Consider the following 72,089-nt stretch of genomic DNA (forward strand, 5'->3'; position numbering starts at 1 on the left):
AAAACCGGTTTAAACTGGATAAAACCAGATTGAACCGGTTTAAACCGGTTTCAACCGGATAGAACCGGATAGAACCGGTTTAAACCGGATAAAAACGGATTGAAGCGGTTTAAACCGGATAAAACCGGAATGAACTGGTTTAAACCAGTTTAAACTGGAAAAACGGATTGAACCGGTTTAAACTGGATAAAACCGATTGAACCGGTTGAAACTGGTTTCAACCGGAAAGAACCGGATAGAACCGGTTTAAACCGGATAAAAACGGATTGAAGCGGTTTAAACCGGTTCAAACCGGATAAAACCAGACTGAACCGGTTTAAACCGGATTGAACCGGTTTAAACCGGATAAAACTGGAATGAACTGGTTTAAACCGGTTTAAACTGGAAAAAACGGATTGAACCGGTTTAAACTGGATAAAACCGGACTGAACCGGTTTAAACCGGTTTAAACCGGATAAAACCAGATTGTACCGGTTTAAACCGGATAAAAACGGATAGAACCGGTTTAAACCGGTTTAAACCAGATTGAACCGGATAGAACCGGTTTAAACCGTTTAAAACCGGATTGAAGCGGTTTAAAACGGTTAAAACCGGATAAAATCAGATTGAAACGGTTTAAACCGGATTGATCCGGCTTAAACCGGATAAAACCGGAATGAACTGGTTGAAACCGGTTTAAACCGGAAAAAACGGACTGAACCGGTTTAAAATGGATAAAACCTGATAGAACCGGTTTAATCCGGTTTAAACCAGATAAAAACCAATTGAACCGGTTTAAACCGGTTTAAAGCGGATAAAACCGGATTGAACCGGATTAAACCAGTTTATACTGGATAAACCGGATTGAAGCGGTTAAAACCGGTTTAAACTGGATAAAACCAGATTGAACCGGTTTAAACCGGTTTCAACCAGATAGAACCGGATACAACCGGTTTAAACCGGATAAAAACGGATTGAAGCGGTTTAAACCGGTTCAAACCGGATAAAACCAGATTGAAACGTTTTAAACTGGATAAAACCGGAATGAACTGGTTTAAACCTGATAAACCGGAAAAAACGGATTGAACCGGTTTCAAACGGTTTAAACCGGATATAACAAGATTGAACCGGTTTAAACCGGATAAAACTGGATTGAACCAGCTTAAACCGGTTTAAACCGGATAAAACCGGATTGAACCGGTTTAAACTGGATAAAACCGGATTGAACCGGCCTATACCGGTTTAAACCGGATAAAACCTGATTGAAACAGTTTAAACCGGATAAAACCGAATTGAACCGGCTTAAACCGGTTTAAAGCGGATAAGACCGGATTGAACCGGTTCAAACAGGTTTAATCCGGATAAAACCGGAATGAACTGGTTTAAAGCGGTTTAAAACGGATAGAACCGGATAGAAACGGTATAAACCGGATAAAACCGGATTGAACTGCTGTAAACCGGTTGAAACCGGATAAAAACGGATTGAAAGGGTTTAAACCGGTGTAAACAGTATAAAACCGGATTGAACTGGTTTAAGCCGATTAAAACCGGTTTGAACTGGTTTAAACCGGTCTAAACCGGATAAAACCGGTTTCAACAGGATAAAACCAGATTGAACCGGTTTAAAACAGATAAAACCGAATTGAACCGGTTCAAACCGGTTTAAACCGGATAAAACCGGAGTGAACTGGTTTAAACGGGATAAAAACGGATTGAACCGGTTTAAATGGGATAAAACCGGATTGAACCGTTTCAAACCGGTTTTAAACGGATAAAACCGGAATGAACCGGTTTAAACCGGATAAAATCGGATTGATCCGGTTTAAACCGGATAAAACCGGATTGAACCGGTTTAAACTGGTTTCAACCGGATAGAACCGGATAGAACCGGTTTAAACTGGATAAAACCGGATTGAACCGGTTTAAACCGGTTTAAACCGGATAAAACCGGATTGAACTGGTTTAAACCGGATAAAACCGGATTGAACCGGTTTAAACCGGTTTCAACTGGATAGAACTGGATAGAACCGGTTTAAACCGGATAAAACCGGATTGAAGCGGTTTAAAACGGTTAAAACCGGATAAAATCAGATTGAAACGGTTTAAACCGGATTGATCCGGCTTAAACCGGATAAAACCGGAATGAACTGGTTTAAACTGGTTTAAACCGGAAAAAACGGATTGAACCGGTTTAAAATGGATAAAACCGGATAGAACCGGTTTATTCCGGTTTAAACCAGATAAAAACCGATTGAACCGGTTTAAACCGGTTTAAAGCCGATAAAACCGGATTGAACCGGATTAAACCAGTTTATACTGGATAAACCGGATTGAATCGGTTAAAACCGGTTTAAACTGGATAAAACCAGATTGAACCGGTTTAAACCGGTTTCAACCGGATAGAACCGGATAGAACCGGTTTAAAACGGATAAAAACGGATTGAAGCGGTTTAAACCGGTTCAAACCGGATAAAACCAGATTGAAACGGTTTAAACCGGATTGAACCGGTTTAAACCAGATAAAACCGGAATGAACTGGTTTAAACCAGTTTAAACTGGAAAAACGGATTGAACCGGTTTAAACTGGATAAAACCGATTGAACCGGTTGAAACTGGTTTCAACCGGAAAGAACCGGATAGAACCGGTTTAAACCGGATAAAAACGGATTGAAGCGGTTTAAACCGGTTCAAACCGGATAAAACCAGACTGAACCGGTTTAAACCGGATTGAACCGGTTTAAACCGGATAAAACTGGAATGAACTGGTTTAAACCGGTTTAAACTGGAAAAAACGGATTGAACCGGTTTAAACTGGATAAAACCGGATTGAACCGGTTTAAACCGGTTTAAACCGGATAAAACCAGATTGTACCGGTTTAAACCGGATAAAAACGGATAGAACCGGTTTAAACCGGTTTAAACCAGATTGAACCGGATAGAACCGGTTTAAACCGTTTAAAACCGGATTGAAGCGGTTTAAACCGGTTAAAACCGGATAAAATCAGATTGAAACGGTTTAAACCGGATTGATCCGGCTTAAACCGGATAAAACCGGAATGAACTGGTTGAAACCGGTTTAAACCGGAAAAAACGGACTGAACCGGTTTAAAATGGATAAAACCTGATAGAACCGGTTTAATCCGGTTTAAACCAGATAAAAACCAATTGAACCGGTTTAAACCGGTTTAAAGCGGATAAAACCGGATTGAACCGGATTAAACCAGTTTATACTGGATAAACCGGATTGAATCGGTTAAAACCGGTTTAAACTGGATAAAACCAGATTGAACCGGTTTAAACCGGTTTCAACCAGATAGAACCGGATAGAACCGGTTTAAACCGGATAAAAACGGATTGAAGCGGTTTAAACCGGTTCAAACCGGATAAAACCAGATTGAAACGGTTTAAACCGGATAAAACCGGAATGAACTGGTTTAAACCTGATAAACCGGAAAAAACGGATTGAACCGGTTTCAAACGGTTTAAACCGGATATAACAAGATTGAACCGGTTTAAACCGGATAAAACTGGATTGAACCAGCTTAAACCGGTTTAAACCGGATAAAACCGGATTGAACCGGTTTAAACTGGATAAAACCGGATTGAACCGGCCTATACCGGTTTAAACCGGATAAAACCTGATTGAAACAGTTTAAACCGGATAAAACCGAATTGAACCGGCTTAAACCGGTTTAAAGCGGATAAGACCGGATTGAACCGGTTCAAACAGGTTTAGTCCGGATAAAACCGGAATGAACTGGTTTAAAGCGGTTTAAAACGGATAGAACCGGATAGAAACGGTATAAACCGGATAAAACCGGATTGAACTGCTGTAAACCGGTTGAAACCGGATAAAAACGGATTGAAAGGGTTTAAACCGGTGTAAACAGGATAAAACCGGATTGAACTGGTTTAAGCCGATTAAAACCGGTTTGAACTGGTTTAAACCGGTCTAAACCGGATAAAACCGGTTTCAACAGGATAAAACCAGATTGAACCGGTTTAAAACAGATAAAACCGAATTGAACCGGTTCAAACCGGTTTAAACCGGATAAAACCGGAGTGAACTGGTTTAAACGGGATAAAAACGGATTGAACCGGTTTAAATGGGATAAAACAGGATTGAACCGTTTCAAACCGGTTTTAAACGGATAAAACCGGAATGAACCGGTTTAAACCGGATAAAATCGGATTGAACCGGTTTAAACCGGATAAAACCGGATTGAACCGGTTTAAACTGGTTTCAACCGGATAGAACCGGATAGAACCGGTTTAAACTGGATAAAACCGGATTGAACCGGTTTAAACCGGTTTAAACCGGATAAAACCGGATTGAACTGGTTTAAACCGGATAAAACCGGATTGAACCGGTTTAAACTGGTTTCAACTGGATAGAACTGGATAGAACCGGTTTAAACCGGATAAAACCGGATTGAAGCGGTTTAAAACGGTTAAAACCGGATAAAATCAGATTGAAACGTTTTAAACCGGATTGATCTGGCTTAAACCGGATAAAACCGGAATGAACTGGTTTAAACTGGTTTAAACCGGAAAAAACGGATTGAACCGGTTTAAAATGGATAAAACCGGATAGAACCGGTTTATTCCGGTTTAAACCAGATAAAAACCGATTGAACCGGTTTAAACCGGTTTAAAGCGGAAAAAACCGGATTGAACCGGATTAAACCAGTTTATACTGGATAAACCGGATTGAATCGGTTAAAACCGGTTTAAACTGGATAAAACCAGATTGAACCGGTTTAAACCGGTTTCAACCGGATAGAACCGGATAGAACCGGTTTAAAACGGATAAAAACGGATTGAAGCGGTTTAAACCGGTTCAAACCGGATAAAACCAGATTGAAACGGTTTAAACCGGATTGAACCGGTTTAAACCGGATAAAACCGGAATGAACTGGTTTAAACCAGTTTAAACTGGAAAAACGGATTGAACCGGTTTAAACTGGATAAAACCGATTGAACCGGTTGAAACTGGTTTCAACCGGAAAGAACCGGATAGAACCGGTTTAAACCGGATAAAAACGGATTGAAGCGGTTTAAACCGGTTCAAACCGGATAAAACCAGACTGAACCGGTTTAAACCGGATTGAACCGGTTTAAACCGGATAAAACTGGAATGAACTGGTTTAAACCGGTTTAAACTGGAAAAAACGGATTGAACCGGTTTAAACTGGATAAAACCGGATTGAACCGGTTTAAACCGGTTTAAACCGGATAAAACCAGATTGTACCGGTTTAAACCGGATAAAAACGGATAGAACCGGTTTAAACCGGTTTAAACCAGATTGAACCGGATAGAACCGGTTTAAACCGTTTAAAACCGGATTGAAGCGGTTTAAACCGGTTAAAACCGGATAAAATCAGATTGAAACGGTTTAAACCGGATTGATCCGGCTTAAACCGGATAAAACCGGAATGAACTGGTTGAAACCGGTTTAAACCGGAAAAAACGGACTGAACCGGTTTAAAATGGATAAAACCTGATAGAACCGGTTTAATCCGGTTTAAACCAGATAAAAACCAATTGAACCGGTTTAAACCGGTTTAAAGCGGATAAAACCGGATTGAACCGGATTAAACCAGTTTATACTGGATAAACCGGATTGAATCGGTTAAAACCGGTTTAAACTGGATAAAACCAGATTGAACCGGTTTAAACCGGTTTCAACCAGATAGAACCGGATAGAACCGGTTTAAACCGGATAAAAACGGATTGAAGCGGTTTAAACCGGTTCAAACCGGATAAAACCAGATTGAAACGGTTTAAACCGGATAAAACCGGAATGAACTGGTTTAAACCTGATAAACCGGAAAAAACGGATTGAACCGGTTTCAAACGGTTTAAACCGGATATAACAAGATTGAACCGGTTTAAACCGGATAAAACTGGATTGAACCAGCTTAAACCGGTTTAAACCGGATAAAACCGGATTGAACCGGTTTAAACTGGATAAAACCGGATTGAACCGGCCTATACCGGTTTAAACCGGATAAAACCTGATTGAAACAGTTTAAACCGGATAAAACCGAATTGAACCGGCTTAAACCGGTTTAAAGCGGATAAGACCGGATTGAACCGGTTCAAACAGGTTTAATCCGGATAAAACCGGAATGAACTGGTTTAAAGCGGTTTAAAACGGATAGAACCGGATAGAAACGGTATAAACCGGATAAAACCGGATTGAACTGCTGTAAACCGGTTGAAACCGGATAAAAACGGATTGAAAGGGTTTAAACCGGTGTAAACAGGATAAAACCGGATTGAACTGGTTTAAGCCGATTAAAACCGGTTTGAACTGGTTTAAACCGGTCTAAACCGGATAAAACCGGTTTCAACAGGATAAAACCAGATTGAACCGGTTTAAAACAGATAAAACCGAATTGAACCGGTTCAAACCGGTTTAAACCGGATAAAACCGGAGTGAACTGGTTTAAACGGGATAAAAACGGATTGAACCGGTTTAAATGGGATAAAACAGGATTGAACCGTTTCAAACCGGTTTTAAACGGATAAAACCGGAATGAACCGGTTTAAACCGGATAAAATCGGATTGAACCGGTTTAAACCGGATAAAACCGGATTGAACCGGTTTAAACTGGTTTCAACCGGATAGAACCGGATAGAACCGGTTTAAACTGGATAAAACCGGATTGAACCGGTTTAAACCGGTTTAAACCGGATAAAACCGGATTGAACTGGTTTAAACCGGATAAAACCGGATTGAACCGGTTTAAACTGGTTTCAACTGGATAGAACTGGATAGAACCGGTTTAAACCGGATAAAACCGGATTGAAGTGGTTTAAAACGGTTAAAACCGGATAAAATCAGATTGAAACGTTTTAAACCGGATTGATCTGGCTTAAACCGGATAAAACCGGAATGAACTGGTTTAAACTGGTTTAAACCGGAAAAAACGGATTGAACCGGTTTAAAATGGATAAAACCGGATAGAACCGGTTTATTCCGGTTTAAACCAGATAAAAACCGATTGAACCGGTTTAAACCGGTTTAAAGCGGAAAAAACCGGATTGAACCGGATTAAACCAGTTTATACTGGATAAACCGGATTGAATCGGTTAAAACCGGTTTAAACTGGATAAAACCAGATTGAACCGGTTTAAACCGGTTTCAACCGGATAGAACCGGATAGAACCGGTTTAAACCGGATAAAAACGGATTGAAGCGGTTTAAACCGGATAAAACCGGAATGAACTGGTTTAAACCAGTTTAAACTGGAAAAACGGATTGAACCGGTTTAAACTGGATAAAACCGATTGAACCGGTTGAAACTGGTTTCAACCGGAAAGAACCGGATAGAACCGGTTTAAACCGGATAAAAACGGATTGAAGCGGTTTAAACCGGTTCAAACCGGATAAAACCAGACTGAACCGGTTTAAACCGGATTGAACCGGTTTAAACCGGATAAAACTGGAATGAACTGGTTTAAACCGGTTTCAACCAGATAGAACCGGATAGAACCGGTTTAAACCGGATAAAAACGGATTGAAGCGGTTTCAACCGGTTCAAACCGGATAAAACCAGATTGAAACGTTTTAAACCGGATAAAACCGGAATGAACTGGTTTAAACCTGATAAACCGGAAAAAACGGATTGAACCGGTTTCAAACGGTTTAAACCGGATATAACAAGATTGAACCGGTTTAAACCGGATAAAACTGGATTGAACCAGCTTAAACCGGTTTAAACCGGATAAAACCGGATTGAACCGGTTTAAACTGGATAAAACCGGATTGAACCGGCCTATACCGGTTTAAACCGGATAAAACCTGATTGAAACAGTTTAAACCGGATAAAACCGAATTGAACCGGCTTAAACCGGTTTAAAGCGGATAAGACCGGATTGAACCGGTTCAAACAGGTTTAATCCGGATAAAACCGGAATGAACTGGTTTAAAGCGGTTTAAAACGGATAGAACCGGATAGAAACGGTATAAACCGGATAAAACCGGATTGAACTGCTGTAAACCGGTTGAAACCGGATAAAAACGGATTGAAAGGGTTTAAACCGGTGTAAACAGGATAAAACCGGATTGAACTGGTTTAAGCCGATTAAAACCGGTTTGAACTGGTTTAAACCGGTCTAAACCGGATAAAACCGGTTTCAACAGGATAAAACCAGATTGAACCGGTTTAAAACAGATAAAACCGAATTGAACCGGTTCAAACCGGTTTAAACCGGATAAAACCGGAGTGAACTGGTTTAAACGGGATAAAAACGGATTGAACCGGTTTAAATGGGATAAAACCGGATTGAACCGTTTCAAACCGGTTTTAAACGGATAAAACCGGAATGAACCGGTTTAAACCGGATAAAATCGGATTGATCCGGTTTAAACCGGATAAAACCGGATTGAACCGGTTTAAACTGGTTTCAACCGGATAGAACCGGATAGAACCGGTTTAAACTGGATAAAACCGGATTGAACCGGTTTAAACCGGTTTAAACCGGATAAAACCGGATTGAACTGGTTTAAACCGGATAAAACCGGATTGAACCGGTTTAAACCGGTTTCAACTGGATAGAACTGGATAGAACCGGTTTAAACCGGATAAAACCGGATTGAAGCGGTTTAAAACGGTTAAAACCGGATAAAATCAGATTGAAACGGTTTAAACCGGATTGATCCGGCTTAAACCGGATAAAACCGGAATGAACTGGTTTAAACTGGTTTAAACCGGAAAAAACGGATTGAACCGGTTTAAAATGGATAAAACCGGATAGAACCGGTTTATTCCGGTTTAAACCAGATAAAAACCGATTGAACCGGTTTAAACCGGTTTAAAGCCGATAAAACCGGATTGAACCGGATTAAACCAGTTTATACTGGATAAACCGGATTGAATCGGTTAAAACCGGTTTAAACTGGATAAAACCAGATTGAACCGGTTTAAACCGGTTTCAACCGGATAGAACCGGATAGAACCGGTTTAAAACGGATAAAAACGGATTGAAGCGGTTTAAACCGGTTCAAACCGGATAAAACCAGATTGAAACGGTTTAAACCGGATTGAACCGGTTTAAACCGGATAAAACTGGAATGAACTGGTTTAAACCGGTTTAAACTGGAAAAAACGGATTGAACCGGTTTAAACTGGATAAAACCGGATTGAACCGGTTTAAACCGGTTTAAACCGGATAAAACCAGATTGTACCGGTTTAAACCGGATAAAAACGGATAGAACCGGTTTAAACCGGTTTAAACCAGATTGAACCGGATAGAACCGGTTTAAACCGTTTAAAACCGGATTGAAGCGGTTTAAACCGGTTAAAACCGGATAAAATCAGATTGAAACGGTTTAAACCGGATTGATCCGGCTTAAACCGGATAAAACCGGAATGAACTGGTTGAAACCGGTTTAAACCGGAAAAAACGGACTGAACCGGTTTAAAATGGATAAAACCTGATAGAACCGGTTTAATCCGGTTTAAACCAGATAAAAACCAATTGAACCGGTTTAAACCGGTTTAAAGCGGATAAAACCGGATTGAACCGGATTAAACCAGTTTATACTGGATAAACCGGATTGAATCGGTTAAAACCGGTTTAAACTGGATAAAACCAGATTGAACCGGTTTAAACCGGTTTCAACCAGATAGAACCGGATAGAACCGGTTTAAACCGGATAAAAACGGATTGAAGCGGTTTAAACCGGTTCAAACCGGATAAAACCAGATTGAAACGGTTTAAACCGGATAAAACCGGAATGAACTGGTTTAAACCTGATAAACCGGAAAAAACGGATTGAACCGGTTTCAAACGGTTTAAACCGGATATAACAAGATTGAACCGGTTTAAACCGGATAAAACTGGATTGAACCAGCTTAAACCGGTTTAAACCGGATAAAACCGGATTGAACCGGTTTAAACTGGATAAAACCGGATTGAACCGGCCTATACCGGTTTAAACCGGATAAAACCTGATTGAAACAGTTTAAACCGGATAAAACCGAATTGAACCGGCTTAAACCGGTTTAAAGCGGATAAGACCGGATTGAACCGGTTCAAACAGGTTTAATCCGGATAAAACCGGAATGAACTGGTTTAAAGCGGTTTAAAACGGATAGAACCGGATAGAAACGGTATAAACCGGATAAAACCGGATTGAACTGCTGTAAACCGGTTGAAACCGGATAAAAACGGATTGAAAGGGTTTAAACCGGTGTAAACAGGATAAAACCGGATTGAACTGGTTTAAGCCGATTAAAACCGGTTTGAACTGGTTTAAACCGGTCTAAACCGGATAAAACCGGTTTCAACAGGATAAAACCAGATTGAACCGGTTTAAAACAGATAAAACCGAATTGAACCGGTTCAAACCGGTTTAAACCGGATAAAACCGGAGTGAACTGGTTTAAACGGGATAAAAACGGATTGAACCGGTTTAAATGGGATAAAACCGGATTGAACCGTTTCAAACCGGTTTTAAACGGATAAAACCGGAATGAACCGGTTTAAACCGGATAAAATCGGATTGAACCGGTTTAAACCGGATAAAACCGGATTGAACCGGTTTAAACTGGTTTCAACCGGATAGAACCGGATAGAACCGGTTTAAACTGGATAAAACCGGATTGAACCGGTTTAAACCGGTTTAAACCGGATAAAACCGGATTGAACTGGTTTAAACCGGATAAAACCGGATTGAACCGGTTTAAACTGGTTTCAACTGGATAGAACTGGATAGAACCGGTTTAAACCGGATAAAACCGGATTGAAGCGGTTTAAAACGGTTAAAACCGGATAAAATCAGATTGAAACGTTTTAAACCGGATTGATCTGGCTTAAACCGGATAAAACCGGAATGAACTGGTTTAAACTGGTTTAAACCGGAAAAAACGGATTGAACCGGTTTAAAATGGATAAAACCGGATAGAACCGGTTTATTCCGGTTTAAACCAGATAAAAACCGATTGAACCGGTTTAAACCGGTTTAAAGCGGAAAAAACCGGATTGAACCGGATTAAACCAGTTTATACTGGATAAACCGGATTGAATCGGTTAAAACCGGTTTAAACTGGATAAAACCAGATTGAACCGGTTTAAACCGGTTTCAACCGGATAGAACCGGATAGAACCGGTTTAAACCGGATAAAAACGGATTGAAGCGGTTTAAACCGGATAAAACCGGAATGAACTGGTTTAAACCAGTTTAAACTGGAAAAACGGATTGAACCGGTTTAAACTGGATAAAACCGATTGAACCGGTTGAAACTGGTTTCAACCGGAAAGAACCGGATAGAACCGGTTTAAACCGGATAAAAACGGATTGAAGCGGTTTAAACCGGTTCAAACCGGATAAAACCAGACTGAACCGGTTTAAACCGGATTGAACCGGTTTAAACCGGATAAAACTGGAATGAACTGGTTTAAACCGGTTTAAACTGGAAAAAACGGATTGAACCGGTTTAAACTGGATAAAACCGGACTGAACCGGTTTAAACCGGTTTAAACCGGATAAAACCAGATTGTACCGGTTTAAACCGGATAAAAACGGATAGAACCGGTTTAAACCGGTTTAAACCAGATTGAACCTGATAGAACCGGTTTAAACCGTTTAAAACCGGATTGAAGCGGTTTAAACCGGTTAAAACCGGATAAAATCAGATTGAAACGGTTTAAACCGGATTGATCCGGCTTAAACCGGATAAAACCGGAATGAACTGGTTGAAACCGGTTTAAACCGGAAAAAACGGACTGAACCGGTTTAAAATGGATAAAACCTGATAGAACCGGTTTAATCCGGTTTAAACCAGATAAAAACCAATTGAACCGGTTTAAACCGGTTTAAAGCAGATAAAACCGGATTGAACCGGATTAAACCAGTTTATACTGGATAAACCGGATTGAATCGGTTAAAACCGGTTTAAACTGGATAAAACCAGATTGAACCGGTTTAAACCGGTTTCAACCAGATAGAACCGGATAGAACCGGTTTAAACCGGATAAAAACGGATTGAAGCGGTTTAAACCGGTTCAAACCGGATAAAACCAGATTGAAACGGTTTAAACCGGATAAAACCGGAATGAACTGGTTTAAACCTGATAAACCGGAAAAAACGGATTGAACCGGTTTCAAACGGTTTAAACCGGATATAACAAGATTGAACCGGTTTAAACCGGATAAAACTGGATTGAACCAGCTTAAACCGGTTTAAACCGGATAAAACCGGATTGAACCGGTTTAAACTGGATAAAACCGGATTGAACCGGCCTATACCGGTTTAAACCGGATAAAACCTGATTGAAACAGTTTAAACCGGATAAAACCGAATTGAACCGGCTTAAACCGGTTTAAAGCGGATAAGACCGGATTGAACCGGTTCAAACAGGTTTAATCCGGATAAAACCGGAATGAACTGGTTTAAAGCGGTTTAAAACGGATAGAACCGGATAGAAACGGTATAAACCGGATAAAACCGGATTGAACTGCTGTAAACCGGTTGAAACCGGATAAAAACGGATTGAAAGGGTTTAAACCGGTGTAAACAGGATAAAACCGGATTGAACTGGTTTAAGCCGATTAAAACCGGTTTGAACTGGTTTAAACCGGTCTAAACCGGATAAAACCGGTTTCAAAAGGATAAAACCAGATTGAACCGGTTTAAAACAGATAAAACCGAATTGAACCGGTTCAAACCGGTTTAAACCGGATAAAACCGGAGTGAACTGGTTTAAACGGGATAAAAACGGATTGAACCGGTTTAAATGGGATAAAACCGGATTGAACCGTTTCAAACCGGTTTTAAACGGATAAAACCGGAATGAACCGGTTTAAACCGGATAAAATCGGATTGAACCGGTTTAAACCGGATAAAACCGGATTGAACCGGTTTAAACTGGTTTCAACCGGATAGAACCGGATAGAACCGGTTTAAACTGGATAAAACCGGATTGAACCGGTTTAAACCGGTTTAAACCGGATAAAACCGGATTGAACTGGTTTAAACCGGATAAAACCGGATTGAACCGGTTTAAACTGGTTTCAACTGGATAGAACTGGATAGAACCGGTTTAAACCGGATAAAACCGGATTGAAGCGGTTTAAAACGGTTAAAACCGGATAAAATCAGATTGAAACGGTTTAAACCGGATTGATCTGGCTTAAACCGGATAAAACCGGAATGAACTGGTTTAAACTGGTTTAAACCGGAAAAAACGGATTGAACCGGTTTAAAATGGATAAAACCGGATAGAACCGGTTTATTCCGGTTTAAACCAGATAAAAACCGATTGAACCGGTTTAAACCGGTTTAAAGCGGAAAAAACCGGATTGAACCGGATTAAACCAGTTTATACTGGATAAACCGGATTGAATCGGTTAAAACCGGTTTAAACTGGATAAAACCAGATTGAACCGGTTTAAACCGGTTTCAACCGGATAGAACCGGATAGAACCGGTTTAAACCGGATAAAAACGGATTGAAGCGGTTTAAACCGGATAAAACCGGAATGAACTGGTTTAAACCAGTTTAAACTGGAAAAACGGATTGAACCGGTTTAAACTGGATAAAACCGATTGAACCGGTTGAAACTGGTTTCAACCGGAAAGAACCGGATAGAACCGGTTTAAACCGGATAAAAACGGATTGAAGCGGTTTAAACCGGTTCAAACCGGATAAAACCAGACTGAACCGGTTTAAACCGGATTGAACCGGTTTAAACCGGATAAAACTGGAATGAACTGGTTTAAACCGGTTTAAACTGGAAAAAACGGATTGAACCGGTTTAAACTGGATAAAACCGGACTGAACCGGTTTAAACCGGTTTAAACCGGATAAAACCAGATTGTACCGGTTTAAACCGGATAAAAACGGATAGAACCGGTTTAAACCGGTTTAAACCAGATTGAACCGGATAGAACCGGTTTAAACCGTTTAAAACCGGATTGAAGCGGTTTAAACCGGTTAAAACCGGATAAAATCAGATTGAAACGGTTTAAACCGGATTGATCCGGCTTAAACCGGATAAAACCGGAATGAACTGGTTGAAACCGGTTTAAACCGGAAAAAACGGACTGAACCGGTTTAAAATGGATAAAACCTGATAGAACCGGTTTAATCCGGTTTAAACCAGATAAAAACCAATTGAACCGGTTTAAACCGGTTTAAAGCGGATAAAACCGGATTGAACCGGATTAAACCAGTTTATACTGGATAAACCGGATTGAATCGGTTAAAACCGGTTTAAACTGGATAAAACCAGATTGAACCGGTTTAAACCGGTTTCAACCAGATAGAACCGGATAGAACCGGTTTAAACCGGATAAAAACGGATTGAAGCGGTTTAAACCGGTTCAAACCGGATAAAACCAGATTGAAACGGTTTAAACCGGATAAAACCGGAATGAACTGGTTTAAACCTGATAAACCGGAAAAAACGGATTGAACCGGTTTCAAACGGTTTAAACCGGATATAACAAGATTGAACCGGTTTAAACCGGATAAAACTGGATTGAACCAGCTTAAACCGGTTTAAACCGGATAAAACCGGATTGAACCGGTTTAAACTGGATAAAACCGGATTGAACCGGCCTATACCGGTTTAAACCGGATAAAACCTGATTGAAACAGTTTAAACCGGATAAAACCGAATTGAACCGGCTTAAACCGGTTTAAAGCGGATAAGACCGGATTGAACCGGTTCAAACAGGTTTAATCCGGATAAAACCGGAATGAACTGGTTTAAAGCGGTTTAAAACGGATAGAACCGGATAGAAACGGTATAAACCGGATAAAACCGGATTGAACTGCTGTAAACCGGTTGAAACCGGATAAAAACGGATTGAAAGGGTTTAAACCGGTGTAAACAGGATAAAACCGGATTGAACTGGTTTAAGCCGATTAAAACCGGTTTGAACTGGTTTAAACCGGTCTAAACCGGATAAAACCGGTTTCAACAGGATAAAACCAGATTGAACCGGTTTAAAACAGATAAAACCGAATTGAACCGGTTCAAACCGGTTTAAACCGGATAAAACCGGAGTGAACTGGTTTAAACGGGATAAAAACGGATTGAACCGGTTTAAATGGGATAAAACCGGATTGAACCGTTTCAAACCGGTTTTAAACGGATAAAACCGGAATGAACCGGTTTAAACCGGATAAAATCGGATTGATCCGGTTTAAACCGGATAAAACCGGATTGAACCGGTTTAAACTGGTTTCAACCGGATAGAACCGGATAGAACCGGTTTAAACTGGATAAAACCGGATTGAACCGGTTTAAACCGGTTTAAACCGGATAAAACCGGATTGAACTGGTTTAAACCGGATAAAACCGGATTGAACCGGTTTAAACCGGTTTCAACTGGATAGAACTGGATAGAACCGGTTTAAACCGGATAAAACCGGATTGAAGCGGTTTAAAACGGTTAAAACCGGATAAAATCAGATTGAAACGGTTTAAACCGGATTGATCCGGCTTAAACCGGATAAAACCGGAATGAACTGGTTTAAACTGGTTTAAACCGGAAAAAACGGATTGAACCGGTTTAAAATGGATAAAACCGGATAGAACCGGTTTATTCCGGTTTAAACCAGATAAAAACCGATTGAACCGGTTTAAACCGGTTTAAAGCGGATAAAACCGGATTGAACCGGATTAAACCAGTTTATACTGGATAAACCGGATTGAATCGGTTAAAACCGGTTTAAACTGGATAAAACCAGATTGAACCGGTTTAAACCGGTTTCAACCGGATAGAACCGGATAGAACCGGTTTAAACCGGATAAAAACGGATTGAAGCGGTTTAAACCGGTTCAAACCGGATAAAACCAGATTGAAACGGTTTAAACCGGATTGAACCGGTTTAAACCGGATAAAACCGGAATGAACTGGTTTAAACCAGTTTAAACTGGAAAAACGGATTGAACCGGTTTAAACTGGATAAAACCGATTGAACCGGTTGAAACTGGTTTCAACCGGAAAGAACCGGATAGAACCGGTTTAAACCGGATAAAAACGGATTGAAGCAGTTTAAACCGGTTCAAACCGGATAAAACCAGACTGAACCGGTTTAAACCGGATTGAACCGGTTTAAACCGGATAAAACTGGAATGAACTGGTTTAAACCGGTTTAAACTGGAAAAAACGGATTGAACCGGTTTAAACTGGATAAAACCGGATTGAACCGGTTTAAACCGGTTTAAACCGGATAAAACCAGATTGTACCGGTTTAAACCGGATAAAAACGGATAGAACCGGTTTAAACCGGTTTAAACCAGATTGAACCGGATAGAACCGGTTTAAACCGTTTAAAACCGGATTGAAGCGGTTTAAACCGGTTAAAACCGGATAAAATCAGATTGAAACGGTTTAAACCGGATTGATCCGGCTTAAACCGGATAAAACCGGAATGAACTGGTTGAAACCGGTTTAAACCGGAAAAAACGGACTGAACCGGTTTAAAATGGATAAAACCTGATAGAACCGGTTTAATCCGGTTTAAACCAGATAAAAACCAATTGAACCGGTTTAAACCGGTTTAAAGCGGATAAAACCGGATTGAACCGGATTAAACCAGCTTATACTGGATAAACCGGATTGAATCGGTTAAAACCGGTTTAAACTGGATAAAACCAGATTGAACCGGTTTAAACCGGTTTCAACCAGATAGAACCGGATAGAACCGGTTTAAACCGGATAAAAACGGATTGAAGCGGTTTAAACCGGTTCAAACCGGATAAAACCAGATTGAAACGGTTTAAACCGGATAAAACCGGAATGAACTGGTTTAAACCTGATAAACCGGAAAAAACGGATTGAACCGGTTTCAAACGGTTTAAACCGGATATAACAAGATTGAACCGGTTTAAACCGGATAAAACTGGATTGAACCAGCTTAAACCGGTTTAAACCGGATAAAACCGGATTGAACCGGTTTAAACTGGATAAAACCGGATTGAACCGGCCTATACCGGTTTAAACCGGATAAAACCTGATTGAAACAGTTTAAACCGGATAAAACCGAATTGAACCGGCTTAAACCGGTTTAAAGCGGATAAGACCGGATTGAACCGGTTCAAACAGGTTTAATCCGGATAAAACCGGAATGAACTGGTTTAAAGCGGTTTAAAACGGATAGAACCGGATAGAAACGGTATAAACCGGATAAAACCGGATTGAACTGCTGTAAACCGGTTGAAACCGGATAAAAACGGATTGAAAGGGTTTAAACCGGTGTAAACAGGATAAAACCGGATTGAACTGGTTTAAGCCGATTAAAACCGGTTTGAACTGGTTTAAACCGGTCTAAACCGGATAAAACCGGTTTCAACAGGATAAAACCAGATTGAACCGGTTTAAAACAGATAAAACCGAATTGAACCGGTTCAAACCGGTTTAAACCGGATAAAACCGGAGTGAACTGGTTTAAACGGGATAAAAACGGATTGAACCGGTTTAAATGGGATAAAACCGGATTGAACCGTTTCAAACCGGTTTTAAACGGATAAAACCGGAATGAACCGGTTTAAACCGGATAAAATCGGATTGAACCGGTTTAAACCGGATAAAACCGGATTGAACCGGTTTAAACTGGTTTCAACCGGATAGAACCGGATAGAACCGGTTTAAACTGGATAAAATCGGATTGAACCGGTTTAAACCGGTTTAAACCGGATAAAACCGGATTGAACTGGTTTAAACCGGATAAAACCGGATTGAACCGGTTTAAACTGGTTTCAACTGGATAGAACTGGATAGAACCGGTTTAAACCGGATAAAACCGGATTGAAGCGGTTTAAAACGGTTAAAACCGGATAAAATCAGATTGAAACGGTTTAAACCGGATTGATCTGGCTTAAACCGGATAAAACCGGAATGAACTGGTTTAAACTGGTTTAAACCGGAAAAAACGGATTGAACCGGTTTAAAATGGATAAAACCGGATAGAACCGGTTTATTCCGGTTTAAACCAGATAAAAACCGATTGAACCGGTTTAAACCGGTTTAAAGCGGATAAAACCGGATTGAACCGGATTAAACCAGTTTATACTGGATAAACCGGATTGAATCGGTTAAAACCGGTTTAAACTGGATAAAACCAGATTGAACCGGTTTAAACCGGTTTCAACCGGATAGAACCGGATAGAACCGGTTTAAACCGGATAAAAACGGATTGAAGCGGTTTTAAACCGGTTCAAACCGGATAAAACCAGATTGAAACGGTTTAAACCGGATTGAACCGGTTTAAACCGGATAAAACCGGAATGAACTGGTTTAAACCAGTTTAAACTGGAAAAACGGATTGAACCGGTTTAAACTGGATAAAACCGATTGAACCGGTTGAAACTGGTTTCAACCGGAAAGAACCGGATAGAACCGGTTTAAACCGGATAAAAACGGATTGAAGCGGTTTAAACCGGTTCAAACCGGATAAAACCAGACTGAACCGGTTTAAACCGGATTGAACCGGTTTTAAACCGGATAAAACTGGAATGAACTGGTTTAAACCGGTTTAAACTGGAAAAAACGGATTGAACCGGTTTAAACTGGATAAAACCGGATTGAACCGGTTTAAACCGGTTTAAACCGGATAAAACCAGATTGTACCGGTTTAAACCGGATAAAAACGGATAGAACCGGTTTAAACCGGTTTAAACCAGATTGAACCGGATAGAACCGGTTTAAACCGTTTAAAACCGGATTGAAGCGGTTTAAACCGGTTAAAACCGGATAAAATCAGATTGAAACGGTTTAAACCGGATTGATCCGGCTTAAACCGGATAAAACCGGAATGAACTGGTTGAAACCGGTTTAAACCAGAAAAAACGGACTGAACCGGTTTAAAATGGATAAAACCTGATAGAACCGGTTTAATCCGGTTTAAACCAGATAAAAACCAATTGAACCGGTTTAAACCGGTTTAAAGCGGATAAAACCGGATTGAACCGGATTAAACCAGTTTATACTGGATAAACCGGATTGAATCGGTTAAAACCGGTTTAAACTGGATAAAACCAGATTGAACCGGTTTAAACCGGTTTCAACCAGATAGAACCGGATAGAACCGGTTTAAACCGGATAAAAACGGATTGAAGCGGTTTAAACCGGTTCAAACCGGATAAAACCAGATTGAAACGGTTTAAACCGGATAAAACCGGAATGAACTGGTTTAAACCTGATAAACCGGAAAAAACGGATTGAACCGGTTTAAACTGGATAAAACCGATTGATCCGGTTTAAACCGGTTTAAACCTGATAAAACCAGATTGTACCGGTTTAAACCGTTTAAAACCGGATTGAAATGGTTTAAACCGGTTTAAACCGGTTCAAACCGGATGAAACAGGAATGAACCGGTTTAAACTGGATAAAAGCGGATTGAACCGGTTGTAACCGGTTTAAACCGGATATAAACGGATTGAAGCAGTTTAAACCGGTTTAAAACTGATAAAACCGGAATGAACCGGCCTAAACCTGTTTAAACCCGATAGGACCGGTTTAAACCGGATAAAACCGGATTGAACTGGATTAAACTGGTTTAAACCGGATAGAACTGGTTTAAACTGGATAAAACCGATTGAACCGGTTTAAACCGGTTTAAACCGGATAAAACCAGATTGAACCGGTTTTAACCTGAGAAAACAGGATTGAACTGGTTTAAACCGGTTTCAACCAGATAGAACCGGATAGAACCGGTTTAAACTGGATAAAACCGGATTGAACCAGCTTAAAACGGTTTAAACCGGATAAAACCGGATTGAACCGGTACAAACCGGTTTAAACCGGATAAAACTGGAGTGAACTGGTTTAAAACGGATAAAACCGGATTGAACCGGTTCAAACCAGTTTAAACCGGATAAAACCGGAATGAACTGGTTTAAACCGGATAAAATCGGACTGAACCAGTTTAAACCGGATAAAACCGGATCGAACCGTTTCAAACCGGTTTTAAATGGATAAAACCGGAATGAACCGGTTTAAACCGGATAAAATCGGATTGAACCGGTTTAAACCGGATAAAACCGGATTGAACCGGTTTAAACTGGTTTCAACCAGATAGAACCGGATAGAACCAGTTTAAACTGGATAAAACATGATTGAACCGGCTTAAACCGGTTTAAACCGGATTGAACCGGTTTACACTGGATAAAACTGGATTGAACCGGTTCAAACTGGTTTAAACCGGATAAAACCGGATAAAACCGTTTTAAAGCGGTTTAAACTGGATAAAACCAGATTGAACCGGTTTAAGCTGATTAAAACCGGATTGAACTGGTTTAAACTGGTCTAAACCGGATAAAACCGGTTTAAACCGGATAAAACTGGATTGAACTGGTTTAAACTGGTTTCAACCGGATAGAACCGGATAGAACCGGTTTAAACTGGATAAAACCGGACTGAACCGGCTTAAACCGGTTTAAACCGGATAAAACAGGATTGAACCGGTTCAAACTGGTTTAAACCGGATTGAACCGGTTTAAACCGGTTTCAACTGTATAGAACCGGATAGAACCGGTTTAAACCGGATAAAACCGGATTGAACTGGTTTAACCGGTTAAAACAGGATAGAACAGGATAGAACCGGTTTAAACCGATTTAAACAGGATAGAACCGGATAGAACCGGTTTAAACGAGATAAAACCGGATTGAACTGGTTTAAACCGGTTTAAACAGGATAAAACCGGATTGAACCGGTTTAAACCGGTTTCAACTGTATAGAACCGGATAGAACCAGTTTAAACCGGATAAAACAGGATTGAACTGGTTTAAACCGGATAAAACCGGATTGAACCGGTTTAAACTGGTTTCAACCGGATAGAACCGGATAGAACCGGTTTAAACTGGATAAAACTGGATTGAACTGGCTTAAACCGGTTTAAACCGGATTAAACCGGAATGAACTGGTTTAAACCGGTTTAAACCGGAAAAAACGGATTGAACCGGTTTAAAATGGATAAAACCAGATAGAACCGGTTTAATCCGGTTTAAACCAGATAAAAACCGATTCAACCGGTTTAAAACGGTTTAAAGCGGATAAAACCGGATTGAACTGGTATAAACCGGTTTAAACTGGAGAAAACCGGATTGAAGAGGTTTAAACCGGATAAAACCGGATTGACCCGGTTTAAACCGGTTTAAACCGGATAAAACCGGATTGAACCGGTTCAAACCGGTTGAAACCGGATCAAACCAAATTGAACCAGTTTAAACCGGATAAAATCAGATTAAACTGGTTTAAAACGTATAAAACCGGATTGAACCAGTTTAAACCCTTTTAAACCAAATGGAAACGAATAGAACCAGTTTAAACTGGATAAAACCGGATTGAACAGGCTTAAACCGGTTTAAACCAGATAAAACCGGATTGAACCGGCTTAAATCGGTTTAAACCGGATAAAACCGGAATGAACTGTTTTAAACCGGTTTAAAACGGATAGAACCGGTTTAAACTGGATAAAACCGAATTGAACCGGCTTAAACCGGTTTAAAGCGGATAAGACCGGATTGAACCGGTTCAAACAGGTTTAATCCGGATAAAACCGGAATGAACTGGTTTAAAGCGGTTTAAAACGGATAGAACCGGATAGAAACGGTATAAACCGGATAAAACCGGATTGAACTGCTGTAAACCGGTTGAAACCGGATAAAAACGGATTGAAAGGGTTTAAACCGGTTTAAACAGGATAAAACCGGATTGAACTGGTTTAAGCCGATTAAAACCGGTTTGAACTGGTTTAAACCGGTCTAAAACGGATAAAACCGGTTTCAACAGGATAAAACCAGATTGAACCAGTTTAAAACAGATAAAACCGGATTGAACCGGTTCAAACCGGTTTAAACCGGATAAAACCGGAGTGAACTGGTTTAAACGGGATAAAAACGGATTGAACCGGTTTAAATGGGATAAAACCGGATTGAACCGTTTCAAACCGGTTTTAAACGGATAAAACCGGAATGAACCGGTTTAAACCGGATAAAATCGGATTGAACCGGTTTAAACCGGATAAAACCGGATTGAACCGGTTTAAACTGGTTTCAACCGGATAGAACCGGATAGAACCGGTTTAAACTGGATAAAACCGGATTGAACCGGTTTAAACCGGTTTAAACCGGATAAAACCGGATTGAACTGGTTTAAACCGGATAAAACCGGATTGAACCGGTTTAAACCGGTTTCAACTGGATAGAACTGGATAGAACCGGTTTAAACCGGATAAAACCGGATTGAAGCGGTTTAAAACGGTTAAAACCGGATAAAATCAGATTGAAACGGTTTAAACCGGATTGATCCGGCTTAAACCGGATAAAACCGGAATGAACTGGTTTAAAACTGGTTTAAACCGGAAAAAACGGATTGAACTGGTTTAAAATGGATAAAACCGGATAGAACCGGTTTATTCCGGTTTAAACCAGATAAAAACCGATTGAACCGGTTTAAACCGGTTTAAAGCGGATAAAACCGGATTGAACCGGATTAAACCAGTTTATACTGGATAAACCGGATTGAATCGGTTAAAACCGGTTTAAACTGGATAAAACCAGATTGAACCGGTTTAAACCGGTTTCAACCGGATAGAACCGGATAGAACCGGTTTAAACCGGATAAAAACGGATTGAAGCGGTTTAAACCGGATAAAACCGGAATGAACTGGTTTAAACCGGTTTAAACTGGAAAAAACGGATTGAACCGGTTTAAACTGGATAAAACCGGATTGAACCGGTTTATTCCGGTTTAAACCAGATAAAAACCGATTGAACCGGTTTAAACCGGTTTAAAGCGGATAAAACCGGATTGAACCGGATTAAACCAGTTTATACTGGATAAACCGGATTGAATCGGTTAAAACCGGTTTAAACTGGATAAAACCGATTGAACCGGTTGAAACTGGTTTCAACCGGAAAGAACCGGATAGAACCGGTTTAAACCGGATAAAAACGGATTGAAGCGGTTTAAACCGGTTCAAACCGGATAAAACCAGACTGAACCGGTTTAAACCGGATTGAACCGGTTTAAACCGGATAAAACTGGAATGAACTGGTTTAAACCGGTTTAAACTGGAAAAAACGGATTGAACCGGTTTAAACTGGATAAAACCGGATTGAACCGGTTTAAACCGGTTTAAACCGGATAAAACCAGATTGTACCGGTTTAAACCGGATAAAAACGGATAGAACCGGTTTAAACCGGTTTAAACCAGATTGAACCGGATAGAACCGGTTTAAACCATTTAAAACCGGATTGAAGCGGTTTAAACCGGTTAAAACCGGATAAAATCAGATTGAAACGGTTTAAACCGGATTGATCCGGCTTAAACCGGATAAAACCGGAATGAACTGGTTGAAACCGGTTTAAACCGGAAAAAACGGACTGAACCGGTTTAAAATGGATAAAACCTGATAGAACCGGTTTAATCCAGTTTAAACCAGATAAAAACCAATTGAACCGGTTTAAACCGGTTTAAAGCGGATAAAACCGGATTGAACCGGATTAAACCAGTTTATACTGGATAAACCGGATTGAATCGGTTAAAACCGGTTTAAACTGGATAAAACCAGATTGAACCGGTTTAAACCGGTTTCAACCAGATAGAACCGGATAGAACCGGTTTAAACCGGATAAAAACGGATTGAAGCGGTTTAAACCGGTTCAAACCGGATAAAACCAGATTGAAACGGTTTAAACCGGATAAAACCGGAATGAACTGGTTTAAACCTGATAAACCGGAAAAAACGGATTGAACCGGTTTAAACTGGATAAAACCGATTGATCCGGTTTAAACCGGTTTAAACCTGATAAACCCAGATTGTACCGGTTTAAACCGTTTAAAACCGGATTGAAATGGTTTAAACCGGTTTAAACCGGTTCAAACCGGATGAAACAGGAATGAACCGGTTTAAACTGGATAAAAGCGGATTGAACCGGTTTAAGCCGGTTAAAACCGGAGAAAACCGGGTGGAACCGGCTTAAACCGGTTTAAAACGGAGAAAACCGGATTGAACCGGTTGTAACCGGTTTAAACCGGATATAAACGGATTGAAGCAGTTTAAACCGGTTTAAAACTGATAAAACCGGAATGAACCGGCCTAAACCTGTTTAAACCCGATAGGACCGGTTTAAACCGGATAAAACCGGATTGAACTGGATTAAACTGGTTTAAACCGGATAAAACCAGATTGAACCGGTTTTAACCTGAGAAAACAGGATTGAACTGGTTTAAACCGGTTTCAACCAGATAGAACCGGATAGAACCGGTTTAAACTGGATAAAACCGGATTGAACCAGCTTAAACCGGTTTAAACCGGATAAAACCGGATTGAACCGGTACAAACCGGTTTAAACCGGATAAAACTGGAGTGAACTGGTTTAAAACGGATAAAACCGGATTGAACCGTTTCAAACCAGTTTAAACCGGATAAAACCGGAATGAACTGGTTTAAACCGGATAAAATCGGACTGAACCAGTTTAAACCGGATAAAACCGGATCGAACCGTTTCAAACCGGTTTTAAATGGATAAAACCGGAATGAACCGGTTTAAACCGGATAAAACCGGATTGAACCGGTTTAAACCGGATAAAACCGGATTGAACCGGTTTAAACTGGTTTCAACCAGATAGAACCGGATAGAACCAGTTTAAACTGGATAAAACAGGATTGAACCGGCTTAAACCGGTTTAAACCGGATTGAACCGGTTTACACTGGATAAAACTGGATTGAACCGGTTCAAACTGGTTTAAACCGGATAAAACCGGATAAAACCGTTTTAAAGCGGTTTAAACTGGATAAAACCAGATTGAACCGGTGTAAGCTGATTAAAACCGGATTGAACTGGTTTAAACTGGTCTAAACCGGATAAAACCGGTTTAAACCGGATAAAACTGGATTGAACTGGTTTAAACTGGTTTCAACCGGATAGAACCGGATAGAACCGGTTTAAACTGGATAAAACCGGATTGAACCGGCTTAAACCGGTTTAAACCGGATAAAACAGGATTGAACCGGTTCAAACTGGTTTAAACCGGATTGAACCAGCTTAAACCGGTTTAAACAGAATTAAACCTGTTTAAACCGGATAAAACCGGATTGAACTGGCTTAAACCGGTTTAAACCGGATAAAACCGGATTGAACCGGTTGAAACCGGTTTAAACCGGATAAAACCGGAATGAACTGGTTTAAACCGGTTTAAAACGGATAGAAGTGGAGAGAAACGTTTTAAACCGGATAAAACCGGATTGAACCGGTGTAAACCGGTTGAAACCGCATAAAAACGGATTGAAAGGGTTTAAACCGGTTTAAACTGGATAAAACTGGAATGAACCGGCTTAAACAGGCCTAAACCGTATAAAACCCGATTGAACAGGCTTAAACTGGTATAAAGAGCATAGAACCGGTTTCAACCGGATAAAACCGGATTGAGCCGGTTTAAATTGGTTTAAACCGGACAAAACCGGATTGAAACGGATTAAACCAGTTTACACTGGATAAACCGGATTGAATCGGTTAAAACCGGTTTAAACCGGATAAAACCAGATTGAACCGGTTTAAACCGGATCAAACCGGATTGAACCGGATTAAACCGGTTTCAACCGGATAGAACCGGATAGAACCGGTTTAAACCGGATAAAACCTGATTGAAGCGGCTTAAACCGGTTCAAACCGGATAAAACCAGATTGAAACGGTTTAAACCGGATTGAACCGGCTTAAACCGGATAAAACCGGAATGAACTGGTTTAAACCGGATTAAACTGGAAAAAACGGATTGAACCGGTTTAAACTGGATAAAACCGGATTGAACCGGCTTAAACCTGTTTAAACTGGATAGAACTGGTTTAAACCGGATAGAATCCGTTTAAACCAGATAAAACCGGATTGAACCAGTTTAAACCAGTTTAAACCGGATAAAACCGGATTGAACTGGTTTAACCAGTTAAAACAGGATAGAACAGGATAGAACCGGTTTAAACCGATTTAAACAGGATAGAACCGGATAGAACCGGTTTAAACGAGATAAAACCGGATTGAACCGGTTTAAACCGGTTTAAACAGGATAAAACCGGATTGAACCGGTTTAAACCGGTGTCAACTGTATAGAACCGGATAGAACCGGTTTAAACCGGATAAAACCGGATTGAACTGGTTTAACCGGTTAAAACAGGATAGAACAGGATAGAACTGGTTTAAACCGATTTAAACAGGATAGAACCGGTTTAAACGAGATAAAACCGGATTGAACCGGTTTAAACCGGTTTAAACAGGCTAAAACCGGATTGAACCGGTTTAAACCGGTTTCAACTGTATAGAACCGGATAGAACCGGTTTAAACCGGATAAAACAGGATTGAACTGGTTTAAACCGGATAAAACCGGATTGAACCGGTTTAAACTGGTTTTAACCGGATAGAACCGGATAGAACCGGTTTAAACTGGATAAAACTGGATTGAACTGGCTTAAACCGGTTTAAACCGGATTAAACCGGAATGAACTGGTTTAAACCGGTTTAAACCGGAAAAAACGGATTGAACCGGTTTAAAATGGATAAAACCAGATAGAACCGGTTTAATCCGGTTTAAACCAGATAAAAACCGATTCAACCGGTTTAAAACGGTTTAAAGCGGATAAAACCGGATTGAACTGGTATAAACCGGTTTAAACTGGAGAAAACCGGATTGAAGAGGTTTAAACCGGATAAAACCGGATTGACCCGGTTTAAACCGGTTTAAACCGGATAAAACCGGATTGAACCGGTTCAAACCGGTTGAAACCGGATAAAACCAAATTGAACCAGTTTAAACCGGATAAAATCAGATTAAACTGGTTTAAAACGTATAAAACCGGATTGAACCAGTTTAAACCCTTTTAAACCAAATGGAACCGAATAGAACCAGTTTAAACTGGATAAAACCGGTTTGAACAGGCTTAAACCGGTTTAAACCAGATAAAACCGGATTGAACCGGCTTAAATCGGTTTAAACCGGATAAAACCGGAATGAACTGTTTTAATCCGGTTTAAAACGGATAGAACCGGTTTAAACCGGATAAAACTGGATTGAACCAGTTTAAACCGGTTTAAACCAGATAGAAATGGATAGAACTGGTTTAAACTGGATAAAACCGCATTGAACCGGTTTGAACTGGTCTAAACCAGATAAAACCGGATTGAACTGGTTTCAAACGGTTTAAACCGGATAAAACAAGATTGAACCGGTTTAAACCGGATAAAACCGGATTGAACCAGCTTAAACCGGTTGAAACCGGATAAAACCGGATTGAACCGGTTTAAAATGGTTTCAACCGGATAGAACCGGATAGAACCGGTTTAAACTGGATAAAACCGGATTGAACCGGCTTAAACCGGTTTAAACCGGATAAAACCTGATTGAACCGGTTTAAACCGGATAAAACCGGATTGAACCGGCTTAAACCGGTTTAAACCGGATATGACCAGATTGAACCGGTTCAAACAGGTTTAAACCGGATAAAACCGGATTGAACTGGTTTAAACCGGATAAAACCGGATTGAACCACTTTAAACCGGTTTCAACCGGATAGAACCGGATAGAACAGGTTTAAACTGGATAAAACCGTATTGACCCAGTTTAAACCGGTTTAAACCGGATAAAACCGCATTGAACCGGTTCAAAACGGTTTAAACCGGATAAAACCAAATTGAAACAGTTTAAACCGGATAAAATCAGATTGAACCGGTTTAAAACGGATAAAACCGGATGGAACCAGTTTAAACCCGTTTAAACCAGATAGAAACGGATAGAACCGGTTTAAACCGGATAAAACCGGATTGAAGCGGTTTAAACCGGTTCAAACCGGATAAAACCAGACTGAACCGGTTTAAACCGGATTGAACCGGTTTAAACCGGATAAAACTGGAATGAACTGGTTTAAACCGGTTTAAACTGGAAAAAACGGATTGAACCGGTTTAAACTGGATAAAACCGGATTGAACCGGTTTAAACCGGTTTAAACCGGATAAAACCAGATTGTACCGGTTTAAACCGGATAAAAACGGATAGAACCGGTTTAAACCGGTTTAAACCAGATTGAACCGGATAGAACCGGTTTAAACCGTTTAAAACCGGATTGAAGCGGTTTAAACCGGTTAAAACCGGATAAAATCAGATTGAAACGGTTTAAACCGGATTGATCCAGCTTAAACCGGATAAAACCGGAATGAACTGGTTGAAACCGGTTTAAACCAGAAAAAACGGACTGAACCGGTTTAAAATGGATAAAACCTGATAGAACCGGTTTAATCCGGTTTAAACCAGATAAAAACCAATTGAACCGGTTTAAACCGGTTTAAAGCGGATAAAACCGGATTGAACCGGATTAAACCAGTTTATACTGGATAAACCGGATTGAATCGGTTAAAACCGGTTTAAACTGGATAAAACCAGATTGAACCGGTTTAAACCGGTTTCAACCAGATAGAACCGGATAGAACCGGTTTAAACCGGATAAAAACGGATTGAAGCGGTTTAAACCGGTTCAAACCGGATAAAACCAGATTGAAACGGTTTAAACCGGATAAAACCGGAATGAACTGGTTTAAACCTGATAAACCGGAAAAAACGGATTGAACCGGTTTAAACTGGATAAAACCGATTGATCCGGTTTAAACCGGTTTAAACCTGATAAAACCAGATTGTACCGGTTTAAACCGTTTAAAACCGGATTGAAATGGTTTAAACCGGTTTAAACCGGTTCAAACCGGATGAAACAGGAATGAACCGGTTTAAACTGGATAAAAGCGGATTGAACCGGTTGTAACCGGTTTAAACCGGATATAAACGGATTGAAGCAGTTTAAACCGGTTTAAAACTGATAAAACCGGAATGAACCGGCCTAAACCTGTTTAAACCTGATAGGACCGGTTTAAACCGGATAAAACCGGATTGAACTGGATTAAACTGGTTTAAACCGGATAGAACTGGTTTAAACTGGATAAAACCGATTGAACCGGTTTAAACCGGTTTAAACCGGATAAAACCAGATTGAACCGGTTTTAACCTGAGAAAACAGGATTGAACTGGTTTAAACCGGTTTCAACCAGATAGAACCGGATAGAACCGGTTTAAACTGGATAAAACCGGATTGAACCAGCTTAAACCGGTTTAAACCGGATAAAACCGGATTGAACCGGTACAAACCGGTTTAAACCGGATAAAACTGGAGTGAACTGGTTTAAAACGGATAAAACCGGATTGAACCGGTTCAAACCAGTTTAAACCGGATAAAACCGGAATGAACTGGTTTAAACCGGATAAAATCGGACTGAACCAGTTTAAACCGGATAAAACCGGATCGAACCGTTTCAAACCGGTTTTAAATGGATAAAACCGGAATGAACCGGTTTAAACCGGATAAAATCGGATTGAACCGGTTTAAACCGGATAAAACCGGATTGAACCGGTTTAAACTGGTTTCAACCAGATAGAACCGGATAGAACCAGTTTAAACTGGATAAAACAGGATTGAACCGGCTTAAACCGGTTTAAACCGGATTGAACCGGTTTACACTGGATAAAACTGGATTGAACCGGTTCAAACTGGTTTAAACCGGATAAAACCGGATAAAACCGTTTTAAAGCGGTTTAAACTGGATAAAACCAGATTGAACCGGTTTAAGCTGATTAAAACCGGATTGAACTGGTTTAAACTGGTCTAAACCGGATAAAACCGGTTTAAACCGGATAAAACTGGATTGAACTGGTTTAAACTGGTTTCAACCGGATAGAACCGGATAGAACCGGTTTAAACTGGATAAAACCGGACTGAACCGGCTTAAACCGGTTTAAACCGGATAAAACAGGATTGAACCGGTTCAAACTGGTTTAAACCGGATTGAACCGGTTTAAACCGGTTTCAACTGTATAGAACCGGATAGAACCGGTTTAAACCGGATAAAACCGGATTGAACTGGTTTAACCGGTTAAAACAGGATAGAACAGGATAGAACCGGTTTAAACCGATTTAAACAGGATAGAACCGGATAGAACCGGTTTAAACGAGATAAAACCGGATTGAACTGGTTTAAACCGGTTTAAACAGGATAAAACCGGATTGAACCGGTTTAAACCGGTTTCAACTGTATAGAACCGGATAGAACCAGTTTAAACCGGATAAAACAGGATTGAACTGGTTTAAACCGGATAAAACCGGATTGAACCGGTTTAAACTGGTTTCAACCGGATAGAACCGGATAGAACCGGTTTAAACTGGATAAAACTGGATTGAACTGGCTTAAACCGGTTTAAACCGGATTAAACCGGAATGAACTGGTTTAAACCGGTTTAAACCGGAAAAAACGGATTGAACCGGTTTAAAATGGATAAAACCAGATAGAACCGGTTTAATCCGGTTTAAACCAGATAAAAACCGATTCAACCGGTTTAAAACGGTTTAAAGCGGATAAAACCGGATTGAACTGGTATAAACCGGTTTAAACTGGAGAAAACCGGATTGAAGAGGTTTAAACCGGATAAAACCGGATTGACCCGGTTTAAACCGGTTTAAACCGGATAAAACCGGATTGAACCGGTTCAAACCGGTTGAAACCGGATCAAACCAAATTGAACCAGTTTAAACCGGATAAAATCAGATTAAACTGGTTTAAAACGTATAAAACCGGATTGAACCAGTTTAAACCCTTTTAAACCAAATGGAAACGAATAGAACCAGTTTAAACTGGATAAAACCGGATTGAACAGGCTTAAACCGGTTTAAAGCAGATAAAACCGGATTGAACCGGCTTAAATCGGTTTAAACCGGATAAAACCGGAATGAACTGTTTTAAACCGGTTTAAAACGGATAGAACCGGTTTAAACTGGATAAAACCGAATTGAACCGGCTTAAACCGGTTTAAAGCGGATAAGACCGGATTGAACCGGTTCAAACAGGTTTAATCCGGATAAAACCGGAATGAACTGGTTTAAAGCGGTTTAAAACGGATAGAACCGGATAGAAACGGTATAAACCGGATAAAACCGGATTGAACTGCTGTAAACCGGTTGAAACCGGATAAAAACGGATTGAAAGGGTTTAAACCGGTTTAAACAGGATAAAACCGGATTGAACTGGTTTAAGCCGATTAAAACCGGTTTCAACTGGTTTAAACCGGTCTAAAACGGATAAAACCGGTTTCAACAGGATAAAACCAGATTGAACCGGTTTAAAACAGATAAAACCGGATTGAACCGGTTCAAACCGGTTTAAACCGGATAAAACCGGAGTGAACTGGTTTAAACGGGATAAAAACGGATTGAACCGGTTTAAATGGGATAAAACCGGATTGAACCGTTTCAAACCGGTTTTAAACGGATAAAACCGGAATGAACCGGTTTAAACCGGATAAAATCGGATTGAACCGGTTTAAACCGGATAAAACCGGATTGAACCGGTTTAAACTGGTTTCAACCGGATAGAACCGGATAGAACCGGTTTAAACTGGATAAAACCGGATTGAACCGGTTTAAACCGGTTTAAACCGGATAAAACCGGATTGAACTGGTTTAAACCGGATAAAACCGGATTGAACCGGTTTAAACCGGTTTCAACTGGATAGAACTGGATAGAACCGGTTTAAACCGGATAAAACCGGATTGAAGCGGTTTAAAACGGTTAAAACCGGATAAAATCAGATTGAAACGGTTTAAACCGGATTGATCCGGCTTAAACCGGATAAAACCGGAATGAACTGGTTTAAACTGGTTTAAACCGGAAAAAACGGATTGAACTGGTTTAAAATGGATAAAACCGGATAGAACCGGTTTATTCCGGTTTAAACCAGATAAAAACCGATTGAACCGGTTTAAACCGGTTTAAAGCGGATAAAACCGGATTGAACCGGATTAAACCAGTTTATACTGGATAAACCGGATTGAATCGGTTAAAACCGGTTTAAACTGGATAAAACCAGATTGAACCGGTTTAAACCGGTTTCAACCGGATAGAACCGGATAGAACCGGTTTAAACCGGATAAAAACGGATTGAAGCGGTTTAAACCGGATAAAACCGGAATGAACTGGTTTAAACCAGTTTAAACTGGAAAAACGGATTGAACCGGTTTAAACCGGATAAAACCGGATTGAACCGGTACAAACCGGTTTAAACCGGATAAAACTGGAGTGAACTGGTTTAAAACGGATAAAACCGGATTGAACCGGTTCAAACCAGTTTAAACCGGATAAAACCGGAATGAACTGGTTTAAACCGGATAAAATCGGACTGAACCAGTTTAAACCGGATAAAACCGGATCGAACCGTTTCAAACCGGTTTTAAATGGATAAAACCGGAATGAACCGGTTTAAACCGGATAAAACCGGATTGAACCGGTTTAAACCGGATAAAACCGGATTGAACCGGTTTAAACTGGTTTCAACCAGATAGAACCGGAGAGAACCAGTTTAAACTGGATAAAACAGGATTGAACCGGCTTAAACCGGTTTAAACCGGATTGAACCGGTTTACACTGGATAAAACTGGATTGAACCGGTTCAAACTGGTTTAAACCGGATAAAACCGGATAAAACCGTTTTAAAGCGGTTTCAACTGGATAAAACCAGATTGAACCGGTTTAAGCTGATTAAAACCGGATTGAACTGGTTTAAACTGGTCTAAACCGGATAAAACCGGTTTAAACCGGATAAAACTGGATTGAACTGGTTTAAACTGGTTTCAACCGGATAGAACCGGATAGAACCGGTTTAAACTGGATAAAACCGGATTGAACCGGCTTAAACCGGTTTAAACCGGATAAAACAGGATTGAACCGGTTCAAACTGGTTTAAACCGGATTGAACCAGCTTAAACCGGTTTAAACAGAATTAAACCTGTTTAAACCGGATAAAACCGGATTGAACTGGCTTAAACCGGTTTAAACCGGATAAAACCGGATTGAACCGGTTCAAACCGGTTTAAACCGGATAAAACCGGAATGAACTGGTTTAAACCGGTTTAAAACGGATAGAAGTGGAGAGAAACGTTTTAAACCGGATAAAACCGGATTGAACCGGTGTAAACCGGTTGAAACCGGATAAAAACGGATTGAAAGGGTTTAAACCGGTTTAAACTGGATAAAACTGGAATGAACCGGCTTAAACAGGCCTAAACCGTATAAAACCCGATTGAACAGGCTTAAACTTGTATAAAGAGCATAGAACCGGTTTCAACCGGATAAAACCGGATTGAGCCGGTTTAAATTGGTTTAAACCGGACAAAACCGGATTGAAACGGATTAAACCAGTTTACACTGGATAAACCGGATTGAATCGGTTAAAACCGGTTTAAACCGGATAAAACCAGATTGAACCGGTTTAAACCGGATCAAACCGGATTGAACCGGATTAAACCGGTTTCAACCGGATAGAACCGGATAGAACCGGTTTAAACCGGATAAAACCTGATTGAAGCGGCTTAAACCGGTTCAAACCGGATAAAACCAGATTGAAACGGTTTAAACCGGATTGAACCGGCTTAAACCGGATAAAACCGGAATGAACTGGTTTAAACCGGATTAAACTGGAAAAAACGGATTGAACCGGTTTAAACTGGATAAAACCGGATTGAACCGGCTTAAACCTGTTTAAACTGGATAGAACTGGTTTAAACCGGATAGAATCCGTTTAAACCAGATAAAACCGGATTGAACCAGTTTAAACCGGTTTAAACCGGATAAAACCGGATTGAACTGGTTTAACCAGTTAAAACAGGATAGAACAGGATAGAACCGGTTTAAACCGATTTAAACAGGATAGAACCGGATAGAACCGGTTTAAACCGGTGTCAACTGTATAGAACCGGATAGAACCGGTTTAAACCAGATAAAACCGGATTGAACTGGTTTAACCGGTTAAAACAGGATAGAACAGGATAGAACTGGTTTAAACCGATTTAAACAGGATAGAACCGGTTTAAACGAGATAAAACCGGATTGAACCGGTTTAAACCGGTTTAAACAGGCTAAAACCGGATTGAACCGGTTTAAACCGGTTTCAACTGTATAGAACCGGATAGAACCGGTTTAAACCGGATAAAACAGGATTGAACTGGTTTAAACCGGATAAAACCGGATTGAACCGGTTTAAACTGGTTTTAACCGGATAGAACCGGATAGAACCGGTTTAAACTGGATAAAACTGTATTGAACTGGCTTAAACCGGTTTAAACCGGATTAAACCGGAATGAACTGGTTTAAACCGGTTTAAACCGGAAAAAACGGATTGAACCGGTTTAAAATGGATAAAACCAGATAGAACCGGTTTAATCCGGTTTAAACCAGATAAAAACCGATTCAACCGGTTTAAAACGGTTTAAAGCGGATAAAACCGGATTGAACTGGTATAAACCGGTTTAAACTGGAGAAAACCGGATTGAAGAGGTTTAAACCGGATAAAACCGGATTGACCCGGTTTAAACCGGTTTAAACCGGATAAAACCGGATTGAACCGGTTCAAACCGGTTGAAACCGGATAAAACCAAATTGAACCAGTTTAAACCGGATAAAATCAGATTAAACTGGTTTAAAACGTATAAAACCGGATTGAACCAGTTTAAACCCTTTTAAACCAAATGGAACCGAATAGAACCAGTTTAAACTGGATAAAACCGGTTTGAACAGGCTTAAACCGGTTTAAACCAGATAAAACCGGATTGAACCGGCTTAAATCGGTTTAAACCGGATAAAACCGGAATGAACTGTTTTAATTCGGTTTAAAACGGATAGAACCGGTTTAAACCGGATAAAACTGGATTGAACCAGTTTAAACCGGTTTAAACCAGATAGAAATGGATAGAACTGGTTTAAACTGGATAAAACCGCATTGAACCGGTTTGAACTGGTCTAAACCAGATAAAACCGGATTGAACTGGTTTCAAACGGTTTAAACCGGATAAAACAAGATTGAACCGGTTTAAACCGGATAAAACCGGATTGAACCAGCTTAAACCGGTTGAAACCGGATAAAACCGGATTGAACCGGTTTAAAATGGTTTCAACCGGATAGAACCGGATAGAACCGGTTTAAACTGGATAAAACCGGATTGAACCGGCTTAAACCGGTTTAAACCGGATAAAACCTGATTGAACCGGTTTAAACCGGATAAAACCGGATTGAACCGGCTTAAACCGGTTTAAACCGGATATGACCAGATTGAACCGGTTCAAACAGGTTTAAACCGGATAAAACCGGAATGAACTGGTTTAAACCGGTTTAAAAAGGATAGAACCGGATAGAAACGGTATAAACCGGATAAAACCGGATTGAACCGCTGTAAACCGGTTGAACCCGGATAAAACCGGATTGAACCGCTTTAAACCGGTTTCAACCGGATAGAACCGGATAGAACAGGTTTAAACTGGATAAAACCGTATTGACCCAGTTTAAACCGGTTTAAACCGGATAAAACCGCATTGAACCGGTTCAAAACGGTTTAAACCGGATAAAACCAAATTGAAACATTTTAAACCGGATAAAATCAGATTGAACCGGTTTAAAACGGATAAAACCGGATTGAACCAGTTTAAACCCGTTTAAACCAGATAGAAACGGATAGAACCGGTTTAAACCGGATAAAACCGGATTGAACTGGTTTAATCCAGTTAAAACAGGATAGAACAGGACAGAACCAGTTTAATCCGATTTAAAAAGGATAGAACCGGATAGAACCGGTCTAAATGAGATAAAACCGGATTGAACTGGTTTAAACCGGTTTAAACCGGATAAAACAGGATTGAACCGGTTCAAACTGGTTTAAACCGGATAAAACCGGATTAAACCGTTTTAAAGCGGTTTAAACCGGATAAAACCAGATTGAACCAGTTTAAGCCGATTAAAACCGGATTGAACTGGTTTAAACCGGTCTAAACTGGATAAAACCGGTTTCAAAAGGATAAAACCAGATTGAACCGGTTTAAACCAGATAAAACTGGATTGAACCGGTTCAAACCGGATTAAACCGGAGAAAACCGGAGTGAACTGGTTTAAACCGGATAAAAACGGATTGAACCGGTTTAAACCGGATAATACCGGATTGAACCGTTTCAAACCAGTTTTAAACGGATAAAACCGGAATGAACCGGTTTAAACCGGATAAAACAGGATTGAACCGTTTCAAACCGGTCTTAACCGGATAAAACCGGAATGAACCGGTTTAAACCGGATAAAATCGGATTGAACTGGTTTAAACCGGATAAAACCAGATTGAACCGGTTTAAACTGCTTTCAACCGGATAGAACCGGATAGAACCGGTTTAAACTGGATAAAACCGGATTGAACCGGCTTAAACCGGTTTAAACCGGATAAAACCGGATTGAACCGCTTCAAACCGGATAGAACCGGATAGAACCGGTTTAAACCGGATAAAACCGGATTGAACCGGTTTAAACCGGTTTAAAACGGATAAAACAGGATTGAACTGGTTTAAACCGGATAAAACCGGATTGAACCGGTTTAAACCAGTTTCAACCAGATAGAACTGGATAGAACCGGTTTAAACCGGATAAAACCGGATTGAAGCGGTTTAAACCGGTTAAAACCGGATAAAACCAGATTGAAACGGTTTAAACCGGATTGATCCGGCTTAAACCGGATAAAACCGGAATGAACTGGTTTAAACCGGTTTAAACCGGAAAAAACGGATTGAACCGGTTTAAAATGGATAAAACCGGATAGAACCGGTTTAATCCGGTTTAAACCAGATAAAAACCGATTGAACCGGTTTAAACCGGTTTAAAGCGGATAAAACCGGATTGAACTGGTATAAACCGGTTTAAACTGGAGAAAACCGGATTGAAGGGGTTTAAACCGGATAAAACCGGATTGACCCGGTTTAAACCGGTTTAAACCGGATAAAACCGGATTGAACCGGTTCAAACCGGTTGAAACTGGATAAAACCAAATTGAACCAGTTTAAACCGGATAAAATCAGATTGAACTGGTTTAAAACGTATAAAACCGGATTGAACCAGTTTAAACCCTTTTAAACCAGATGGAAACGAATAGAACCAGTTTAAACCGGATAAAACCGGATTGAACCGGCTTAAACCGGTTTAAACCAGATAAAACCGAATTGAACCGGCTTAAACCGGTTTAAACCAGATAAAACCGGATTGAACTGGTTTAACCGGTTAAAACAGGATAGAACAGGATAGAACTGGTTTAAACCGATTTAAACAGGATAGAACCGGTTTAAACGAGATAAAACCGGATTGAACCGGTTTAAACCGGTTTAAACAGGCTAAAACCGGATTGAACCGGTTTAAACCGGTTTCAACTGTATAGAACCGGATAGAACCGGTTTAAACCGGATAAAACAGGATTGAACTGGTTTAAACCGGATAAAACCGGATTGAACCGGTTTAAACTGGTTTTAACCGGATAGAACCGGATAGAACCGGTTTAAACTGGATAAAACTGGATTGAACTGGCTTAAACCGGTTTAAACCGGATTAAACCGGAATGAACTGGTTTAAACCGGTTTAAACCGGAAAAAACGGATTGAACCGGTTTAAAATGGATAAAACCAGATAGAACCGGTTTAATCCGGTTTAAACCAGATAAAAACCGATTCAACCGGTTTAAAACGGTTTAAAGCGGATAAAACCGGATTTAACTGGTATAAACCGGTTTAAACTGGAGAAAACCGGATTGAAGAGGTTTAAACCGGATAAAACCGGATTGACCCGGTTTAAACCGGTTTAAACCGGATAAAACCGGATTGAACCGGTTCAAACCGGTTGAAACCGGATAAAACCAAATTGAACCAGTTTAAACCGGATAAAATCAGATTAAACTGGTTTAAAACGTATAAAACCGGATTGAACCAGTTTAAACCCTTTTAAACCAAATGGAACCGAATAGAACCAGTTTAAACTGGATAAAACCGGTTTGAACAGGCTTAAACCGGTTTAAACCAGATAAAACCGGATTGAACCGGCTTAAATCGGTTTAAACCGGATAAAACCGGAATGAACTGTTTTAATCCGGTTTAAAACGGATAGAACCGGTTTAAACCGGATAAAACTGGATTGAACCAGTTTAAACCGGTTTAAACCAGATAGAAATGGATAGAACTGGTTTAAACTGGATAAAACCGCATTGAACCGGTTTGAACTGGTCTAAACCAGATAAAACCGGATTGAACTGGTTTCAAACGGTTTAAACCGGATAAAACAAGATTGAACCGGTTTAAACCGGATAAAACCGGATTGAACCAGCTTAAACCGGTTGAAACCGGATAAAACCGGATTGAACCGGTTTAAAATGGTTTCAACCGGATAGAACCGGATAGAACCGGTTTAAACTGGATAAAACCGGATTGAACCGGCTTAAACCGGTTTAAACCGGATAAAACCTGATTGAACCGGTTTAAACCGGATAAAACCGGATTGAACCGGCTTAAACCGGTTTAAACCGGATATGACCAGATTGAACCGGTTCAAACAGGTTTAAACCGGATAAAACCGGAATGAACTGGTTTAAACTGGTTTAAAAAGGATAGAACCGGATAGAAACGGTATAAACCGGATAAAACCGGATTGAACCGCTGTAAACCGGTTGAACCCGGATAAAACCGGATTGAACTGGTTTAAACCGGATAAAACCGGATTGAACCGCTTTAAACCGGTTTCAACCGGATAGAACCGGATAGAACAGGTTTAAACTGGATAAAACCGTATTGACCCAGTTTAAACCGGTTTAAACCGGATAAAACCGCATTGAACCGGTTCAAAACGGTTTAAACCGGATAAAACCAAATTGAAACAGTTTAAACCGGATAAAATCAGATTGAACTGGTTTAAAACGGATAAAACCGGATTGAACCAGTTTAAACCCGTTTAAACCAGATAGAAACGGATAGAACCGGTTTAAACCGGATAAAACCGGATTGAAGCGGTTTAAACCGGTTCAAACCGGATAAAACCAGACTGAACCGGTTTAAACCGGATTGAACCGGTTTAAACCGGATAAAACTGGAATGAACTGGTTTAAACCGGTTTAAACTGGAAAAAACGGATTGAACCGGTTTAAACTGGATAAAACCGGATTGAACCGGTTTAAACCGGTTTAAACCGGATAAAACCAGATTGTACCGGTTTAAACCGGATAAAAACGGATAGAACCGGTTTAAACCGGTTTAAACCAGATTGAACCGGATAGAACCGGTTTAAACCGTTTAAAACCGGATTGAAGCGGTTTAAACCGGTTAAAACCGGATAAAATCAGATTGAAACGGTTTAAACCGGATTGATCCGGCTTAAACCGGATAAAACCGGAATGAACTGGTTGAAACCGGTTTAAACCAGAAAAAACGGACTGAACCGGTTTAAAATGGATAAAACCTGATAGAACCGGTTTAATCCGGTTTAAACCAGATAAAAACCAATTGAACCGGTTTAAACCGGTTTAAAGCGGATAAAACCGGATTGAACCGGATTAAACCAGTTTATACTGGATAAACCGGATTGAATCGGTTAAAACCGGTTTAAACTGGATAAAACCAGATTGAACCGGTTTAAACCGGTTTCAACCAGATAGAACCGGATAGAACCGGTTTAAACCGGATAAAAACGGATTGAAGCGGTTTAAACCGGTTCAAACCGGATAAAACCAGATTGAAACGGTTTAAACCGGATAAAACCGGAATGAACTGGTTTAAACCTGAAAAACCGGAAAAAACGGATTGAACCGGTTTAAACTGGATAAAACCGATTGATCCGGTTTAAACCGGTTTAAACCTGATAAAACCAGATTGTACCGGTTTAAACCGTTTAAAACCGGATTGAAATGGTTTAAACCGGTTTAAACCGGTTCAAACCGGATGAAACAGGAATGAACCGGTTTAAACTGGATAAAAGCGGATTGAACCGGTTGTAACCGGTTTAAACCGGATATAAACGGATTGAAGCAGTTTAAACCGGTTTAAAACTGATAAAACCGGAATGAACCGGCCTAAACCTGTTTAAACCCGATAGGACCGGTTTAAACCGGATAAAACCGGATTGAACTGGATTAAACTGGTTTAAACCGGATAGAACTGGTTTAAACTGGATAAAACCGATTGAACCGGTTTAAACCGGTTTAAACCGGATAAAACCAGATTGAACCGGTTTTAACCTGAGAAAACAGGATTGAACTGGTTTAAACCGGTTTCAACCAGATAGAATCGGATAGAACCGGTTTAAACTGGATAAAACCGGATTGAACCAGCTTAAACCGGTTTAAACCGGATAAAACCGGATTGAACCGGTACAAACCGGTTTAAACCGGATAAAACTGGAGTGAACTGGTTTAAAACGGATAAAACCGGATTGAACCGGTTCAAACCACTTTAAACCGGATAAAACCGGAATGAACTGGTTTAAACCGGATAAAATCGGACTGAACCAGTTTAAACCGGATAAAACCGGATCGAACCGTTTCAAACCGGTTTTAAATGGATAAAACCGGAATGAACCGGTTTAAACCGGATAAAATCGGATTGAACCGGTTTAAACCGGATAAAACCGGATTGAACCGGTTTAAACTGGTTTCAACCAGATAGAACCGGATAGAACCAGTTTAAACTGGATAAAACAGGATTGAACCGGCTTAAACCGGTTTAAACCGGATTGAACCGGTTTACACTGGATAAAACTGGATTGAACCGGTTCAAACTGGTTTAAACCGGATAAAACCGGATAAAACCGTTTTAAAGCGGTTTAAACTGGATAAAACCAGATTGAACCGGTTTAAGCTGATTAAAACCGGATTGAACTGGTTTAAACTGGTCTAAACCGGATAAAACCGGTTTAAACCGGATAAAACTGGATTGAACTGGTTTAAACTGGTTTCAACCGGATAGAACCGGATAGAACCGGTTTAAACTGGATAAAACCGGACTGAACCGGCTTAAACCGGTTTAAACCGGATAAAACAGGATTGAACCGGTTCAAACTGGTTTAAACCGGATTGAACCGGTTTAAACCGGTTTCAACTGTATAGAACCGGATAGAACCGGTTTAAACCGGATAAAACCGGATTGAACTGGTTTAACCGGTTAAAACAGGATAGAACAGGATAGAACTGGTTTAAACCGATTTAAACAGGATAGAACCGGATAGAACCGGTTTAAACGAGATAAAACCGGATTGAACTGGTTTAAACCGGTTTAAACAGGATAAAACCGGATTGAACCGGTTTAAACCGGTTTCAACTGTATAGAACCGGATAGAACCAGTTTAAACCGGATAAAACAGGATTGAACTGGTTTAAACCGGATAAAACCGGATTGAACCGGTTTAAACTGGTTTCAACCGGATAGAACCGGATAGAACCGGTTTAAACTGGATAAAACTGGATTGAACTGGCTTAAACCGGTTTAAACCGGATTAAACCGGAATGAACTGGTTTAAACCGGTTTAAACCGGAAAAAACGGATTGAACCGGTTTAAAATGGATAAAACCAGATAGAACCGGTTTAATCCGGTTTAAACCAGATAAAAACCGATTCAACCGGTTTAAAACGGTTTAAAGCGGATAAAACCGGATTGAACTGGTATAAACCGGTTTAAACTGGAGAAAACCGGATTGAAGAGGTTTAAACCGGATAAAACCGGATTGACCCGGTTTAAACCGGTTTAAACCGGATAAAACCGGATTGAACCGGTTCAAACCGGTTGAAACCGGATCAAACCAAATTGAACCAGTTTAAACCGGATAAAATCAGATTAAACTGGTTTAAAACGTATAAAACCGGATTGAACCAGTTTAAACCCTTTTAAACCAAATGGAAACGAATAGAACCAGTTTAAACTGGATAAAACCGGATTGAACAGGCTTAAACCGGTTTAAACCAGATAAAACCGGATTGAACCGGCTTAAATCGGTTTAAACCGGATAAAACCGGAATGAACTGTTTTAAACCGGTTTAAAACGGATAGAACCGGTTTAAACTGGATAAAACCGAATTGAACCGGCTTAAACCGGTTTAAAGCGGATAAGACCGGATTGAACCGGTTCAAACAGGTTTAATCCGGATAAAACCGGAATGAACTGGTTTAAAGCGGTTTAAAACGGATAGAACCGGATAGAAACGGTATAAACCGGATAAAACCGGATTGAACTGCTGTAAACCGGTTGAAACCGGATAAAAACGGATTGAAAGGGTTTAAACCGGTTTAAACAGGATAAAACCGGATTGAACTGGTTTAAGCCGATTAAAACCGGTTTCAACTGGTTTAAACCGGTCTAAAACGGATAAAACCGGTTTCAACAGGATAAAACCAGATTGAACCGGTTTAAAACAGATAAAACCGGATTGAACCGGTTCAAACCGGTTTAAACCGGATAAAACCGGAGTGAACTGGTTTAAACGGGATAAAAACGGATTGAACCGGTTTAAATGGGATAAAACCGGATTGAACCGTTTCAAACCGGTTTTAAACGGATAAAACCGGAATGAACCGGTTTAAACCGGATAAAATCGGATTGAACCGGTTTAAACCGGATAAAACCGGATTGAACCGGTTTAAACTGGTTTCAACCGGATAGAACCGGATAGAACCGGTTTAAACTGGATAAAACCGGATTGAACCGGTTTAAACCGGTTTAAACCGGATAAAACCGGATTGAACTGGTTTAAACCGGATAAAACCGGATTGAACCGGTTTAAACCGGTTTCAACTGGATAGAACTGGATAGAACCGGTTTAAACCGGATAAAACCGGATTGAAGCGGTTTAAAACGGTTAAAACCGGATAAAATCAGATTGAAACGGTTTAAACCGGATTGATCCGGCTTAAACCGGATAAAACCGGAATGAACTGGTTTAAACTGGTTTAAACCGGAAAAAACGGATTGAACTGGTTTAAAATGGATAAAACCGGATAGAACCGGTTTATTCCGGTTTAAACCAGATAAAAACCGATTGAACCGGTTTAAACCGGTTTAAAGCGGATAAAACCGGATTGAACCGGATTAAACCAGTTTATACTGGATAAACCGGATTGAATCGGTTAAAACCGGTTTAAACTGGATAAAACCAGATTGAACCGGTTTAAACCGGTTTCAACCGGATAGAACCGGATAGAACCGGTTTAAACCGGATAAAAACGGATTGAAGCGGTTTAAACCGGATAAAACCGGAATGAACTGGTTTAAACCAGTTTAAACTGGAAAAACGGATTGAACCGGTTTAAACTGGATAAAACCGATTGAACCGGTTGAAACTGGTTTCAACCGGAAAGAACTGGATAGAACCGGTTTAAACCGGATAAAAACGGATTGAAGCGGTTTAAACCGGTTCAAACCGGATAAAACCAGACTGAACCGGTTTAAACCGGATTGAACCGGTTTAAACCGGATAAAACTGGAATGAACTGGTTTAAACCGGTTTAAACTGGAAAAAACGGATTGAACCGGTTTAAACTGGATAAAACCGGATTGAACCGGTTTAAACCGGTTTAACCCGGATAAAACCAGATTGTACCGGTTTAAACCGGATAAAAACGGATAGAACCGGTTTAAACCGGTTTAAACCAGATTGAACCGGATAGAACCGGTTTAAACCGTTTAAAACCGGATTGAAGCGGTTTAAACCGGTTAAAACCGGATAAAATCAGATTGAAACGGTTTAAACCGGATTGATCCGGCTTAAACCGGATAAAACCGGAATGAACTGGTTGAAACCGGTTTAAACCGGAAAAAACGGACTGAACCGGTTTAAAATGGATAAAACCTGATAGAACCGGTTTAATCCAGTATAAACCAGATAAAAACCAATTGAACCGGTTTAAACCGGTTTAAAGCGGATAAAACCGGATTGAACCGGATTAAACCAGTTTATACTGGATAAACCGGATTGAATCGGTTAAAACCGGTTTAAACTGGATAAAACCAGATTGAACCGGTTTAAACCGGTTTCAACCAGATAGAACCGGATAGAACCGGTTTAAACCGGATAAAAACGGATTGAAGCGGTTTAAACCGGTTCAAACCGGATAAAACCAGATTGAAACGGTTTAAACCGGATAAAACCGGAATGAACTGGTTTAAACCTGATAAACCGGAAAAAACGGATTGAACCGGTTTAAACTGGATAAAACCGATTGATCCGGTTTAAACCGGTTTAAACCTGATAAACCCAGATTGTACCGGTTTAAACCGTTTAAAACCGGATTGAAATGGTTTAAACCGGTTTAAACCGGTTCAAACCGGATGAAACAGGAATGAACCGGTTTAAACTGGATAAAAGCGGATTGAACCGGTTAAAGCCGGTTAAAACCGGAGAAAACCGGGTGGAACCGGCTTAAACCGGTTTAAAACGGAGAAAACCGGATTGAACCGGTTGTAACCGGTTTAAACCGGATATAAACGGATTGAAGCAGTTTAAACCGGTTTAAAACTGATAAAACCGGAATGAACCGGCCTAAACCTGTTTAAACCCGATAGGACCGGTTTAAACCGGATAAAACCGGATTGAACTGGATTAAACTGGTTTAAACCGGATAAAACCAGATTGAACCGGTTTTAACCTGAGAAAACAGGATTGAACTGGTTTAAACCGGTTTCAACCAGATAGAACCGGATAGAACCGGTTTAAACTGGATAAAACCGGATTGAACCAGCTTAAACCGCTTTAAACCGGATAAAACCGGATTGAACCGGTACAAACCGGTTTAAACCGGATAAAACTGGAGTGAACTGGTTTAAAACGGATAAAACCGGATTGAACCGGTTCAAACCAGTTTAAACCGGATAAAACCGGAATGAACTGGTTTAAACCGGATAAAATCGGACTGAACCAGTTTAAACCGGATAAAACCGGATCGAACCGTTTCAAACCGGTTTTAAATGGATAAAACCGGAATGAACCGGTTTAAACCGGATAAAACAGGATTGAACCGGTTTAAACCGGATAAAACCGGATAAAACCGGATTAAACCGTTTTAAAGTGGTTTAAACCGGATAAAACCAGATTGAACCAGTTTAAGCCGATTAAAACCGGATTGAACTGGTTTAAACCGGTCTAAACCGGATAAAACCGGTTTCAAAAGGATAAAACCAGATTGAACCGGTTTAAACCAGATAAAACTGGATTGAACCGGTTCAAACCGGTTTAAACCGGAGAAAACCGGAGTGAACTGGTTTAAACCGGATAAAAACGGATTGAACCGGTTTAAACCGGATAAAACCGGATTGAACCGTTTCAAACCGGTTTTAAACGGATAAAACCGGAATGAACCGGTTTAAACCGGATAAAACAGGATTGAACCGTTTCAAACCGGTCTTAACCGGATAAAACCGGAATGAACCGGTTTAAACCGGATAAAATCGGATTGAACCGGTTTAAACCGGATAAAACCAGATTGAACCGGTTTAAACTGCTTTCAACCGGATAGAACCGGATAGAACCGGTTTAAACTGGATAAAACCGGTTTGAACAGGCTTAAACCGGTTTAAACCAGATAAAACCGGATTGAACCGGCTTAAATCGGTTTAAACCGGATAAAACCGGAATGAACTGTTTTAATCCGGTTTAAAACGGATAGAACCGGTTTAAACCGGATAAAACTGGATTGAACCAGTTTAAACCGGTTTAAACCAGATAGAAATGGATAGAACTGGTTTAAACTGGATAAAACCGCATTGAACCGGTTTGAACTGCTCTAAACCAGATAAAACCGGATTGAACTGGTTTCAAACGGTTTAAACCGGATAAAACAAGATTGAACCGGTTTAAACCGGATAAAACCGGATTGAACCAGCTTAAACCGGTTGAAACCGGATAAAACCGGATTGAACCGGTTTAAAATGGTTTCAACCGGATAGAACCGGATAGAACCGGTTTAAACTGGATAAAACCGGATTGAACCGGCTTAAACCGGTTTAAACCGGATAAAACCTGATTGAACCGGTTTAAACCGGATAAAACCGGATTGAACCGGCTTAAACCGGTTTAAACCGGATATGACCAGATTGAACCGGTTCAAACAGGTTTAAACCGGATAAAACCGGAATGAACTGGTTTAAACCGGTTTAAAAAGGATAGAACCGGATAGAAACGGTATAAACCGGATAAAACCGGATTGAACCGCTGTAAACCGGTTGAACCCGGATAAAACCGGATTGAACTGGTTTAAACCGGATAAAACCGGATTGAACCGCTTTAAACCGGTTTCAACCGGATAGAACCGGATAGAACAGGTTTAAACTGGATAAAACCGTATTGACCCAGTTTAAACCGGTTTAAACCGGATAAAACCGCATTGAACCGGTTCAAAACGGTTTAAACCGGATAAAACCAAATTGAAACAGTTTAAACCGGATAAAATCAGATTGAACCGGTTTAAAACGGATAAAACCGGATTGAACCAGTTTAAACCCGTTTAAACCAGATAGAAACGGATAGAACCGGTTTAAACCGGATAAAACCGGATTGAACTGGTTTAATCCAGTTAAAACAGGATAGAACAGGACAGAACCAGTTTAATCCGATTTAAAAAGGATAGAACCGGATAGAACCGGTCTAAATGAGATAAAACCGGATTGAACTGGTTTAAACCGGTTTAAACCGGATAAAACCGGATTGAACCGGTTCAAACTGGTTTAAACCGGATAAAACCGGATTAAACCGTTTTAAAGCGGTTTAAACCGGATAAAACCAGATTGAACCAGTTTAAGCCGATTAAAACCGGATTGAACTGGTTTAAACCGGTCTAAACTGGATAAAACCGGTTTCAAAAGGATAAAACCAGATTGAACCGGTTTAAACCAGATAAAACTGGATTGAACCGGTTCAAACCGGATTAAACCGGAGAAAACCGTAGTGAACTGGTTTAAACCGGATAAAAACGGATTGAACCGGTTTAAACCGGATAATACCGGATTGAACCGTTTCAAACCAGTTTTAAACGGATAAAACCGGAATGAACCGGTTTAAACCGGATAAAACAGGATTGAACCGTTTCAAACCGGTCTTAACCGGATAAAACCGGAATGAACCGGTTTAAACCGGATAAAATCGGATTGAACCGGTTTAAAACGGATAAAACCAGATTGAACCGGTTTAAACTGCTTTCAACCGGATAGAACCGGATAGAACCGGTTTAAACTGGATAAAACCGGATTGAACCGGCTTAAACCGGTTTAAACCGGATAAAACCGGATTGAACCGCTTCAAACCGGATAGAACCGGATAGAACCGGTTTAAACCGGATAAAACCGGATTGAACCGGTTTAAACCGGTTTAAAACGGATAAAACAGGATTGAACTGGTTTAAACCGGATAAAACCGGATTGAACCGGTTTAAACCAGTTTCAACCGGATAGAACTGGATAGAACCGGTTTAAACCGGATAAAACCGGATTGAAGCGGTTTAAACCGGTTAAAACCGGATAAAACCAGATTGAAACGGTTTAAACCGGATTGATCCGGCTTAAACCGGATAAAACCGGAATGAACTGGTTTAAACCGGTTTAAACCGGAAAAAACGGATTGAACCGGTTTAAAATGGATAAAACCGGATAGAACCGGTTTAATCCGGTTTAAACCAGATAAAAACCGATTGAACCGGTTTAAACCGGTTTAAAGCGGATAAAACCGGATTGAACTGGTATAAACCGGTTTAAACTGGAGAAAACCGGATTGAAGAGGTTTAAACCGGATAAAACCGGATTGACCCGGTTTAAACCGGTTTAAACCGGATAAAACCGGATTGAACCGGTTCAAACCGGTTGAAACCGGATAAAACCAAATTGAACCAGTTTAAACCGGATAAAATCAGATTGAACTGGTTTAAAACGTATAAAACCGGATTGAACCAGTTTAAACCCTTTTAAACCAGATGGAAACGAATAGAACCAGTTTAAACCGGATAAAACCGGATTGAACCGGCTTAAACTGGTTTAAACCAGATAAAACCGGATTGAACCGGCTTAAACCGGTTTAAACCGGATAAAACCGGAATGAACTGTTTTAAACCGGTTTAAAACGGATAGAACCAGTTTAAACCGGATAAAACCGGATTGAACCAGTTTAAACCGGTTTAAACCAGATAGAAATGGATAGAACTGGTTTAAACTGGATAAAACCGGATTGAACCAGTTTGAACTGGTCTAAACCAGATAAAACCGGATTGAACTGGTTTCAAACGGTTTAAACCGGATATAACAAGATTGAACCGGTTTAAACCGGATAAAACTGGATTGAACCAGCTTAAACCGGTTTAAACCGGATAAAACCGGATTGAACCGGTTTAAAATGGTTTCAACCGGATAGAACCGGATAGAACCGGTTTAAACTGGATAAAACCGGATTGAACCGGCTTAAACCGGTTTAAACCGGATAAAACCTGATTGAACCAGTTTAAACCGGATAAAACCGAATTGAACCGGCTTAAACCGGTTTAAACCGGATAAGACCGGATTGAACCGGTTCAAACAGGTTTAATCCGGATAAAACCGGAATGAACTGGTTTAAAGCGGTTTAAAACGGATAGAACCGGATAGAAACGGTATAAACCGGATAAAACCGGATTGAACTGCTGTAAACCGGTTGAAACCGGATAAAAACGGATTGAAAGGGTTTAAACCGGTTTAAACAGGATAAAACCGGATTGAACTTGTTTAAGCCAATTAAAACCGGTTTGAACTGGTTTAAACCGGTCTAAACCGGATAAAACCGGTTTCAACAGGATAAAACCAGATTGAACCGGTTTAAAACAGATAAAACCGGATTGAACCGGTTCAAACCGGTTTAAACCGGATAAAACCGGAGTGAACTGGTTTGAACCGGATAAAAACGGAATGAACCGGTTTAAACCGGATAAAATCGGATTGAACCGGTTTAAACTGCTTTCAACCGGATAGAACCGGATAGAACCGGTTTAAACTGGATAAAACCGGATTGAACATGCTTAAACCGGTTTAAACCGGATAAAACCGGATTGAACTGGTTCAAACCGGATAGAACCGGATAGAACCGGATAGAACCGGTTTAAACCGGATAAAACCGGATTGAACCGGTTTAAACCGGTTTAAACCGGATAAAACAGGATTGAACTGGTTTAAACCGGATAAAACCAGATTGAACCGGTTTAAACCAGTTTCAACCGGATAGAACTGGATAGAACCGGTTTAAACCGGATAAAACCGGATTGAAGCGGTTTAAACCGGTTAAAACCGGATAAAACCAGATTGAAACGGTTTAAACCGGATTGATCCGGCTTAAACCGGATAAAACCGGAATGAACTGGTTTAAACCGGTTTAAACCGGAAAAAAACGGATTGAACCGGTTTAAAATGGATAAAACCGGATAGAACCGGTTTATTCCGGTTTAAACCAGATAAAAACCGATTGAACCGGTTTAAACCGGTTTAAAGCGGAAAAAACCGGATTGAACCGGATTAAACCAGTTTATACTGGATAAACCGGATTGAATCGGTTAAAACCGGTTTAAACTGGATAAAACCAGATTGAACCGGTTTAAACCGGTTTCAACCGGATAGAACCGGATAGAACCGGTTTAAACCGGATAAAAACGGAATGAAGCGGTTTGAACCGGATAAAACCGGAATGAACTGGTTTTAACCAGTTTAAACTGGAAAAACGGATTGAACCGGTTTAAACTGGATAAAACCGATTGAACCGGTTGAAACTGGTTTCAACCGGAAAGAACCGGATAGAACCGGTTTAAACCGGATAAAACCGGACTGAACAGTTTAAACCGGTTTAAACCGGATAAAACCAGATTGTACCGGTTTAAACCGGATAAAAACGGATAGAACCGGTTTAAACCGGTTTAAACCAGATTGAACCGGATAGAACCGGTTTAAACCGTTTAAAACCGGATTGAAGCGGTTTAAACCGGTTAAAACCGGATAAAATCAGATTGAAACGGTTTAAACCGGATTGATCCGGCTTAAACCGGATAAAACCGGAATGAACTGGTTGAAACCGGTTTAAACCGGAAAAAACGGACTGAACCGGTTTAAAATGGATAAAACCTGATAGAACCGGTTTAATCCGGTTTAAACCAGATAAAAACCAATTGAACCGGTTTAAACCGGTTTAAAGCGGATAAAACCGGATTGAACCGGATTAAACCAGTTTATACTGGATAAAACCAGATTGAACCGGTTTAAACCGGTTTCAACCGGATAGAACCGGATAGAACCGGTTTAAACCGGATAAAAACGGATTGAACCGGTTTAAACTGGATAAAACCGATTGATCCGGTTTAAACTGGTTTAAACCTGATAAACCCAGATTGTACCGGTTTAAACCGTTTAAAACCGGATTGAAATGGTTTAAACCGGTTTAAACCGGTTCAAACCGGATGAAACCGGAATGAACCGGTTTAAACTGGATAAAAGCGGATTGAACCGGTTAAAGCCGGTTAAAACCGGAGAAAACCGGGTGGAACCGGCTTAAACCGGTTTAAAACGGAGAAAACCGGATTGAACCGGTTGTAACCGGTTTAAACCGGATATAAACGGATTGAAGCAGTTTAAACCGGTTTAAAACTGATAAAACCGGAATGAACCGGCCTAAACCTGTTTAAACCCGATAGGACCGGTTTAAACCGGATAAAACCGGATTGAACTGGATTAAACTGGTTTAAACCGGATAGAACTGGTTTAAACTGGATAAAACCGATTGAACCGGTTTAAACCGGTTTAAACCGGATAAAACCAGATTGAACCGGTTTTAACCTGAGAAAACAGGATTGAACTGGTTTAAACCGGTTTCAACCAGATAGAACCGGATAGAACCGGTTTAAACTGGATAAAACCGGATTGAACCAGCTTAAACCGGTTTAAACCGGATAAAACCGGATTGAACCGGTACAAACCGGTTTAAACAGGATAAAACTGGAGTGAACTGGTTTAAAACGGATAAAACCGGATTGAACCGGTTCAAACCAGTTTAAACCGGATAAAACCGGAATGAACTGGTTTAAACCGGATAAAATCGGACTGAACCAGTTTAAACCGGATAAAACCGGATTGAACCGGTTTAAACCGGATAAAACCGGATTGAACCGGTTTAAACTGGTTTCAACCAGATAGAACCGGATAGAACCAGTTTAAACTGGATAAAACAGGATTGAACCGGCTTAAACCGGTTTAAACCGGATTGAACCGGTTTACACTGGAGAAAACTGGATTGAACCGGTTCAAACTGGTTTAAACCGGATAAAACCGGATAAAACCGTTTTAAAGCGGTTTAAACTGGATAAAACCAGATTGAACCGGTTTAAGCTGATTAAAACCGGATTGAACTGGTTTAAACTGGTCTAAACCGGATAAAACCGGTTTAAACCGGATAAAACCGGATTGAACTGGTTTAAACTGGTTTCAACCGGATAGAACCGGATAGAACTGGTTTAAACTGGATAAAACCGGATTGAACCGGCTTAAACCGGTTTAAACCGGATAAAACAGGATTGAACCGGTTCAAACTGGTTTAAACCGGATTGAACCAGCTTAAACCGGTTTAAACAGAATTAAACCTGTTTAAACCGGATAAAACCGGATTGAACTGGCTTAAACCGGTTTAAACCGGATAAAACCGGATTGAACCTGTTGAAACCGGTTTAAACCGGATAAAACCGGAATGAACTGGTTTAAACCGGTTTAAAACGGATAGAAGTGGAGAGAAACGTTTTAAACCGGATAAAACCGGATTGAACCGGTGTAAACCGGTTGAAACCGGATAAAAACGGATTGAAAGGGTTTAAACCGGTTTAAACTGGATAAAACTGGAATGAACCGGCTTAAACAGGCCTAAACCGTATAAAACCCGATTGAACAGGCTTAAACTGGTATAAAGAGCATAGAACCGGTTTCAACCGGATAAAACCGGATTGAGCCGGTTTAAATCGGTTTAAACCGGACAAAACCGGATTGAAACGGATTAAACCAGTTTACACTGGATAAACCGGATTGAATCGGTTAAAACCGGTTTAAACCGGATAAAACCAGATTGAACCGGTTTAAACCGGATCAAACCGGATTGAACCGGATTAAACCGGTTTCAACCGGATAGAACCGGATAGAACCGGTTTAAACCGGATAAAACCCGATTGAAGCGGCTTAAACCGGTTCAAACCGGATAAAACCAGATAGAAACGGTTTAAACCGGATTGAACCGGCTTAAACCGGATAAAACCGGAATGAACTGGTTTAAACCGGATTAAACTGGAAAAAACGGATTGAACCGGTTTAAACTGGATAAAACCGGATTGAACCGGTTTAAACCTGTTTAAACTGGATAGAACTGGTTTAAACCGGATAGAATCCGTTTAAACCAGATAAAACCGGATTGAACCAGTTTAAACCGGTTTAAACCGGATAAAACCGGATTGAACTGGTTTAACCAGTTAAAACAGGATAGAACAGGATAGAACCGGTTTAAACCGATTTAAACAGGATAGAACCGGATAGAACCGGTTTAAACGAGATAAAACCGGATTGAACCGGTTTAAACCGGTTTAAACAGGATAAAACCGGATTGAACCGGTTTAAACCGGTTTCAAGTGTATAGAACCGGATAGAACCGGTTTAAACCGGATAAAACCGGATTGAACTGGTTTAACCGGTTAAAAGAGGATAGAACAGGATAGAACCGGTTTAAACCGATTTAAACAGGATAGAACCGGTTTAAACGAGATAAAACCGGATTGAACCGGTTTAAACCGGTTTAAACAGGCTAAAACCGGATTGAACCGGTTTAAACCGGTTTCAACTGTATAGAACCGGATAGAACCGGTTTAAACCGGATAAAACAGGATTGAACTGGTTTAAACCGGATAAAACCGGATTGAACAGGTTTAAACTGGTTTCAACCGGATAGAACCGGATAGAACCGGTTTAAACTGGATAAAACTGGATTGAACTGGCTTAAACCGGTTTAAACCGGATTAAACCGGAATGAACTGGTTTAAACCGGTTTAAACCGGAAAAAACGGATTGAACCGGTTTAAAATGGATAAAACCAGATAGAACCGGTTTAATCCGGTTTAAACCAGATAAAAACCGATTCAACCGGTTTAAAACGGTTTAAAGCGGATAAAACCGGATTGAACTGGTATAAACCGGTTTAAACTGGAGAAAACCGGATTGAAGAGGTTTAAACCGGATAAAACCGGATTGACCCGGTTTAAACCGGTTTAAACCGGATAAAACCGGATTGAACCGGTTCAAACCGGTTGAAACCGGATAAAACCAAATTGAACCAGTTTAAACCGGATAAAATCAGATTAAACTGGTTTAAAACGTATAAAACCGGATTGAACCAGTTTAAACCCTTTTAAACCAAATGGAACCGAATAGAACCAGTTTAAACTGGATAAAACCGGTTTGAACAGGCTTAAACCAGTTTAAACCAGATAAAACCGGATTGAACCGGCTTAAATCGGTTTAAACCGGATAAAACCGGAATGAACTGTTTTAATCCGGTTTAAAACGGATAGAACCGGTTTAAACCGGATAAAACTGGATTGAACCAGTTTAAACCGGTTTAAACCAGATAGAAATGGATAGAACTGGTTTAAACTGGATAAAACCGCATTGAACCGGTTTGAACTGGTCTAAACCAGATAAAACCGGATTGAACTGGTTTCAAACGGTTTAAACCGGATAAAACAAGATTGAACCGGTTTAAACCGGATAAAACCGGATTGAACCGGCTTAAACCGGTTGAAACCGGATAAAACCGGATTGAACCGGTTTAAAATGGTTTCAACCGGATAGAACCGGATAGAACCGGTTTAAACTGGATAAAACCGGATTGAACCGGCTTAAACCGGTTTAAACCGGATAAAACCTGATTGAACCGGTTTAAACCGGATAAAACCGGATTGAACCGGCTTAAACCGGTTTAAACCGGATATGACCAGATTGAACCGGTTCAAACAGGTTTAAACCGGATAAAACCGGAATGAACTGGTTTAAACCGGTTTAAAAAGGATAGAACCGGATAGAAACGGTATAAACCGGATAAAACCGGATTGAACCGCTGTAAACCGGTTGAACCCGGATAAAACCTGATTGAACTGGTTTAAACCGGATATAACCGGATTGAACCGCTTTAAACCGGTTTCAACCGGATAGAACCGGATAGAACAGGTTTAAACTGGATAAAACCGTATTGACCCCGTTTAAACTGGTTTAAACCGGATAAAACCGCATTGAACCGGTTCAAAACGGTTTAAACCGGATAAAACCAAATTGAAACAGTTTAAACCGGATAAAATCAGATTGAACCGGTTTAAAACGGATAAAACCGGATTGAACCAGTTTAAACCCGTTTAAACCAGATAGAAACGGATAGAACCGGTTTAAACCGGATAAAACCGGATTGAACTGGTTTAATCCAGTTAAAACAGGATAGAACAGGACAGAACCAGTTTAATCCGATTTAAAAAGGATAGAACCGGATAGAACCGGTCTAAATGAGATAAAACCGGATTGAACTGGTTTAAACCGGTTTAAACCGGATAAAACCGGATTGAACCGGTTCAGACTGGTTTAAACCGGATAAAACCGGATTAAACCGTTTTAAAGCGGTTTAAACCGGATAAAACCAGATTGAACCAGTTTAAGCCGATTAAAACCGGATTGAACTGGTTTAAACCGGTCTAAACTGGATAAAACCGGTTTCAAAAGGATAAAACCAGATTGAACCGGTTTAAACCAGATAAAACTGGATTGAACCGGTTCAAACCGGATTAAACCGGAGAAAACCGGAGTGAACTGGTTTAAACCGGATAAAAACGGATTGAACCGGTTTAAACCGGATAATACCGGATTGAACCGTTTCAAACCAGTTTTAAACGGATAAAACCGGAATGAACCGGTTTAAACCGGATAAAACAGGATTGAACCGTTTCAAACCGGTCTTAACCGGATAAAACCGGAATGAACCGGTTTAAACCGGATAAAATCGGATTGAACCGGTTTAAACCGGATAAAACCAGATTGAACCGGTTTAAACTGCTTTCAACCGGATAGAACCGGATAGAACCGGTTTAAACTGGATAAAACCGGATTGAACCGGCTTAAACTGGTTTAAACCGGATAAAACCGGATTGAACCGCTTCAAACCGGATAGAACCGGATAGAACCGGTTTAAACCGGATAAAACCGGATTGAACCGGCTTAAACTGGTTTAAACCGGATAAAACCGGATTGAACCGCTTCAAACCGGATAAAACCGGATAGAACCGGTTTAAACCGGATAAAACCGGATTGAACCGGTTTAAACCGGTTTAAAACAGATAAAACAGGATTGAACTGGTTTAAACCGGATAAAACCGGATTGAACCGGTTTAAACCAGTTTCAACCGGATAGAACTGGATAGAACCGGTTTAAACCGGATAAAACCGGATTGAAGCGGTTTAAACCGGTTAAAACCGGATAAAACCAGATTGAAACGGTTTAAACCGGATTGATCCGGCTTAAACCGGATAAAACCGGAATGAACTGGTTTAAACCGGTTTAAACCGGAAAAAATGGATTGAACCGGTTTAAAATGGATAAAACCGGATAGAACCGGTTTAATCCGGTTTAAACCAGATAAAAACCGATTGAACCGGTTTAAACCGGTTTAAAGCGGATAAAACCGGATTGAACTGGTATAAACCGGTTTAAACTGGAGAAAACCGGATTGAAGAGGTTTAAACCGGATAAAACCGGATTGACCCGGTTTAAACCGGTTTAAACCGGATAAAACCGGATTGAACCGGTTCAAACCGGTTGAAACCGGATAAAACCAAATTGAACCAGTTTAAACCAGATAAAATCAGATTGAACTGGTTTAAAACGTATAAAACCGGATTGAACCAGTTTAAACCCTTTTAAACCAGATGGAAACGAATAGAACCAGTTTAAACTGGATAAAACCGGATTGAACCGGCTTAAACCGGTTTAAACCAGATAAAACCGGATTGAACCGGCTTAAACCGGTTTAAACCGGATAAAACCGGAATGAACTGTTTTAAACCGGTTTAAAACGGATAGAACCAGTTTAAACCGGATAAAACCGGATTGAACCAGTTTAAACCGGTTTAAACCAGATAGAAATGGATAGAACTGGTTTAAACTGGATAAAACCGGATTGAACCGGTTTGAACTGGTCTAAACCAGATAAAACCGGATTGAACTGGTTTCAAACGGTTTAAACCGGATATAACAAGATTGAACCGGTTTAAACCGGATAAAACTGGATTGAACCAGCTTAAACCGGTTTAAACCGGATAAAACCGGATTGAACCGGTTTAAAATGTTTTCAACCGGATAGAACCGGATAGAACCGGTTTAAACTGGATAAAACCGGATTGAACCGGCTTAAACCGGTTTAAACAGGATAAAACCTGATTGAACCAGTTCAAACCGGATAAAATCGAATTGAACCGGCTTAAACCGGTTTAAACCGGATAAGACCGGATTGAACCGGTTCAAACAGGTTTAATCCGGATAAAACCGGAATGAACTGGTTTAAAGCGGTTTAAAACGGATAGAACCGGATAGAAACGGTATAAACCGGATAAAACCGGATTGAACTGCTGTAAACCGGTTGAAACCGGATAAAAACGGATTGAAAGGGTTTAAACCGGTTTAAACAGGATAAAACCGGATTGAACTGGTTTAAGCCGATTAAAACCGGTTTGAACTGGTTTAAACCGGTCTAAACCGGATAAAAACGGTTTCAACAGGATAAAACCAGATTGAACCGGTTTAAAACAGATAAAACCGGATTGAACCGGTTCAACCGGCTTAAACCGGATAAAACCGGATTAAACCGTTTTAAAGTGGTTTAAACCGGATAAAACCAGATTGAACCAGTTTAAGCCGATTAAAACCGGATTGAACTGGTTTAAACCGGTCTAAACCGGATAAAACCGGTTTCAAAAGGATAAAACCAGATTGAACCGGTTTAAACCAGATAAAACTGGATTGAACCGGTTCAAACCGGTTTAAACCGGAGAAAACCGGAGTGAACTGGTTTAAACCGGATAAAAACGGATTGAACCGGTTTAAACCGGATAAAACCGGATTGAACCGTTTCAAACCGGTTTTAAACGGATAAAACCGGAATGAACCGGTTTAAACCGGATAAAACAGGATTGAACCGTTTCAAACCGGTCTTAACCGGATAAAACCGGAATGAACCGGTTTAAACCGGATAAAATCGGATTGAACCGGTTTAAACCGGATAAAACCAGATTGAACCGGTTTAAACTGCTTTCAACCGGATAGAACCGGATAGAACCAGTTTAAACTGGATAAAACCGGTTTGAACAGGCTTAAACCGGTTTAAACCAGATAAAACCGGATTGAACCGGCTTAAATCGGTTTAAACCGGATAAAACCGGAATGAACTGTTTTAATCCGGTTTAAAACGGATAGAACCGGTTTAAACCGGATAAAACTGGATTGAACCAGTTTAAACCGGTTTAAACCAGATAGAAATGGATAGAACTGGTTTAAACTGGATAAAACCGCATTGAACCGGTTTGAACTGGTCTAAACCAGATAAAACCGGATTGAACTGGTTTCAAACGGTTTAAACCGGATAAAACAAGATTGAACCGGTTTAAACCGGATAAAACCGGATTGAACCAGCTTAAACCGGTTGAAACCGGATAAAACCGGATTGAACCGGTTGAAAATGGTTTCAACCGGATAGAACCGGATAGAACCGGTTTAAACTGGATAAAACCGGATTGAACCGGCTTAAACCGGTTTAAACCGGATAAAACCTGATTGAACCGGTTTAAACCGGATAAAACCGGATTGAACCGGCTTAAACCGGTTTAAACCGGATATGACCAGATTGAACCGGTTCAAACAGGTTTAAACCGGATAAAACCGGAATGAACTGGTTTAAACCGGTTTAAAATGGATAGAACCGGATAGAAACGGTATAAACCGGATAAAACCGGATTGAACCGCTGTAAACCGGTTGAACCCGGATAAAACCGGATTGAACTGGTTTAAACCGGATAAAACCGGATTGAACCGCTTTAAACCGGTTTCAACCGGATAGAACCGGATAGAACAGGTTTAAACTGGATAAAACCGTATTGACCCAGTTTAAACCGGTTTAAACCGGATAAAACCGCATTGAACCGGTTCAAAACGGTTTAAACCGGATAAAACCAAATTGAAACAGTTTAAACCGGATAAAATCAGATTGAACCGGTTTAAAATGGATAAAACCGGATTGAACCAGTTTAAACCCGTTTAAACCAGATAGAAACGGATAGAACCGGTTTAAACCGGATAAAACCGGATTGAACTGGTTTAATCCAGTTAAAACAGGATAGAACAGGACAGAACCAGTTTAATCCGATTTAAAAAGGATAGAACCGGATAGAACCGGTCTAAATGAGATAAAACCGGATTGAACTGGTTTAAACCGGTTTAAACCGGATAAAACCGGATTGAACCGGTTCAAACTGGTTTAAACCGGATAAAACCGGATTAAACCGTTTTAAAGCGGTTTAAACCGGATAAAACCAGATTGAACCAGTTTAAGCCGATTAAAACCGGATTGAACTGGTTTAAACCGGTCTAAACTGGATAAAACCGGTTTCAAAAGGATAAAACCAGATTGAACCGGTTTAAACCAGATAAAACTGGATTGAACCGGTTCAAACCGGATTAAACCGGAGAAAACCGGAGTGAACTGGTTTAAACCGGATAAAAACGGATTGAACCGGTTTAAACCGGATAATACCGGATTGAACCGTTTCAAACCAGTTTTAAACGGATAAAACCGGAATGAACCGGTTTAAACCGGATAAAACAGGATTGAACCGTTTCAAACCGGTCTTAACCGGATAAAACCGGAATGAACCGGTTTAAACCGGATAAAATCGGATTGAACCGGTTTAAACCGGATAAAACCAGATTGAACCGGTTTAAACTGCTTTCAACCGGATAGAACCGGATAGAACCGGTTTAAAATGGATAAAACCGGATTGAACCGGCTTAAACCGGTTTAAACCGGATAAAACCGGATTGAACCGCTTCAAACCGGATAGAACCGGATAGAACCGGTTTAAACCGGATAAAACCGGATTGAACCGGTTTAAACCGGTTTAAAACGGATAAAACAGGATTGAACTGGTTTAAACCGGATAAAACCGGATTGAACCGGTTTAAACCAGTTTCAACCGGATAGAACTGGATAGAACCGGTTTAAACCGGATAAAACCGGATTGAAGCGGTTTAAACCGGTTAAAACCGGATAAAACCAGATTGAAACGGTTTAAACCGGATTGATCCGGCTTAAACCGGATAAAACCGGAATGAACTGGTTTAAACCGGTTTAAACCGGAAAAAACGGATTGAACCGGTTTAAAATGGATAAAACTGGATAGAACCGGTTTAATCCATTTTAAACCAGTTTAAGCCAGATAAAACCAGATTGAACCGGCTTAAACCGGTTTAAACCGGATAAAACCGGAATGAACTGTTTTAAACCGGTTTAAAACGGATAGAACCAGTTTAAACCGGATAAAACCGGATTGAACCAGTTTAAACCGGTTTAAACCAGATAGAAATGGATAGAACTGGTTTAAACTGGATAAAACCGGATTGAACCGGTTTGAACTGGTCTAAACCAGATAAAACCGGATTGAACTGGTTTCAAACGGTTTAAACCGGATATAACAAGATTGAACCGGTTTAAACCGGATAAAACCGGATTGAACTGGTATAAACCGGTTTAAACCGGATAAAACCGGATTGAACCGGTTTAAAATGGTTTCAACCGGATAGAACCGGATAGAACCGGTTTAAACTGGATAAAACCGGATTGAACCGGCTTAAACCGGTTTAAACCGGATAAAACCTGATTGAACCAGTTTAAACCGGATAAAACCGAATTGAACCGGCTTAAACCGGTTTAAACCGGATAAGACCGGATTGAACCGGTTCAAACAGGTTTAATCCGGATAAAACCGGAATGAACTGGTTTAAAGCGGTTTAAAACGGATAGAACCGGATAGAAACGGTATAAACCGGATAAAACCGGATTGAACTGCTGTAAACCGGTTGAAACCGGATAAAAACGGATTGAAAGGGTTTAAACCGGTTTAAACAGGATAAAACCGGATTGAACTGGTTTAAGCCGATTAAAACTGGTTTGAACTGGTTTAAACCGGTCTAAACCGGATAAAACCGGTTTCAACAGGATAAAACCAGATTGAACCGGTTTAAAACAGATAAAACCGGATTGAACCGGTTCAAACCGGTTTAAACCGGATAAAACCGGAGTGAACTGGTTTAAACCGGATAAAAACGGATTGAACCGGTTTAAACCGGATAAAACCGGATTGAACCGTTTCAAACCGGTTTTAAACGGATAAAACCGGAATGAACCGGTTTAAACCGGATAAAATCGGATTGAACCGGTTTAAACTGCTTTCAACCGGATAGAACCGGATAGAACCGGTTTAAACTGGATAAGACCGGATTGAACATGCTTAAACCGGTTTAAACCGGATAAAACCGGATTGAACTGGTTCAAACCGGATAGAACCAGATAGAACCGGATAGAACCGGTTTAAACCGGATAAAACCGGATTGAACCGGTTTAAACCGGTTTAAACCGGATAAAACAGGATTGAACTGGTTTAAACCGGATAAAACCGGATTGAACCGGTTTAAACCAGTTTCAACCGGATAGAACTGGATAGAACCGGTTTAAACCGGATAAAACCGGATTGAAGCGGTTTAAACCGGTTAAAACCGGATAAAACCAGATTGAAACGGTTTAAACCGGATTGATCCGGCTTAAACCGGATAAAACCGGAATGAACTGGTTTAAACCGGTTTAAACCGGAAAAAACGGATTGAACCGGTTTAAAATGGATAAAACCGGATAGAACCGGTTTAATCCGGTTTAAACCAGATAAAAACCGATTGAACCGGTTTAAACCGGTTTAAACAGGATAAAACCGGATTGAACTGGTTTAAGCCGATTAAAACCGGTTTGAACTGGTTTAAACCGGTCTAAACCGGATAAAACCGGTTTCAACAGGATAAAACCAGATTGAACCGGTTTAAAACAGATAAAACCGGATTGAACCGGTTCAAACCGGCTTAAACCGGATAAAACCGGATTAAACCGTTTTAAAGTGGTTTAAACCGGATAAAACCAGATTGAACCAGTTTAAGCCGATTAAAACCGGATTGAACTGGTTTAAACCGGTCTAAACTGGATAAAACCGGTTTCAAAAGGATAAAACCAGATTGAACCGGTTTAAACTAGATAAAACTGGATTGAACCGGTTCAAACCGGTTTAAACCGGAGAAAACCGGAGTGAACTGGTTTAAACCGGATAAAAACGGATTGAACCGGTTTAAACCGGATAAAACCGGATTGAACCGTTTCAAACCGGTTTTAAACGGATAAAACCGGAATGAACCGGTTTAAACTGGATAAAACAGGATTGAACCGTTTCAAACCGGTCTTAACCGGATAAAACCGGAATGAACCGGTTTAAACCGGATAAAATCGGATTGAACCGGTTTAAACCGGATAAAACCAGATTGAACCGGTTTAAACTGCTTTCAACCGGATAGAACCGGATAGAACCGGTTTAAACTGGATAAAACCGGTTTGAACAGGCTTAAACCGGTTTAAACCAGATAAAACCGGATTGAACCGGCTTAAATCGGTTTAAACCGGATAAAACCGGAATGAACTGTTTTAATCCGGTTTAAAACGGATAGAACCGGTTTAAACCGGATAAAACTGGATTGAACCAGTTTAAACCGGTTTAAACCAGATAGAAATGGATAGAACTGGTTTAAACTGGATAAAACCGCATTGAACCGGTTTGAACTGGTCTAAACCAGATAAAACCGGATTGAACTGGTTTCAAACGGTTTAAACCGGATAAAACAAGATTGAACCGGTTTAAACCGGATAAAACCGGATTGAACCAGCTTAAACCGGTTGAAACCGGATAAAACCGGATTGAACCGGTTTAAAATGGTTTCAACCAGATAGAACCGGATAGAACCGGTTTAAACTGGATAAAACCGGATTGAACCGGCTTAAACCGGTTTAAACCGGATAAAACCTGATTGAACCGGTTTAAACCGGATAAAACCGGATTGAACCGGCTTAAACCGGTTTAAACCGGATATGACCAGATTGAACCGGTTCAAACAGGTTTAAACCGGATAAAACCGGAATGAACTGGTTTAAACCGGTTTAAAAAGGATAGAACCGGATAGAAACGGTATAAACCGGATAAAACCGGATTGAACCGCTGTAAAACGGTTGAACCCGGATAAAAACGGATTGAACTGGTTTAAACCGGATAAAACCGGATTGAACCGCTTTAAACCGGTTTCAACCGGATAGAACCGGATAGAACAGGTTTAAACTGGATAAAACCGTATTGACCCAGTTTAAACCGGTTTAAACCGGATAAAACCGCATTGAACCGGTTCAAAACGGTTTAAACCGGATAAAACCAAATTGAAACAGTTTAAACCGGATAAAATCAGATTGAACCGGTTTAAAACGGATAAAACCGGATTGAACCAGTTTAAACCCGTTTAAACCAGATAGAAACGGATAGAACCGGTTTAAACCGGATAAAACCGGATTGAACTGGTTTAATCCAGTTAAAACAGGATAGAACAGGACAGAACCAGTTTAATCCGATTTAAAAAGGATAGAACCGGATAGAACCGGTCTAAATGAGATAAAACCGGATTGAACTGGTTTAAACCGGTTTAAACCGGATAAAACCGGATTGAACCGGTTCAAACTGGTTTAAACCGGATAAAACCGGATTAAACCGTTTTAAAGCGGTTTAAACCGGATAAAACCAGATTGAACCAGTTTAAGCCGATTAAAACCGGATTGAACTGGTTTAAACCGGTCTAAACTGGATAAAACCGGTTTCAAAAGGATAAAACCAGATTGAACCGGTTTAAACCAGATAAAACTGGATTGAACCGGTTCAAACCGGATTAAACCGGAGAAAACCGGAGTGAACTGGTTTAAACCGGATAAAAACGGATTGAACCGGTTTAAACCGGATAATACCGGATTGAACCGTTTCAAACCAGTTTTAAACGGATAAAACCGGAATGAACCGGTTTAAACCGGATAAAACAGGATTGAACCGTTTCAAACCGGTCTTAACCGGATAAAACCGGAATGAACCGGTTTAAACCGGATAAAATCGGATTGAACCGGTTTAAACCGGATAAAACCAGATTGAACCGGTTTAAACTGCTTTCAACCGGATAGAACCGGATAGAACCGGTTCAAACTGGATAAAACCGGATTGAACCGGCTTAAACCGGTTTAAACCGGATAAAACCGGAATGAACCGCTTCAAACCGGATAGAACCGGATAGAACCGGTTTAAACCGGATAAAACCGGATTGAACCGGTTTAAACCGGTTTAAAACGGATAAAACAGGATTGAACTGGTTTAAACCGGATAAAACCGGATTGAACCGGTTTCAACCAGTTTCAACCGGATAGAACTGGATAGAACCGGTTTAAACCGGATAAAACCGGATTGAAGCGGTTTAAACCGGTTAAAACCGGATAAAACCAGATTGAAACGGTTTAAACCGGATTGATCCGGCTTAAACCGGATAAAACCGGAATGAACTGGTTTAAACCGGTTTAAACCGGAAAAAACGGATTGAACCGGTTTAAAATGGATAAAACCGGATAGAACCGGTTTAATCCGGTTTAAACCAGATAAAAACCGATTGAACCGGTTTAAACCGGTTTAAAGCGGATAAAACCGGATTGAACTGGTATAAACCGGTTTAAACTGGAGAAAACCGGATTGAAGAGGTTTAAACCGGATAAAACCGGATTGACCCGGTTTAAACCGGTTTAAACCGGATAAAACCGGATTGAACCGGTTCAAACCGGTTGAAACCGGATAAAACCAAATTGAACCAGTTTAAACCGGATAAAATCAGATTGAACTGGTTTAAAACGTATAAAACCGGATTGAACCAGTTTAAACCCTTTTAAACCAGATGGAAACGAATAGAACCAGTTTAAACCGGATAAAACCGGATTGAACCGGCTTAAACTGGTTTAAACCAGATAAAACCGGATTGAACCGGCTTAAACCGGTTTAAACCGGATAAAACCGGAATGAACTGTTTTAAACCGGTTTAAAACGGATAGAACCAGTTTAAACCGGATAAAACCGGATTGAACCAGTTTAAACTGGTTTAAACCAGATAGAAATGGATAGAACTGGTTTAAACTGGATAAAACCGGATTGAACCGGTTTGAACTGGTCTAAACCAGATAAAACCGGATTGAACTGGTTTCAAACGGTTTAAACCGGATATAACAAGATTGAACCGGTTTAAACCGGATAAAACTGGATTGAACCAGCTTAAACCGGTTTAAACCGGATAAAACCGGATTGAACCGGTTTAAAATGGTTTCAACCGGATAGAACCGGATAGAACCGGTTTAAACTGGATAAAACCGGATTGAACCGGCTTAAACCGGTTTAAACCGGATAAAAACTGATTGAACCAGTTGAAACCGGATAAAACCGAATTGAACCGGCTTAAACCGGTTTAAACCGGATAAGACCGGATTGAACCGGTTCAAACAGGTTTAATCCGGATAAAACCGGAATGAACTGGTTTAAAGCGGTTTAAAACGGATAGAACCGGATAGAAACGGTATAAACCGGATAAAACCGGATTGAACTGCTGTAAACCGGTTGAAACCGGATAAAAACGGATTGAAAGGGTTTAAACCGGTTTAAACAGGATAAAACCGGATTGAACTGGTTTAAGCCGATTAAAACCGGTTTGAACTGGTTTAAACCGGTCTAAACCGGATAAAACCGGTTTCAACAGGATAAAACCAGATTGAACCGGTTTAAAACAGATAAAACCGGATTGAACCGGTTCAAACCGGTTTAAACCGGATAAAACCGGAGTGAACTGGTTTAAACCGGATAAAAACGGATTGAACCGGTTTAAACCGGATAAAACCGGATTGAACCGTTTCAAACCGGTTTTAAACGGATAAAACCGGAATGAACCGGTTTAAACCGGATAAAATCGGATTGAACCGGTTTAAACTGCTTTCAACCGGATAGAACCGGATAGAACCGGTTTAAACTGGATAAAACCGGATTGAACATGCTTAAACCGGTTTAAACCGGATAAAACCGGATTGAACTGTTTCAAACCGGATAGAACCGGATAGAACCGGATAGAACCGGTTTAAACCGGTTTAAACAGGATAAAACCTGATTGAACCAGTTCAAACCGGATAAAATCGAATTGAACCGGCTTAAACCGGTTTAAACCGGATAAGACCGGATTGAACCGGTTCAAACAGGTTTAATCCGGATAAAACCGGAATGAACTGGTTTAAAGCGGTTTAAAACGGATAGAACCGGATAGAAACGGTATAAACCGGATAAAACCGGATTGAACTGCTGTAAACCGGTTGAAACCGGATAAAAACGGATTGAAAGGGTTTAAACCGGTTTAAACAGGATAAAACCGGATTGAACTGGTTTAAGCCGATTAAAACCGGTTTGAACTGGTTTAAACCGGTCTAAACCGGATAAAACCGGTTTCAACAGAATAAAACCAGATTGAACCGGTTTAAAACAGATAAAACCGGATTGAACCGGTTCAAACCGGCTTAAACCGGATAAAACCGGATTAAACCGTTTTAAAGTGGTTTAAACCGGATAAAACCAGATTGAACCAGTTTAAGCCGATTAAAACCGGATTGAACTGGTTTAAACCGGTCTAAACCGGATAAAACCGGTTTCAAAAGGATAAAACCAGATTGAACCGGTTTAAACCAGATAAAACTGGATTGAACCGGTTCAAACCGGTTTAAACCGGATAAAAACAGATTGAACCGGTTTAAACTGCTTTCAACCGGATAGAACCGGATAGAACCGGTTTAAACTGGATAAAACCGGATTGAACCTGCTTAAACCGGTTTAAACCGGATAAAACCGGATTGAACCGGTTCAAACCGGATAGAAACGGATAGAACCGGATAGAACCGGTTTAAACCGGATAAAAACTGATTGAACCAGTTGAAACCGGATAAAACCGAATTGAACCGGCTTAAACCGGTTTAAACCGGATAAGACCGGATTGAACCGGTTCAAACAGGTTTAATCCGGATAAAACCGGAATGAACTGGTTTAAAGCGGTTTAAAACGGATAGAACCGGATAGAAACGGTATAAACCGGATAAAACCGGATTGAACTGCTGTAAACCGGTTGAAACCGGATAAAAACGGATTGAAAGGGTTTAAACCGGTTTAAACAGTATAAAACCGGATTGAACTGGTTTAAGCCGATTAAAACCGGTTTGAACTGGTTTAAACCGGTCTAAACCGGATAAAACCGGTTTCAACAGGATAAAACCAGATTGAACCGGTTTAAAACAGATAAAACCGGATTGAACCGGTTCAAACCGGTTTAAACCGGATAAAACCGGAGTGAACTGGTTTAAACCGGATAAAAACGGATTGAACCGGTTTAAACCGGATAAAACCGGATTGAACCGTTTCAAACCGGTTTTAAACGGATAAAACCGGAATGAACCGGTTTAAACCGGATAAAATCGGATTGAACCGGTTTAAACTGCTTTCAACCGGATAGAACCGGATAGAACCGGTTTAAACTGGATAAAACCGGATTGAACATGCTTAAACCGGTTTAAACCGGATAAAACCGGAATGAACTGTTTTAAACCGGTTTAAAACGGATAGAACCAGTTTAAACCGGATAAAACCGGATTGAACCAGTTTAAACTGGTTTAAACCAGATAGAAATGGATAGAACTGGTTTAAACTGGATAAAACCGGATTGAACCGGTTTGAACTGGTCTAAACCAGATAAAACCGGATTGAACTGGTTTCAAACGGTTTAAACCGGATATAACAAGATTGAACCGGTTTAAACCGGATAAAACTGGATTGAACCAGCTTAAACCGGTTTAAACCGGATAAAACCGGATTGAACCGGTTTAAAATGGTTTCAACCGGATAGAACCGGATAGAACCGGTTTAAACTGGATAAAACCGGATTGAACCGGCTTAAACCGGTTTAAACCGGATAAAAACTGATTGAACCAGTTGAAACCGGATAAAACCGAATTGAACCGGCTTAAACCGGTTTAAACCGGATAAGACCGGATTGAACCGGTTCAAACAGGTTTAATCCGGATAAAACCGGAATGAACTGGTTTAAAGCGGTTTAAAACGGATAGAACCGGATAGAAACGGTATAAACCGGATAAAACCGGATTGAACTGCTGTAAACCGGTTGAAACTGGATAAAAACGGATTGAAAGGGTTTAAACCGGTTTAAACAGGATAAAACCGGATTGAACTGGTTTAAGCCGATTAAAACCGGTTTGAACTGGTTTAAACCGGTCTAAACCGGATAAAACCGGTTTCAACAGGATAAAACCAGATTGAACCGGTTTAAAACAGATAAAACCGGATTGAACCGGTTCAAACCGGTTTAAACCGGATAAAACCGGAGTGAACTGGTTTAAACCGGATAAAAACGGATTGAACCGGTTTAAACCGGATAAAACCGGATTGAACCGTTTCAAACCGGTTTTAAACGGATAAAACCGGAATGAACCGGTTTAAACCGGATAAAATCGGATTGAACCGGTTTAAACTGCTTTCAAACGGATAGAACCGGATAGAACCGGTTTAAACTGGATAAAACCGGATTGAACATGCTTAAACCGGTTTAAACCGGATAAAACCGGATTGAACTGGTTCAAACCGGATAGAACCGGATAGAACCGGATAGAACCGGTTTAAACCGGATAAAACCGGATTGAACCGGTTTAAACCGGTTTAAACCGGATAAAACAGGATTGAACTGGTTTAAACCGGATAAAACCGGATTGAACCGGTTTAAACCAGTTTCAACCGGATAGAACTGGATAGAACCGGTTTAAACCGGATAAAACCGGATTGAAGCGGTTTAAACCGGTTAAAACCGGATAAAACCAGATTGAAACGGTTTAAACCGGATTGATCCGGCTTAAACCGGATAAAACCGGAATGAACTGGTTTAAACCGGTTTAAACCGGAAAAAACGGATTGAACCGGTTTAAAATGGATAAAACCGGATAGAACCGGTTTAATCCGGTTTAAACCAGATAAAAACCGATTGAACCGGTTTAAACCGGTTTAAAAGCGGATAAAACCGGATTGAACTGGTATAAACCGGTTTAAACTGGAGAAAATCGGATTGAAGAGGTTTAAACCGGATAAAACCGGATTGACCCGGTTTAAACCGGTTTAAACCGGATAAAACCGGACTGAACCGGTTCAAACCGGTTGAAACCGGATAAAACCAAATTGAACCAGTTTAAACCGGATAAAATCAGATTGAACTGATTTAAAACGTATAAAACCGGATTGAACCAGTTTAAACCCTTTTAAACCAGATGGAAACGAATAGAACCAGTTTAAACTGGATAAAACCGGATTGAACCGGCTTAAACTGGTTTAAACCAGATAAAACCGGATTGAACCGGCTTAAACCGGTTTAAACCGGATAAAACCGGAATGAACTGTTTTAAACCGGTTTAAAACGGATAGAACCAGTTTAAACCGGATAAAACCGGATTGAACCAGTTTAAACCGGTTTAAACCAGATAGAAATGGATAGAACTGGTTTAAACTGGATAAAACCGGATTGAACCGGTTTGAACTGGTCTAAACCAGATAAAACCGGATTGAACTGGTTTCAAACGGTTTCAACCGGATATAACAAGATTGAACCGGTTTAAACCGGATAAAACTGGATTGAACCAGCTTAAACCGGTTTAAACCGGATAAAACCGGATTGAACCGGTTTAAAATGGTTTCAACCGGATAGAACCGGATAGAACCGGTTTAAACTGGATAAAACCGGATTGAACCGGCTTAAACCGGTTTAAACAGGATAAAACCTGATTGAACCAGTTCAAACCGGATAAAATCGAATTGAACCGGCTTAAACCGGTTTAAACCGGATAAGACCGGATTGAACCGGTTCAAACAGGTTTAATCCGGATAAAACCGGAATGAACTGGTTTAAAGCGGTTTAAAACGGATAGAACCGGATAGAAACGGTATAAACCGGATAAAACCGGATTGAACTGCTGTAAACCGGTTGAAACCGGATAAAAACGGATTGAAAGGGTTTAAACCGGTTTAAACAGGATAAAACCGGATTGAACTGGTTTAAGCCGATTAAAACCGGTTTGAACTGGTTTAATCCGGTCTAAACCGGATAAAACCGGTTTCAACAGAATAAAACCAGATTGAACCGGTTTAAAACAGATAAAACCGGATTGAACCGGTTCAAACCGGCTTAAACCGGATAAAACCGGATTAAACCGTTTTAAAGTGGTTTAAACCGGATAAAACCAGATTGAACCAGTTTAAGCCGATTAAAACCGGATTGAACTGGTTTAAACCGGTCTAAACCGGATAAAACCGGTTTCAAAAGGATAAAACCAGATTGAACCGGTTTAAACCAGATAAAACTGGATTGAACCGGTTCAAACCGGTTTAAACCGGAGAAAACCGGAGTGAACTGGTTTAAACCGGATAAAAACGGATTGAACCGGTTTAAACCGGATAAAACCGGATTGAACCGTTTCAAACCGGTTTTAAACGGATAAAACCGGAATGAACCGGTTTAAACCGGATAAAACAGGATTGAACCGTTTCAAACCGGTCTTAACCGGATAAAACCGGAATGAACCGGTTTAAACCGGATAAAATCGGATTGAACCGGTTTAAACCGGATAAAAACAGATTGAACCGGTTTAAACTGCTTTCAACCGGATAGAACCGGATAGAACCGGTTTAAACTGGATAAAACCGGATTGAACCTGCTTAAACCGGTTTAAACCGGATAAAACCGGATTGAACCGGTTCAAACCGGATAGAAACGGATAGAACCGGATAGAACCGGTTTAAACCGGATAAAACCGGATTGAACCGGTTTAAACCGGTTTAAACCGGATAAAACAGGATTGAACTGGTTTAAACCGGATAAAACCGGATTGAACCGGTTTAAACCAGTTTCAACCGGATAGAACTGGATAGAACCGGTTGAAACCGGATAAAACCGGATTGAAGCGGTTTAAACCGGTTAAAACCGGATAAAACCAGATTGAAACGGTTTAAACCGGATTGATCCGGCTTAAACCGGATAAAACCGGAATGAACTGGTTTAAACCGGTTTAAACCGGAAAAAACGGATTGAACCGGTTTAAAATGGATAAAACCGGATAGAACCGGTTTAATCCGGTTTAAACCAGATAAAAACCGATTGAACCGGTTTAAAATGGTTTCAACCGGATAGAACCGGATAGAACCGGTTTAAACTGGATAAAACCGGATTGAACCGGCTTAAACCGGTTTAAACCGGATAAAAACTGATTGAACCATTTGAAACCGGATAAAACCGAATTGAACCGGCTTAAACCGGTTTAAACCGGATAAGACCGGATTGAACCGGTTCAAACAGGTTTAATCCGGATAAAACCGGAATGAACTGGTTTAAAGCGGTTTAAAACGGATAGAACCGGATAGAAACGGTATAAACCGGATAAAACCGGATTGAACTGCTGTAAACCGGTTGAAACCGGATAAAAACGGATTGAAAGGGTTTAAACCGGTTTAAACAGGATAAAACCGGATTGAACTGGTTTAAGCCGATTAAAACCGGTTTGAACTGGTTTAAACCGGTCTAAACCGGATAAAACCGGTTTCAACAGGATAAAACCAGATTGAACCGGTTTAAAACAGATAAAACCGGATTGAACCGGTTCAAACCGGTTTAAACCGGATAAAACCGGAGTGAACTGGTTTAAACCGGATAAAAACGGATTGAACCGGTTTAAACCGGATAAAACCGGATTGAACCGTTTCAAACCGGTTTTAAACGGATAAAACCGGAATGAACCGGTTTAAACCGGATAAAATCGGATTGAACCGGTTTAAACTGCTTTCAACCGGATAGAACCGGATAGAACCGGTTTAAACTGGATAAAACCGGATTGAACATGCTTAAACCGGTTTAAACCGGATAAAACCGGATTGAACTGGTTCAAACCGGATAGAACCGGATAGAACCGGATAGAACCGGTTTAAACCGGATAAAACCGGATTGAACCGGTTTAAACCGGTTTAAACCGGATAAAACAGGATTGAACTGGTTTAAACCGGATAAAACCGGATTGAACCGGTTTAAACCAGTTTCAACCGGATAGAACTGGATAGAACCGGTTTAAACCGGATAAAACCGGATTGAAGCGGTTTAAACCGGTTAAAACCGGATAAAACCAGATTGAAACGGTTTAAACCGGATTGATCCGGCTTAAACCGGATAAAACCGGAATGAACTGGTTTAAACCGGTTTATACCGGAAAAAACGGATTGAACCGGTTTAAAATGGATAAAACCGGATAGAACCGGTTTAATCCGGTTTAAACCAGATAAAAACCGATTGAACCGGTTTAAACCGGTTTAAAGCGGATAAAACCGGATTGAACTGGTATAAACCGGTTTAAACTGGAGAAAACCGGATTGAAGAGGTTTAAACCGGATAAAACCGGATTGACCCGGTTTAAACCGGTTTAAACCGGATAAAACCGGACTGAACCGGTTCAAACCGGTTGAAACCGGATAAAACCAAATTGAACCAGTTTAAACCGGATAAAATCAGATTGAACTGGTTTAAAACGTATAAAACCGGATTGAACCAGTTTAAACCCTTTTAAACCAGATGGAAACGAATAGAACCAGTTTAAACTGGATAAAACCGGATTGAACCGGCTTAAACCGGTTTAAACCAGATAAAACCGGATTGAACCGGCTTAAACCGGTTTAAACCGGATAAAACCGGAATGAACTGTTTTAAACCGGTTTAAAACGGATAGAACCAGTTTAAACCGGATAAAACCGGATTGAACCAGTTTAAACCGGTTTAAACCAGATAGAAATGGATAGAACTGGTTTAAACTGGATAAAACCGGATTGAACCGGTTTGAACTGGTCTAAACCAGAT

Source organism: Cynocephalus volans, chromosome 12 (assembly GCF_027409185.1).
Source record: "Cynocephalus volans isolate mCynVol1 chromosome 12, mCynVol1.pri, whole genome shotgun sequence".
NCBI classification, from domain to species: domain Eukaryota; kingdom Metazoa; phylum Chordata; class Mammalia; order Dermoptera; family Cynocephalidae; genus Cynocephalus; species Cynocephalus volans.